Here is a 72,089-nt window from a genome sequence, read left to right as displayed (position 1 = left end):
AATACAGTGTTTCCCAGCCCCCATTCTGTTTTCCTTGTGGGGGATTGAAATGCAAGTGTGGCAACCCAAGAGGGGGGTGAATTGGTCAATTAAAAAGTCTTGGCTTAAATAGGTGGATTATTAAAATCAACCAATTAAGCACTAATTAATATAACCCTTGTTCAAATAGCAAGATAATAGAGTTAGGGTTTAGATATTACTTTGTATGTGTATTTACTAACCCTTGTTCAATTTAGCATAAGTACAAATAAAGGTTAGAGATTACCAATCACCTCACGTGAAAGAGACAGAGAGAGAGGGAAGAAGTCACATCACAAGGAACACACGATTTTTATAGTGGTTCGGTCTATCACAAGACCTACTCCACTCTTCCAAGTTTTCCTCCTTGGATGCTCCACTAAGGTTGAGATTCTTCGATGGCGAATCTCCAAGCAGTACAAACCCAACTTCTCCTCCAACTCCAAAGGGAACAAACCCTTTCTACACAAAGCCTTGGCGAGGGGTCACACCCTCTTACAATGTCTTCACCTTTCTTAACGGGCCGAAGAGTAGACCCTCTAATACAATGGATTCACTTTTGTTACCGGGCCGGATCGGAGACCCTCTATAAAGAACAAAATAAAAAGAAAAACTCCCAATGCCTCTTGATAGGCAGATTACAACTTTGACAACTCATAATCACTCCAAAGAAAGATACAAATGTAAAGCCTATGGAGTACCTCTTGATAAAATGTGGAAATACAAGCTCAAAGAGGTTTTGCTTTTGATTTGAAAGTTTAAGCTCAAAAAGATGGGATTTGATCTTTCAAAAATGTTGAAAAGCTTCTTTAGATGGTCTTGGATAGTGTATATATAGCCCACAAAGAAATATGACCATTTTTTTGGATAAAACTGTAAAAAACTGGGTTGAAAAAGTCAACCTGCGAAAGGCCCAACGGCTAGTTTTTCAGGCCGTGGCGGTCGACTGAGGCACGGCGGTCGCCCACCCTTATCGGGCTCTCTTTAAGAAATTCAAATTTCTTTTTCAGAGATAGGAAGAGCTTCACAATCTCTAACCATGGAGAGTCGAATCCGAGCTTTGACCTCTGGCCAATCCTTTGTCGCATTCTCTATCGCTGAAGAGCAGATAAGGTGGAGCTTCCGTAGAGATTTTTAGAGACAGGAAGAGCTTTGCGATCTTTGACCGTGGAGGGTTGCATCTGAGCTTCGATCTCCGGTGACTCCTCTGTCGCTGAAGAATAGACAGGGTGGAGCTTCCGTGGATATTTTTCCAGAGATAGGAAGACCTTCGCAATCTCTTACTGTGGACGGTCGAATCTGAGCTTCAACCTCTGGAGAATCCTCTGTCGCTGAAGAGAAGACAAGGTGGAGCTTCCATGGAGATTTTTCCGAAGATAGGAAGAGCTTCTCGATCTCTGACTGTGGAGGGTCGGATCTAAGCTTCGACCACTAGCGAATCCTCTGTCGCTGAAAAGCAAACAGGGTAGAGCTTCCGTGCATATTTTTCCGAAGATATATTTGAGGCACAGTTAGAAGGTGGTGAAAATTTTCATTTATAGGAGCAATTTTATAACATAGGGCATCTACTTCTGCATTCAAATAAAAAGAGACAAACACAAGTAATCGAAACTGAACGGACTAAACTTGAAGGTCGCTCACTGATAGTATTTTCTCATATTGTCCATGTTCCATGTGCGAGGTATCAGAGTTCCTTCAATGTCTTTCAGTTGGTATGCACCTGGTCAAAGAACTCTAACAACTCTATAGGGCCCTTCCCATCTGCGAACTAGTTTCCCGGTCTTCCGGTGGTTGAGACATCGGATCGTCGGAGGAACTTGTCCCTGGGCTCCAATGACCTTTCTTTTACCTTGGAGTTGTAATATCGAGCGACTCTTTGCAAATAGGCGGTAGTGCAAACTCGATCCTTCTCTCTTTTTTCATCTATCAGCTGAAGGTTGTTTCTCAAAAGATTGGAATTCTGCTTCTCATTGTAATTCTCCACTCTAAAGTATGGGACCTCATTCTCTACCGGGATTACGCCCTTCACGTCGAAGGGCATGCTAAACGGCGACTCCCCCGTAGCAGTTCGGGTGTAGTACGGTAGGCCCAGAATACGTTTGCTAATTTGTCTGCCGAAGATTTCCTAGCATTTTTAAGGCTCTTCTTGAGGCTTTCTAGGAGGGTACTTTTTGTTACCTCGGTCTGCCCATTTGTATGGGGGTGTCCAACTAAATTAAAATGTTGTTGAATGCTGAGCTTCTCGCAAAAGCTTCGGAACTAGGAGCTGGCGAACTGTGTGCCGTTTTCAGTTACCAAGACCTTTGGTATCCCGAACCTGGACACGGCATCATGGTAAAAGAACTTCTTTGTTGCCTTGGAGTCTTTTTCCATGGCCTTAGCCTCCACCACTTGGTGAAGTAATCTATCGCCACATACAGCATGGTACACTTCCCACTGGATGGAGAGGAAGGACAGAGGAGATCCATCCCTATAAGCCCAAGGGTTCCCATGGGTTCAAACATTCACCTTTTCCTTCTTGTTTTGATGCTAGCAAACTCAAATTGATTAGCATTTGTGGACTAATATGTTGCTTTGAGATGTTGTGCTCTATACAGGATTTTGATATGTCATAATCGCCACTACACAACTCATCACAACACATGGCTTGTGAATCTCCACACATAATGATCAAGAGCTTGCACTCACAGTGAAGACATTGCCATTTGGGGGATGTTTAAAGTCAAGAAGCTCGAGATGAAGATCCCACAAGTTCCTAGCAATTATCAAGAAGGAGCTTGGAGTTGAACATACCATGGTGACACCTCATGTACCTCACAACATGCATTGAAGATTGGAGAAACTCACAAGAGCCGAATCAAGTGCAAGATGTTCACTCTCAAGTCAAGGAAGTCCAAGGAAGTGCAAAGGAGCTGATACAATCCAAAAAGACTCAACGGTATCATTTTTAGGGTGTATTTAGAGTCCTCATGATACTTTGGTTTTCAAATGGTTTTCATACGTCAGTTTTTATATCTTTGAAAACCATACACACACCCAAAAATGTGTTTGAAGACCTAGGACTAAAGCCCAAAGACCATGGCATAAATCCCTGACTTTTTAAAGTTAAAATGGATTTTCAAATAGGGTCGGTTGACAGGGGGTGTCCCGGGCGACCTCGGCAAGGTAGCTGGAAATACAGCACTTGCAGGATTTTAGCGGGCCGGTCGACCGGGGGAAGCCGGACGACCGCGGAGGTGTCCCTGGAAAGCCAAGAACAATCCATCATGGTTTGGGAGGGTGACCGAGATGGTCTGGTCGACCGCGGATAGTGTTTCGAACAGAAAATTCTCCATGGAAGCTCCACCCTATCTGCTCTTCAGTGACAGAGGATTTGCCAGAGGTCGAAGCCCAGATCCGACACTCCATGGTCAGAGATCGCGAAGCTCTTCCTATCTCCAAGAAAATCTACACGGAATGTCTACCCTGTCTGCTCTTCAATGATAGAGGATTCTCCAAAGGTCTATGCTCGAATTTGACCCTCCACGGTCAGAGATCACGAAGCTCTAATTATCTTCCCAAAATCTCCATGGAAGCTCCATCCTGTCTGCTATTCAGCAACAGAGAATGCGACAGAGGATTCGCTAGAGTCAAAGCTCGGATCCGACCCTCCATGGTCAGAGATTGCGAAGCTCTTCCTATCTCTGAAAAATCTCCACGGAAGCTCCACCCTATCTGCTGTTCAGCGACAGAGGATTCGCTAGTGGTCGAAGCTTGGATCCGGACCTCCACGGTGAGAGATCGCGATGCTCTTCCTATCTCTCGTAAAATCTCCATGGAAGCTCCAACCTGTGTGCTCTTCAGCGATAGAGGATTCATGAAAGAATGAAACTTGGATCCAACCCCCCAAGGTGCAATATCGAGTATCTCTTCCTACCTTCACAAAAGTTCCACCCTCTAGCTTTTGACTGGCTTCAAAGTTTGGTTCTAACCTCTGGATGCCAGAGGTTCTGGAGTCCGTTGTAACTCACGAATCCATAGATAGTCGAGCTAGGATAGAACAGTCGCAAGCACAGAAAATCTCAGAAAAAGATTTTGTTAAAATCGAAAATTTCAACTGAGTTCTCCGAAAGTTTGTTATTAAAGAGAATATGCTATGATAGGAGAGAGAGAGAGAGAGAGAGAGAGAGAGAGAGAGAGAGAGAGAGAGAGAGAGACCACTTCATTAAAGAACAAAAACCTTACAAAGATGGGCTCAAAGGCCAGTTACATCACAAACATACAAAATACAAGTCTCCAAAACCAAATGCAAAGCCAAGAAGGATAAATAAAAGAAGATCCTCGGAGGACATTGAAACACTTGAGCACTCGAGCAAAGGAGCTGGTACAGAAGTTCATCCCTGAGGTAATTGGAAAGGAGAGTGAGAAGATGGGGGAAGTAATGGTTAACCAGGGAGGGAAGCCCCTACGGATCAACTTGTGCATCCTGGAGTCCATCCTTCTCTCCCTCCTCCACCTGCTCTTCCCCGTCAGAAGGAGGCTTCGGCTTCTTCCCAGGGAACTTCGGGTAGATGTTCACAACCTTCTGCCGGCAGGGCGTAAAGTCCTGAATGTCCATGTGTAGACTTTGCTAAGCGACGATGATCTGGAAATCCTCTAATTCCTTATATTTCTCGACCTTTTGGGGTTCCGACCTTCTCGCTCTCCTCCCGGACCACAGCCAACTCCTCCTAAGCTTTCTCCCAACCCCTCTTGGGTGCCTCAACTTTGGCCGCCAGGACTTCAATCCAATATTTGTCGGACTTCGCCCTTCTCTCCAAGGCTTGGTTCTTCTTCTCCAGCCCGACCATGAAGGTCGGTTCTCCGCGCAGAGATCAAGCATGCAGGAGGACATTTTGGTCCCATTGTCAACGGCCTGTAGAAAAAAAAAAGCAAAGTTGGAAAACACGAATACGGGCGATACGATAAATGAACAAGTGAATTGACCCTCACCTATCTATCCAGATGATGAAATACCTTAGAAAGATGGTCGGGGGAAAGGCTACGAATCTTTGCCTCTTCCTTCGAAGGCATCCCCATGAAGGCCATCTCCGTGGCCACCTCAGGTTGTGAAGCCTCGAGTCCTCAACCCCGACCTTCCATTCGGGCTGGAAAATAGAGCCCTGCATCCGATTCAGCTCCCTCTCCATTTTCTCTCCAACATAAAACAGGCAGGTCTTCCCGCATCAGTCAACCTTCGGAGACGAGCCCCTCGTCAGATCACCTACTTCTTTTGCAAGGGCGAGGATTCCTCTCTCCACCTTCACTTTCTTGCCAGGGACCTTCTTTGCAACCGACTTCGGGTGAGCCTCGTCCTTGGCTATGGGACCAAAGAAGAAACACCAGACTTCTTGGAATCCATATCTACACAGAAAAAAGAAAAGGCTCAAGCCAAAGAATAATGACAATGTCGGAACAAAAGTAGGAAGATCGGCTGGGGGATATTACCACTTTCATTGTCTCCAACTTCCATCTCTTCAACATCTATAAGTTTGTCCTCAGCACCGAGCTTCGTCATACTCAGATCATACTCAACCAACTTCCTCTCAAACTTAAACAATGTGCAATCTACGTGGGGCTTCGATGTAACCTTACTAAAAAGCACCGCCTCCTCGCCCATCAAGTGAAATTTCTTCACCACAACTTCCTCCTATTGGCTTTTGCCACTTCGTCGGAAACTACAAAGTCACCCCTTCAGGAGTCTTCACGAAGAGAAACCCATTCTTCCATCACTTTATGGAGGAAGGAATTCTACTCTCCACTTTGACCCCCTGATGGAGAGTTAGGTATAACCACCCCTCCTGCTCATGAGGATGGGTTATCCCAAAACATTCCCGAAGAACACCCAGAGCTGCCCAAGTCCCGAGTGTCGAGACCTTCACCATGAACCCAAGTATGCACCTCCAACCATTGGGAAACAATTGGGTTGGTGCTACCTTTGGGGCCGGATTTTTCCCGCACGCGCCGGGGCGGCGGGGGATTACCACATCGGGTTCTCTGGGAGTGTTTGTTGAAGTGCGTTTCTTGTGAACTCGGGAACGTGATCCGGACTTCACAAAAAAGAGAAACTCAGAGTCGCCACCTAGGTTAGGGCCTAGGACCTCTGTCTGTTCTTCCGATGAAAAGGGGATAAGTACCCGAGTTTCATTGGAGGAACAGTAACCAAAGGGGTTCTTTTGCTATGGTCCTAGAACCTTTAATTTTGCTATATTTATTAAGGCATCGTCCTTACAGATATCTGGGTAAGGGTTATGGTTACTATCGGTGAAGGTGTTAGGCACCCCTCTTGCCCGGGTGAATCCGGTCTCTTGACTTGATTTTGCATTTTTGAAGAATTTAATCAGGATAACTTATCATTTTGTCCTTTATTTGGAATACGCTTAATTCCAAAATGTATATAAAATGAATTTACAAAAGAAAGAAAATAAGCGGTAGTTATCTTGATTGAGAACGTATGCTGTTATATGAGTCCCGAAAGATCTCCACAATCAGGTTAACTAAATCAAACAGAAAAGACAGTATATAAGGGAAAAGAAACTTTGGGTTTATGATTCCCTCCGTTTGTCCAACACTGTGGAACGCCAGGGCTCTCGTCTCTTAATAGGACCAGAGATAGAGTGGTGGGATAAGGAGAGGGAACATAGCCCTATTTATAGAGAGGAGAGGGGTTGACGTTACAGGATTTAGGTCAAAAGGAGCCATAAACCCCGTAACTATCATGCACCTTATTTTGTAATATAAATGCAGAAAGCCGAGAAATAAATGTAAATTTACCGGAAGAGCGAGACAGCTTGTCGAGAAATTGGCGGTGTAATAGCGCTGATTAGACGAGAGGACTATGGGTTTGCAGAGATTTCGGCAGAACAATGGCGCTTCTTGGACAAGGAGCTTCGGGTTTGCCGAGATTTCAGCAGAACAATGGCATTTTAGGTAATAGGGCCTCGCGTTCTCCAAAATTTAGCAGCGCAATGACGCTATTTTGACGAAGGGGCTGCGGGTTTGCCGAGATTTTGGCAGAACAACGACCCTATTTAGATAATAGGGCCTCGCGTTCTCCAAAAGTCAGTAGCACAACCGTGCTATTTGGACAAAGGGGTTTCTGGTTTGCCGAGGTTTCAGTAGAACAATGGCGCTATTATGGAAAAATAGCTCGTAGTTCTGCGAAATTCGACAGAATAACAACGCTATTTGAAGGATGTCGCTCAGAGTCTTCGAAAATTTGGCAAAATGCCGACGCCCAGTGTGAGCTACCTAAGAATTTCTCGACTTTCTCTCTTCTAAAAAAAAAACCTAGGGTTTTCTGAAATTCAGAAGAGTTTTTGAACTGAAAAACCAGAGGGGGAATAACCGAAGTTTTAAACACTAAACTAGAGAATAGTTAAAACTAAAAATCTGATTTTTAATACTTAAAATCTGATATTTACTCTTACCCCCTATTTATAGGGGTTCGGGCCACAAATTCGCAAAGTGCCAAATTATCGCACTCTGCGAAATTGGAAGAAATCCATTTTCACAGAGTGCGAAAATGGACTTGACACTGACATGTCACTGTCAGGTCGGCAACATTTCTATAATTGTGATTTTTCATCTTTTTTGGCTTCGAAAAACATGATTTTTCATCTCTTTTGACTGGTTTGATTTTTAATACTTAAAATCTGATATTTACTCTTACCCCCTATTTATAGAGGTTCGGGCCACAAATTCGCAAAGTGCCAAATTGTCGCACTCTGTGAAATTGGAAGAAATCCATTTTCACAGAGTACGAAAATGGACTTGACACTGACATGTCACTGTCAGGTTGGCAACATTTCTATAATTGTGATTCTTCATCTTTTTTGGCTTCGAAAAACGTGATTTTTCATCTCTTTTGACTGGTTTTTACGGAGTTTCGGCGGACCGTAACTCCTCTGTTTGGACTCCGAATCGTACGCGGTCAGATCCGTTGGATTCTTCGTTCCAAGGAGAATCCAATGAACCTAATATCGGTGGTTTTCGGAACACAAAGTGCTTTTGAATAAAAATGAATATTTTTTACTCAAAGCTAACTTCTCGGTTGAAAGGCCATGTGAAAGCGGGCTTTTTGGTCGTGCCGTGAAAGCGGGCTTTTTGGTCGTGCCGTGAAAGGCGGGATACCGTGTAAAGACAGGCTTTTGTTTCACCTCTTGGGTAAAATTCATTTTTGAAAAAATATCCTAGTTTCATAACCTAGAGAGAGATTGAGAGAAAGACTACAGGGGCTATGGGACTCGTCACTCGCGACAACCTATCATTAGTTCCTCCTTGACAAAATTGGGTGTCTACAGATGCCCCTCTTCGGTAGAGGGTGCAAGGCACCTGAATGTGAATGTAAGGAGACCACAAAATTTTGTCACTGGGGACTAATGATAGGCGTACAAGATTCATATGGGTCCTTAGGTGTAAAGCCTTCACCGAGGAATCTTGTTGTCAGGTCCTTGAGTGGAAACCTCTCGTTGACGGTTTTTGGGTTTTAAAAATACGACTGTTAGAATGAGTCTTGGGTGAACATCGTTTCCAACAGCTGCGAGGGTCATCAGAAGTCAAGTTTGGAGCCTGACTTGGGGAGGGACCTCGAGGGATGTCGTTCTGACATCCAGTGCTGACACTGATAAAGGAGACGCCGAAGTGGCATCTGGCAGTTGGTACGATGGATCGTACGCAAGGTTTAATTTGAGTAGAGCAGATGCATGACTATCATTTGCTCTTTCAGACACCCAATTTTGTGAAGGTAGTACTAATGATAGGTGTCACGAGGAAGAACCTTATGACAAGTCCCGGAGCACAAGTTTGGTTTATCTCAATCTCTCTCTTTAGGGTGTTTTTTCCTGAAGAAAATGATTTCCGCAAGCCTTTTTAAACCATCGGAAAGCCTGTTTTTACATAGCACATCCCTTCTCGGCAAGCCGAAACCCTGTTTTACACAACATCCACCTTTCACGGCATAAACCGGTAAGCCCGTTTGCATATGGAATTTTAATCGATAAGTTAACTTTGAGTCAAAAATTTTTATTTTCACCCAAAAGACACTTCATTTCCCGAAAACAAGCAATATTAGATTCATTGGAAACTCCTCGGAATGAGGAATCTAATGGGCCTGACCGCGTGCGAATCGGAATTCAAATGGAAAAGATATGGACATTCAAAGATGAAAAACATAAGGGACGAAAGACCGGGAATGATGTCATCCAGATGACATCATCTGGATGACATCACCAATTTTGCTCGGGGCAAAATTGGACTCCCATTTCCGCCCCCATCGAAATTCAGCAGAAATGACCAGGCATACCCCCCTCCGAAACTATAAATAGAGGATGGCGGTAAGGCTTTGAAAGAGAGTTTTTTTGTTGATCTTTTCTCTTTCTCTCTCCCCTTTTGTGGTTAGTTCACCCCTCTTTTCTTATATACACCGAACCGCTGCAGAAAATTCTGAAAAAAAACCCTAGTTTACTTTATTTCTAGAAGAGAGAAAGTAGAGAAAGTCCAGGTAGCTCACACCAGGCGTCTGCATTCTGCCGAAATTCTGAAGGTTCGGAGCGATATCCTTCAAATAGCGCCGTTGTGTAGACACCCCATTTTTACCGAACCCTTATGCACTTGGCTTGATTCAATTTTCCTTTAAACAATGAAGTTAGAGTCCCAAGTTGTTTCTTAGGGTTGTTTAAGATCCCAAGTAGATCCCCATAAAATTTGTTAAAATTCGTCGAGGTTTGCCTAATATGACGAGTGTAGTTTGTAGCATAGTGTTGTATAGTGTAGCAGAAGGGGAGGGATTTATCCAGTTTGTGGGTGGTCTAGTTAGAGTAGTTTGTAGTTTTAAAGCAGCAGGGGGTTGTCTTTGGCAAACTGAAGGGGCCTAAAATTTTCTTTTAAATTTTCATTAAAAACTTTCTTGTGGACCACCTCTTATTAAATAAACCAAGTTGAAATACACCAATAGGGGTTGTACCAAGCAACTAAAGGGGGGTAAAGTTTAACTCAATTGCCATAAATAAAGAAAAGCTCGTTTCATTTTGTAAGCCTAAGGGTTCTCATGGGTTTAATCATTTACCTTACCTTCTTATTTTGATGCTAGCAAACTAAATTGATTAGCATTTATGGACTGATGTGTTGCTTTGAGGTGTTGTGTTATATACAGGATTTGCTTGTCATAATCGCCATTACACAACTCTTCTCACCACATGACTTGTGGATCAAGAAGCAAAGGAACAAAGAGCTTGCACCTACATTGGAGACATCAACATTTGGAGATGTTCTATTGAAGAAGCTCAACATGAAGAACCCACAAGTTCCTAGCAAGTGTCAAGACGGAGCTTGGAGTTGAACATGCCATTGATGACACCTCATGCACCTTGCAATATGCATTGAAGATTGGAGGAGAAGTCACAAGAGCCAAATCTGTTGGACAAGTTCACTCACAAGCCAAAGACGTCCAAGAAAGTGTAAAGGAGCTGATACATTCCAAGAAGACTCAAGGTTCTTATTTTTAGAATGTATTTGGAGTCCTCTTGATTTTATGTTTAAATGCACTTGCAAAAGGTTTTCAAACGGTTTTTATACTTAACATTTTACATCTTTGAAAACCATTAACACACCCCAAAATGTGTTTGAAAACCTAGGACTTTAGCCCAAAAACCATGGCCCAAAAGCCCCCGAACTTTAAAGTTAAAAATAAAATTTTACACAGGGCCGGTCGACCGCGGGATGGAACCTGGAATTCCAGGGCATCTCGAAAATTATCGGGGCGGTCGACCGGGTCAAGCCGGGCGGCTACGGATATGTGTCTGTTTCAAACAGAACAATCCATCATGGGTTTAGGCGGGCAACCGCCGTGGGTCGGTCGACCGCTGATAGGTTTTTCATCTGAAAATTTGAGCGAACAGGTTGACCTCGCCGAACGACCGCCATGGGGCAGGTCGACCGCGACGTTAAGAAATTTGAAAATATAAAAGGGCGCCCGATAGGGGCTGACGACCGCGATGGCTCGGTCGACCGCCGCAGTCGAGCAAACTAGCCATTGGGGAGTTTTCTACTTGACTTTTTCAAGCCAGTTACACTTGCATAACTACAGCTAAACAGGTCATAGCAGATATGATGAACAGTAAAGCAGTAAAGAGCTACAGCTACGCATGTGAATAACAATAAAGAAAACAATAAAGGGCTATAACTAAACATGAGCATAAGTAATATGAAAAGCTGTAAAGAACTGTAAGAGCTACAGCTAAACAAGGTGAAGCTACAGCTGAATAGGTGAAGTAGAAACTATAACTAAAACGTGTGAATAACAAGTCACAAACAATCCAATCAAAGAAAGAAAGCACACTAACACGATTCTATGTAAGAAACAATGCTAAATAATAGACTCAAATCCCAAAATGCCAACAGAAAACCCTAAAACTCTAAGTGTTTTCGTCTGAATCTTGGATGGCCTTAAATCCATCCAAGCCGCCTACGTATCCTCGCCTCTACAGGAATCAAGGCGACGTAGTTCTTAGGCACTTATTCTAAACTATGATGCCTAACACATCTAGGACTGCTATCCTAAACTCGACTAGTTGTTAAAGCTTCTTGAGCGATTCTTTAAGTTCAAGTGAATTGTAACTTTTAGGACTCCCTATATGCCCTAACTAAATGCAAGTTTTTTAGTCCTAAACTAATGCAAATAGTTCCTACATCCTATGTGTAACTAGGCTGTGTGTCCTAAGGAAAATAATGGGCTATCTAACGCACCCTATTCTAGTCATCAGTCGGCGATGTGGATCGCCAACTGACCGGATAGAGGTGAGGATAGACTCCTAGCTAGGACAAACTCCTAACTCTAACACAAACACAAAACATCCAAAACACTCAACACATCTAGGACAAAATCCTAACTCTAGAGGAAGATTTTTTTGAAAACAAGTTTATTGAAAAGTTTTAAAGCTTTTTGTGTTTCTAAAAGTTTTACATGGTTTATTTTTAATGGTTTGACTGGACTTGAGATAAAGATCCCAAGTTGCCTACGTACCTAGTGGAAGAGGATCAAGCCAACGTAGTTCGGAAACCAAATTTCCTAAATTACTCTAAAAATTTTAACATTTCAGATATTTTTGATTTTCTGGTTTCAAATGTTTTTGAATTTTGAATATTTTCAAATGTTTTTGAGTTTTAAATTTCTAATATTTTTTGGATTTTTGAAAAAAAAAATTACAACCAAACACTCGGGCCAAACCCTAAGGCTAAAAGGGGAAACCCCTAGACAAGTAAACTCACTAAAGTGAAATGATCTCAAAATAAATAAACCAGTGTCCCAAGGTAAAATAAAAAAGGTAACATCCCCAAGCAGGTAAAGGTCTAATAAGACTAAGCTAGTCTCTAACAAAGAGGAGTGGCAACAACAGTAAAGGATAAACTCATAACTGACAACACTAAGGAGGCACCAATAAGACCAAACATGTCTAACAGCTCTATAAAAGAGGGTGTAAATAAGTCAAAGAATGACTAACAACTTTATGAGGGGTACAAATAAGTCAAAACAAGTCTCCTGAATGAAAACTAAATAAACAAGAGTACTAATGAGACTAGGCAAGTCTCCTAGACATAGAGGTGAGCTCCAAGTATCCCTATCATTACCCTTGCAATGATAAATAGGTAAGGACAACGAACATACCAAGTTGGTCTTCAACTAGTAGGGGAGTGTTCTATAAATGAGGGTAGATGACTCTCTAATGAGACCAAAGTGATATCCTAAAGGGGAAAACTCTTCTAAATGAGACAACACTTGTCTCCTAATGGGGGCTCTAGATGACTCTTTCATTGCTCTTGCAATAAAAAGAAAAGCATAATATCTATGGTATATGTCTAAAAGACTAAAGAAGAAAGAATGGGAGGACTACTACTAGGACCAGGCAAGTCCCCTAAAGATGGGCTCGGGATGACTCCTTCATTGCCCTTGTGATGAATAAGGGAACCTATGGTTCAAAGGTATCGAAAAGACTAAACACTCTCTAACTAAGAAGAGGAAAGAAGAGGGAAGAGGGCACTACCATATCCAGGTAAGTCCCTCAAAAGGATGGGCTTGGGCTAACGCCTTCATCGCCCTTGCAATGAATTAGGAGAAAAAAATAACATAACCAAGGAGACTTAGCTAGTCCCGAGAGTAAATAAGGAAAATAAACTCCTAGATGATTACATCAATAAAGCAAAAGCTTAAGAATTTATCTATCTTTTACTTTAAACTTCACAGGTAAATAGATCAAATAAATATTTATACTAATTTTTAGACAAAGCTATTAGGGCATAGGAAGACATATATATAATTTCTAACCAATTAAATTCAATGAACACACTTACATCCTATCTATATATAAACAGGAATTAAAATAAATTCATACAACAGGTCACACTCTACTATTGAAAATAAAAGAAATAATCAACAATGTATAAAATATGACCATTTTTGCATATAAAAATGACTCTTCTCTATAAATAAAAAATAAAAGCTTGAGTGACTCATTTTCCTAAAATAAAAGGAGAATAAAGCCATATCAAGGTTGATTAAACATCTTAAAATAGAGCATTTGGTTCAACATAGGGATAAATCAAATCAGCATTTATTCGCTCGTTTCAAATAAATTGTTTCAACCCATTTCATATTCCCATAGCGATCAAAACACATACTCTCTAAACAGTTTATCACATACAATTCTAAAGCATTTCATTTATGGTCAGTAGACTAAGTACAATTAGCATGAATTATTGAAATTCGTAAGCACTTCATTACTATGTATGAAATATCCAATGTCTTCATTGTAAACCATCCCAACATTTTATCCTAAACAAATATCATAAATATACAACAAAATGATGCCTGTAAACCGAGCATTACCATCGCAATTTCAACATAAAAGCATTTGTTAACAATAATTTCAGCGTTCATAATAGAGTGTATATTCAGCTGAGATTAAGTTATCCTCAAAACTATAGTTTTTTTTAATAAAGTGAAAAGAGAATCTTCTCCATATAACACACCACAGATAATGTGCCTTACAAACCAGTTTGGTATATAAATTTCATGTTTCAATACTACATAAGGAATTGAAAATTTATACCATGATGAGAACAGGTTCTCTACTATTTTATGTCCTGACAACCATCATCCAAAAATTATAAAAGGTAACACTATTCCCAAACAAAAAAAGCCAAATTGGAAATCATAGAGTAACAACACAATATTAGTTCAAAAAACACAATTGACATAAGTCAAACGTCATTCTCAAATCAAAAAAATTTAACCTTAACCAGTTTTTCAGCTATGCATCAAATATTTTTTCAGCTAGGCTCCTCAACCTGACATTTCAATATCACACAAAGAACCTTTAAGATGATTTATACACATAAAAGAAATGGGATCAACACATTTACATCAATGACATTCGGTTATATTATCTGCCTCTCTGGACTCATGCACCCTTTTTTTTTGGACACTTTGGGTTGGGTAAAGACTTCTTAAACCGGTTGAAGAGAGAAGACAACAGTCATAAGAAGAGAAACATTATTAAAATAGAAGAGTACATACATCATTCCCTTAAACCTGAGAGGTATATGGAGTTCATTAGACAAATCAGTGTGCGTATTATGAGAAACTGACATGCAGATCTAATAAAAGAATCCAAGATATGAAAACTGCATAGCACTTGAAGAAAAATCTGGACAAATAGAACAGGAAATAAAACCAATAGACTATGAAGAATCAAAGCAACTCCTACATGGTGTGTGGAAATATCCTAGATTAGGATGTCTGCAAGAAGAACTGAAATATTTAGGCATTAGGACCTGCCTATGATGTCTCTTTTCAGTTTTTCATAAACCAGTAGCCTATACAGTTTATTCTTCTTTAAATAGCACTGAAATCCAAAGTGACTCTATGTAAACTATAATTGAAAAGGAAAATGTCTCTCTCTATCATCTTCTTTTACATTCATAATATAAAGTAATTCTAAGTGAAAGCATTTTAACATCTAAGTAACTATTGTCCCTATTCCTAGAAGAGTAAACAAATTTCTTTAAATGACTACAAGACTTTGAAATCACTAAGCATTTTGATAATGGTAATAGGGCTTGTGAATATTGGTAACTTTGAATTGGTAGTAGAAATCACTAAACATAAAAACCCCAAAGTTTTCAACTGAAATGATTTAATATGCCCCTAATGAAAATTACTGACGGTTTTGAATGAAGATAGCTCGATGAACTGAAAACTTACTTGACATTGCCATAGAAATAATATGCGAGCTAACACAACGTAAACTTTCTAGATGAGCGGACTCAAGGTTTTCCATGAAAACATTTGATGAAATAAATGTAGAACGAGACCTATCCTTTTGCAAAATGAATTAAAAAAGTTAGGAACTACAAACATTAAATTTTAAACCTAACCATTTAAAAAAAGAAAAAAACAATGAACTAATGACCATTAGAGTTATAAAAAATTGTTTCTATTTTACAGATTTTCAAAACTGAGCAAGTCTATAACTATTTGAAAATTGAAGGAATAGAAGAACATTCGTTCAGAGAATAAATTTTATACAAAGGATCAAAATGGGAAAGAAATAAAAGTATACGCCCTTTCCCTATTTAAACATAGGCATGTTGCATCCAGTCAAAATAAAAAGATAAAAAAATTTGTAGAGTTTTTAGTAGCACCAAAAGCATGAGAAATAGTCTTCAACACAAGCACTAGTATTGTTATTACAGTAGCACAAAATTGGGCATTTACATTATGAACCTCACACTTTCCTCCATATGTCAGATAGAAATACATTATTCAAATACATAAACTCTTTTTTTTTTAAATGTCAACTGAAATCAAAGCCAAGACACTTTACTCAAGTATGACTTAACACCCTTAAAATATTCACACATCATCTAGACTAACTGTCCTCTAAGCACACACAAAAATATACCAAGCTGAACATACGTATCAACAAACATCAAAGCCTCTAATTAATACTACCATTTCAAGGACACTAACAAGTAAAAATCATCACATTAAAAAAAAAGTCAACAACCTCCAGAACATCAATTTCACATTCTTATGCAATCATCGAATAAAGATGAACACAAAATAATCTATAAACATTGTCATAAATTCCAAACAGAATCACAATAGCATGCTGTTAAACAATCATTAGTGAAAGATTATCGCAAAATGTGAGAAACTAATAAGATTAAATAATATTTCAAAAAGAGGAAAAACAATTACCTCTTCTTTCACTTCTTTCTACCTAGGTATGAGAAGGAATGTTCAAATCTTTTCCTCTTTACCTTTATCCTCAGCTCTGCAATTCTCTTTTGAAAATCTCTAATTCTTCCTTGGATCCGAATCCTAGCGATCGTTCAACCGAGCTAGAATATTAATCTTCCTTTATACAGATTTAAGACATTTAGACTTCCTTCCTCGATTTTCAGAAAAGCACAAATCAAATTCCACCCAAAATATTCGGATCTAAACAAGTTCAAGCAATTGATGGCAACTTTTAAGGATTTGAAGCTTGGATCCGCAGTTTAAAAACTTGAACGAGTGAAAGGAATACACTAATCTATGGTTTAAAGGCGGATCTAGGGTTACAAACACTAACAATAAGAAAATTAGGGTTTAAAGCTTGGAAAACAAAGAAGAAGATCAAACAATACAGTGAACTAAGAAATGAAACTAAATGAATCGGCCGGAATCTTGATCGGAGATCAGCCGGAGAAGACAAGGATCATGCTAGGGTATTGAATGACAGATGATATTGTTTCCAACTCTTTTTAGGAATGGATGTTAGATGTGATGTGTGGAGATAGGTAGTAGGATTACCTGGTATTGAATTGACTCTAGTTTTCTTCGCCTCTTTGAGAGACGGCGGATTCTAGTGTTCTTTTCAATATCAGATGGTTTTGATATCAATTCTCTTTAGGATATGGATGTTTTATTTTTCTTTTGCCCATCCCCAGGTCATGCAAGTCTCCTTGGAAAAGGAGCTTTAGGCACATACTCTTTTTCAGGTGGAGAAACTGTCTGCTCTATACTTACCTGTTCGGGCTCTTCTTCTGAACCAATGGAGGATGACTCTTTACTTACCTTAATTGGAGATTCTTGAGCATCTTTAGAAGGTTCGGATCTGCCCTCCTCCCTTTGATATTCTCTGCCACTCCTTAAAGCAAATACAGTGTTACAGTGATCGGAGGGCTCCTGCTGCGGCAAGTTTGGTTGCATGGCATTCAACTGATTTACCTGTGGTTGTTGATTCCCATTTATGGCCACATTCCTTGGATTAGGAACTGGTTGACTTGGCATCTTCCCCTTTTCCCTTTCATGCAAGGCCATGGCAAGTTGGGAGATTTGTTTCTCCATATTGTGTTGGCTTGTCATGAAAGTGCTAGTGAGAAGTTCTATGCTCTTTTCTAAGGAAGTTATGCGTGCCGACTCCCCTTGTTTTGGAAAACCCGGTGGTTGCTGATTTGAAACATTATTTAAAATTGGGTTTTGAAAAGGTGGAGGTGTGGTTAGGGGTGGTCGAACATTCATAGAAGGGAAGGTGGGCCTAGGTTGGCCAAATTGGCCTTGACCTTGGAAATTTGATGGCCCTCCTTGATAATTCCCTTGATTCCAAGAAAAGTTGGGATGATTCCTCCATCCCGGATTATATGTGCTACTATATGGATTATTTAAAAACAAGGCACTTGCATTTTCATTAGAATTACCAAATTTAGCAAGAGTTGGGCACTCTTCCATGACATGGTCCGTGGCTTGACACCAATTGCACATAGGAACACTATGTGCAATTTGATGGACCTGTGAAGGTCCCTTAACCACTATGGCTTCTAGCCTTTTGATAAGAATATCTAGGTGAGCCTCTTTAGCTACAGTACCCTCAATGAAACCCTTACCAATGGCTCTTTCACTCTCTTGAGTTGATTCCCACTCACGAGTCTTTTCAGCTAATTCAATTAAAAAGTTCCAAGCATTATTTTCATCCGTATATGATGTAAATCCTGTTGGGCACATAGATTCTAACAACTGCTTGGTTTGATAGTCAATACCCTCATAAATAATTTGGCATAAATGCCAAGTGTCAAGTCCGTGGTGAGGGCACTCTTGGAGAAGATCCTTAAACCTCTCCATGAACTTGGAAAAAGACTCATGGGGTTTTTGCCTAAACTGAAGAATGTCATTCCTTAGTTTATTCGTTTTATGCATAGGAAAGAACTTTTTAAGAAAGGCAACAGTGAATTCTTCCCAAGTAGTGATAGAATTGGTGGGAAGACCATAGAGCCATTTCTTAGCCCCATCCTTGAGTGAAAAAGTGATAAATCTAAGCTTTACCGCATCATCTGAGAGTTGCTGCATTTTAATGAGGACACACACTTCCTCAAACTCCCTAAGAAATAGATAGGCATCCTCAGAAGGTAGCCCATGAAAATGAGGTAACATGGTGATGAATTGGGATTTGAGTTCAAAATTATTTCCCTGCACAGCAGGCAGACGTATGCATGAAGGTTGCGCGGTTCGGGCCGGATAGAAGCGATCGCGCAAACTCTTGGGTGTCTCTTGTTCTTCCGCCATGACTACTTGATTTGGATTTGGTGCGATGTCTTCCGCCGTCTCTAACCGGTTTGATCTTTCTAGTCGATTGGCCGAGTTCCGCACCCAACCTTCACTCATAAACACAAGAAAACCAAGTAAGAGAGATGGATAGGCAAGAAACCAAAAATATAACTAAACTAAAAATAACTACTAATCTAACACTTCGAATAATTAAGATTCTAATGCAACTCTCTTCCCCGGCAGCGGCGCCAAAAACTTGATTGAGAAATTAAATAACCGCAAGTGCACGGATCGTGTAAATACGGGTCGAACTCAAGGAAGAGAAATCTAGTTGTCAATCCTATTCTTTTACCGATTAGAATACTAACTATGATATAATGTTGCCTGGAATGGACTCAGGATTTCCGTGGACTTAGACCTCGGAGCCAACACTATATATAAGCTTATATTCTATTCAATCTAAGAATCAAATTCAACTATGATCTTGATTTGGAAATCTTAATTTAGGCAAAGTGTACCAAAATTCTAATGATCTTGATTAACTACTTATCTAATCTAATTAGAAAACTAAAATTCTAAAGGCCTAAGTTAATTGAAAAATTGCAAAAGTAATTTAGAATAGTGTAAAAACCTTAATTCAATATAAAAGATTACTTAGGGTTAGAATCCACCATGGGTTCGGATTAAATTGATTAATTAAAACAACTCTTGAATTGGGTTGAAAATTCGATTAACTAGTCAATAAGGAATAAGATCAAAGGGATGTCATTCCTTATAAGTAATTAATCAAATCCACTTTCCAATTTACATTGATTATATAGAACTTTATATTTGTTAATCAACAATCATTCATACGAAAGGGGAAAGCCAATGGCATGAATGATTGGGATTTTCCAAACACAAAATCCTACACAATTTTTCAATTGAGTAGATTGATTTAATTGTAATTATTTCTCCTTCCCCATAGTTTCAACTAAACCCTAAGTAAATAGGATTTAGTTACTCATGAAGAAGGGAAGAAAAACAAAAATAAACGAGATAGATGGGAGAAGAATTGCCATATAGAACTTGAAAGAAAATTAAACAAAAACTAATTACTTCTTCACTAACTTGAATTGAAACAAAATTACATGAAATTGAACTTAAAATAAATAACAAAAATTAAATAGAACTTAGTCTTTTTCTCCTCCAACTTTGGTTGCATCTTCCTCCTTCAAGCTTTAATGTCACCTTGAGTTTTAATGGTGGATGATGATGCCTTGGATTGAGAGTTGAAAAGAAAAAGAAAAAGAAAGAACAAGAAAACCTAAGGGAGAGAGCTTGAGAGTAGTGGAGAGAAAAAGAGAAAATAGAGTAAGAGATTAAAGAGAGGGTAGAGAGTAGTGGAGAGAAAAAAAAGAGAGAATAGAGTGAGGAAAGCATGGGAGAGCAAGAGAACTTTTTTAACAAGAGGGCATAGGGAGAATATGTAAGAGAGAAGGGTGATAGAGAGGATAGTTCTTTTTTATTCTTTACACCAATATATGGAGGGAATCTCTTTCTATTTACAAGCCCCAAGGAAGTTCACAAAAATAACTTGGCATCTTTGAAATTTTAGCAACTTCCACCTTGTGTGTATAATTTCAGCAACTTTGTACCTTGTCTTGGTAATTTGGGCCATTTTTGTTGACTTTTTCCTCTTCTCTTACGTAGAAATGCGTGGGAATTTAGCAACTTTCTCTCATTCTTCATGGTGGGCCCAACCTATATTAAATGTGCAAACAAGTAAAACAAGTTAGTAAGTGGGTCCCATTTGCATTATATAACATATAAGACAAGCTATTTTTGAATCCAAAACCGTGGAATGCTATTTTTAATCTTCAAGTGGGTCCCACAAATGCATGTATAGCAATTAGGAAGTTGCTATTTCTTTCAAAAGGAAACGTGGGTTGTAGAGAGTTTTGCATGTATTTGGTAATTTCCAAACTGTAAATGGGTCCCACTATTGTTGTAACACAATATGGCAATTGCCAAAGTTGAGGGCTGCTTGTTGATGATATCCACACTCCTTGTTTATTTTATACTCGCACCCCATTCTAATATTAAAAGTTTCTGCCTTGGAGCACGCTGGATTTGCAAACATCGTTAGAATAACGTGGGGCCCACCATGAATATAAGGAAACTGATATTTACGCCCCCTTTGCATGTGCTTTCGAAAATCCCATCTCAATAGAACTGTACGTGCATGCATGTACTCATATAAGAATCCAATGGAAAATTTAGTTGCCCTTTCCATCTACTGCCACAAAGAACCTTCTTTAAATATAATATGTGAGTTGAGAAAGTAGGCCCCAATACATATACGGATATTTCTTCAAATTCGAACCATCTCTTTCTTAGTGCAATTCCTATTTAAGATATTTGGTTATTCTCTAAATGGCAAAACTGCCCCTCCATCATATATATGTCCAAAAATCCCATAAGCAACTTCCATATGATGATGTGACCGTCCATTTATTTAAAACCCCCTTCCATGCAGAGAGGTTATGCCCCTTAATCGTTTCTACAAGGCAATCTGAACTGTTCACTGGATGGTCCATAAATAGATCCCTTGGATTATTTCCTTTAGATGATCCAAACCGCTCATTATGTTGGGCTACAAGATAAATTAATGACGCACCTCACCCATTGTCGTATGATGATCTAAACCGTACAAATGATGGGCGATAATATAGAGTGGTTGCACCCCTAATTCATCTTCGTAGAACGATCCACACCGCCCATTTAAAAGTACCCAAATTGGTTTTCATAGGACAATCCAACCGTCCAATTTGTTGGCTGCAAGGTAAATATGATTGTGCCCTTTTGAATAATTCCAAAGAACAATCTAGACCATCCAAATATTAGTGATAAAAACTACTTTTAGGGGCCACTTGTTCGCTAATCCAAACCATCTAGACTATGAGCTTTGACGGACTTTTCCCAAACCATTTCTATTGGATGATCTAAACTATTCATTTAATGGGCCGTGATGGTAATCAAGTGCACCCTCTAAATCATTTCCATAGCTGATCCGAGCCATCCAATTTAATGGTCCACCATGTAACTTGATTGCTTCCCTTAAATAACTCCAATAAGGTAATCTGAACCGTTAAATTCAACCCAGTTAGAGCATCTTGAACTCGGCCACCAAAGTATCTTGAAATTTTAGATTTTCTTGAAAATTGATTGTTTTCCTTAGGAATTTCATCTCCTTAGCTCTATTTTCCGTGAAAATCCATAAATAACCCTGCAACACCAGAAACACACAAAATACATTAGTAGCACCGCTTTAATTATCAAATATGCATGCTTTTTACACCTACAATTCACACATAAATGTGCTCATCACGATCCATTGGGAATATTGGATTCCTTGAGTTGATTGAAATCAAACGAGTAAAAATCCAATAGTTGGATCAAAGGTTATGGTGAAAACAAGAAAAAATCGAAAAAGAAACAAAACTAAGTTTTTTGGATTCGGTCGACCGAGGGGACCTTCGACTGACCTAAGATGGATTCGGTCGACCGAAGCCCAGGCTCTAGGTTTTTTTAATATTTTGTCTGAAAAGGACTGCACTCTCATAACCTCCTTTTCTTTTCATGGACCCCTTTTCGAACGTCTTGTTGAAGATTTATGTAGATCTTTCTTTTCTTCACACTCCATTCCTTGAAGGATTGAATACACCCCAACTATAATTTTGCTTCTCTCTTTCGTTCCTTATTTCCGCTCTTTCTAAATAGGCAGTAGCAAAAACTAACCCACATGGCTCTTTTTTATGGTTTGGATCAGTGTGTGATTTGTTTTGCCACTAAATGTAGGGGTGTTGCAAGTTGGGAAAGAAAAGGAACTGGATGTTCAGTAAGAGTGATGGATTGTTGCATGCATCATTTCTCTCTCTATCTCTCTTTGGAATGTATGCTCTAGTTCGGCAAAGCTATTGCATCCTTGATCGGTTATTTTCTAGTTGGAAAATCGCATGAGCAGAGGCCACTTCTGCTAGGATGTTAATCATACGTTTTTATCAGCCAAGTAGTGTTGACGGGCATTCTAGCCAATGCCAGCCGGAATCCTTTCTTGGCGAAGTCACCGTCATTGCCGTATTGATATTTTTTTGCCATTAGCAGCTCGTCGGAAAGCCAAAGCCGATCGGTGCAAACTTGCCGCTGCAATCGGCTGTAGCTGAACATGAACATGGGCTGTTTTTTTAGTTGCCAGAAGAGAGAGGGCACTTTTGGGGAGAGAATGTGAACCATTTGTTTTTGCCGACAATATTGGTTATAATTTTTTTTATCGCGGAAAAACATACTTAATTTTTTTTTGAAAAATAATAAATATTAATGAAGAATTTTTTCCATCGCTAAAAATTAAATGACTTTTTTTTAATTTTTTTTAAATTTTATAAGAGCAGGTTGGTTGAAGTGGACGCTTGCCTAAGGAGTTCTGTGTGACCGTAAAATCCCTACCAAGTTGAAGGGAAAGTTTTATAAGATAGCTGTGAGGCCAGCCATGCTGTACGGCTCAGAATGTTGGGCCACCAAAAAGCAGCATGTGCATAAGATGAGTGTAACGGAGATGCGAATGCTTAGATGGATGTGAAGCCACACAAGGTTAGATAGAATTAAAAATGAAGACATTCGTAAAAAGGTGGGGGTGGCTCCAATCGAGGAGAAGATGAGAGAGCACCGCTTAAGATGGTTTGGACATATCCAACGTAGGCCTTTGGATGCTCAGGTGAGAAGAGGTGACTCGTGCCAAATTGAGGGAGTAAAAAGAGGTAGGGGTAGACCGAAAATAACATGGGTAGAAAGAGTGAGGAAAGACTTGATAGCTAGGAACTTAACAGAGAACATAACCTTGGATAGGATAGAATGGAAGAAAATGATCCAGGTAAAAGAACCCAACTAGAACCAGGATTAGAGCCAGGTAGATCCCTTTTACCTTCTTCATGAATTTTTTTTTTCTAAAGGATTCATTTAGCTGACAGCAACTAGCTTGGGACAAAGGCTTTGTTGAGTTGAGTTGAGTTATTAAAAAATACTTATTAGTGACTTTTTTTTTCCATTTCCATTTCCTTGAATTTCCATTGCAATTTATGGGACAGATTTTGTGCGCCACCAAAAAAGGGGTTTTCTTGTACTAAGAGTATTTGTGCTAGTGTGACCTATTAGAATAATTGTGATTTTATACTTAATATCTCTATTAGTGTAAAGATAATCTATGATAACCCAAATCAAGTATGTTATCACAGTACTCATTTGTTCTCTTCACAGTGAACTTTGCTTTAGACATGTTTCGTAGGTCACTCTGTATTCAGTTTGGGACAAAACATACAATACATACTGTCATTCAGAGGAGATAATTAAACACGTACAAAATATTAGTACGCCTATTACATAATATATATCCAACAATTTAGACAACATAGTAAACACAAAGTACTATTAACGCTCGAGGAATGATAGATGCAAGGGGCCTCTTTATGCAAGGGCTAGAGAGGAGCCCTAGACTACATCCACGTCATTAAGAGCAACCGAATTCAGTTTCTCAACCGAATTTAAAAATGATGTGGATCTATTCAAGGGCCCTTCTCCAGCCCTTGCATAAAGAAGGCCCTTGCATCTATCATTCCTCTTAACGCTATTACATGTTACATACAACAGTAATAAGATAATCAATATTGCTTTATTCAAGTACATCTAAACCATAAAAATAAGTAAACCGCATCTATTCTTAAAGGGCAATCGGATCAACAAACAACAAGGTGATACGCTCTTTGGTCTTGCCGTTTGAGAAGGTGTATCCATCTTCATCTTTGTATAGTACTTCCATAACACGTGCGAGATTGACGATTCGCATAAGAAGAGTAAGGGAGACAGGGCGGTCGAGGCATGCTTTATTTATGTCTTTCCATGCAAACACTATCAATTCTCGAAGCTTAGCGCACGCCTCCTGCTCTGAGATGCCATGCTCCTTGACATAACATTGGATTGATGATGCAACATGCCCTCGTTCTTGTTCAAACTTCAAATGTCAATAATACATAAAAATAATGTTAAAATCAATCAAAAAGTAATTGCATATTTTATCATCCTATCTCATGTATCTTCATTAGTTGATGCTTGTATTATGATTTTTCCTTCTTTTTTTTGGGTAAAAAGGCTGTCTTTAAATGATAACCTAATGGCTGGACATAAAACACCTTCTGACTAAGACAACAAACTAAGTTTTTTTATTAGTTGGATTAGTTTTTTAACTTTAGTAGGTTTAACAATCTCTTAAGAAATGAGTGGTAGTTAGTTGGTTAAGTAAGTTATTTTATTGAGAAAGTTGTTAGTTATTAAAATCGTCATGATACATGACATGAATATGAAAGTCATTTTAAGGCTTTATCATATCATTACGTCCACTTAGCATCCTACCTTATTTTCTCAATATTATTATTTTTCATCTCTATGTTTTCACGTAAATCAGCATCCAACCTTGTTTCCCACGATGTCATCTTGCAGTCGGTTAACTAGTGATGCATCCATAACAACCTTAGGTCTTTTGCTTGCCCAATCAAATGCCTCCTTTGTTTCAATTTCACCCATCCCGACAAAAGTAAGGATAGTAAGCATTGGGTAACCACAACTGATCAATGAGATGCTTAAATGCTCATTGAATAGAGGTACATATCCCCTGTTAAACCATTCAGCTTCAGTAAAGTATGCTCTTGTTAAACCTCTAATCTGCGATAATAACAAGCCATTCAACCATAATATTAGAAAATAGCAATTATCATTGAAATGGAAAGACATGGTTATCTTCCTGTAACAAATCTAGGATGCTGATATTGACACTTCCATGTTTTAATAATTGCATAAGGGTAATGATAAATCCACACACCATGTAGGATAATTCACTCCCCTGTAACGAGAATTGATGTTAAAAACGATGAAGTCTGCCACGTACCCTCCTTTAGAGGGGTGCGAACTATCTTATAGGGGGTGTGAATGTATCATCACCCTTGCATAAAAATCAGGTTGTCTTTTCTTTTTTAATTGCTTTTGAGAAATTTTGAGAAACATTTAAATAATAAAAGACAAGATGAGTTTGTGCAATTATCAAAACAAGGTATTGCCAATATCAGTAGCCCAATTCATATGTTCATAATATGTGTCAAATTTTATGTATACTCAGATGTCATACTCCTTCTATTAAGTATGGTACACGATAGGACTTTCCTTCAGCTGCAAGTTCCTCTTCTATTTCCTTGACATTATCCAAGAGAGCAAGATAACACACTTTCATATATTTTGGAAGCTGATCTATGGACTCAATAGCCCACCTGAAATTAATTAACCATTCACATTATCAGTACTTGACTAGTTAATGATTCTCACATTAAACTAAGAAGTTATTTTGTTACAAGATATGGTGTCAGAATGTGAAGGGTCGTTGATTAAAGCATCAATTTCGTGAGTTAAAAATAAGATTACCTCTAGATATGGTGAGTGATATTTTTCCATCACCATTCTAGCACAGTATCAGCAGTATAATACCTTTGGTAATATTCTGCTCCTCTAAAGAAGAGAGAGAGAGAGAGAGAGAGAGAGAGAGAGAGAGAGCATCGGGGGGTTATAGGATCCTATTATTATATGAGATGAGAATTCAAAGGATGACTAAGGGCATGATTGGAACCCACAAAAATACATTTCATGGAATATTTTTTTGTGAGGAGGTTGTGAGTGAGGAGAGCATGATTTGGTAATGAAAAAAAATATTATTTAAAACAGGAAACTTTTTTCCCTATCTTTTCATGCATCATCGCACCCTTTCATCATTCACCACCTTATCAAGTCTCTCTCTCACTGTCCTCTTTACTGTTCTTTTACGTTGGGTAAAGAAATATTCCATGAATTTTATTTTCATGGTTTCCAAAGATACCCCAATTTTAAGTGTGGTGGCAACATTTAGCGTTGTATTGTAATTTGGGATGAGTGTCTCAAATAAGTTAGGATGTAGCCTCAGTTCTTTCTTTGATGTGTCATTCATCATAGTAGTCCTTTGACATATTAACTAAAGGGATATGATATCAACACAACCATGTTTTGATATACGAGCTCACCAATCTTGTCTTCTAATATTTAAAGAGCTGTCAAAAGGTTTTCCCAAAAAACTAAAAACAAAAATACAAAAAGTTGGTGTGCTGATATCATTTCCCTAACTAAAATGATATAATATAGTAGTTTCTAATCAAAGCAATATAAATAAAAGATAAATGTAAATCGAGTACCTATCGAGTGCATCTGTGAATAGTTTTAGTTCCTCAAATTTACCATACACATCATAAATGTCATCAATCACTGATATTATGGATAATATTTTGGCAGTCATTATTCTAGCTCGAGAGTATTGTGGTTCAAAATACACTCCATTCGCCCAAAAAAAGTATAATTCCACGATTCGGTCCCTTGCAAAAGGCATGTTTCCTGTAAGATCCATCTCTTTCCACCACCTGTAAGAGATATCAATATATATAGTCCATTATAATCGTAGGGAATCAAATGTGGCATGTTTGATTTCATGTAATACAAAGAAAACCCTATAGTTTTGAAATTATATGATGAGTGGATAATATGATTATGATGAAAGAGACCGAAATCAAGAGCGCTACTCGCCTTGATGGTTTCTCTATAGCTCGATAGTGGAAATATTATCAGTTAAAATAAATTACCTCGTAAGATCCTTTAACTCCATTTGGTGCAACGATTGTAAGAGATTGAAATCTAACTTTGCAAGCTCTAGAAGCACATCATTTTGTTTATTCTCTGGTTGGTATATTGAGATGTAATGCCTATGCTCCAGCCTTGGTAAACTCTTCCATAAGGGCATCTCTAAGGCATGCTCTATCTGTGTTGCAAGTTTAGAATCGAGATGGCTTATATCAGATTTAAGGTGTTTCCGTGTAAATGTAATGGCCTCATCTAATACATCCTCTCCTTGTGTACTGAGATATGCCGCTTCATACAAGCTTAATAGGCCCCTCTTATCACTAATTATGGTTGAGTTGAAGTTTCCCTGCTCATCTTTGCACTTTTTAAATACATCTGTTTCAAAATCCAGCAATGTCATGTTATAAAGAATGTGAATGACAAAAGTAGTGAAAGTACCACAAGTTGTGGCAATGAAAAAGAGAAACAAAAAAAGGATTTACCAGAAGAAACATTAAACCCATGCTGTCTTAGTAGTCGAAATCGGAGAGCAACAACATATAGATCATCGTCAGCAACATATGTATGGGATTCGTATAGTTGATGTAGTGCCTCGTTAATCTCCATTTCAAAATGATATGCCACTCCAAGACGTTGAAGCACATCGATCAAATCTATTTCTTGTTGTGACCCCTTGGCACTGCTTAGCATTCTCTTCACTTCTTCCTTCAACTCTTCAATCCGCTTAGTCCATCCATCTAATTTCTGCATGGTACCATTCAGAAACAAATGTACATTAGCTACTATTACAACGAAACGCTGTAATTCAAAATAAATAAATGCTATAATTCAAAATAAATGAGCTCTCTCTCTCTCTCTCTCTCTCTCTCTCTCCTGTAGTTCTCTATTGAATACATAAATCCACAATTTTGTTTTCTTCTAAATTTTATAGAATCGTCCTTTTTCTCCGTTTTTAATCCTAACTACATAAATAGATATAATAGAAGACAAAAGAGATCATATCAATGTTTAAAAACCCAGATGCGGGTCAAAATGCAGCCAAGAAAAGTCCTTGTCGACTCCGCACAGACGTGGCCAAAAACGCAGTTGACGAGGTCATATCTCAAGAGAGTGAAAGGAGTTTTTATTAACTCTATAGGGCAAAATACGAAACGTGGCCAAGGGAAAAGGAGTTGACTCGGGGGAGTCCTCGATGACACGGGGGAGTTTTACATGCTTCAGATGACCTAAAAATAAACCGTTGAAGAGAGCATCTCCTAATATCATGAGTGAGATCCCACATCGGAAATGGAGGAAAAGTTGTTGGGTTATATATGTGGATCTCCCCTCTCCCAGTGTAGACGCGTTTTCAACATCTCCAAGGGGCGGGCCCCGCGGAGTGGTTCGGGCACTGTTAGTAATGCTAGAAAACAAAATCGGGAGGATGGAAGACCCAGAACCGGACAATATTTACACAGTCAGGCTAGGGCATGACATAATGGTATCAGATCAGGACCTCCAATCCAATACGGTGTGCCAGCAAGGACGTTGGGCTTCAATGGGGTGGATTGTGAGATCCCACATCGGAAATTGAGGAAAAGTTGTTCGGCTGTATATGTGGATCTCTCCTGTAGACGCATTTTCAGCATCTCCAAGGGGTGGGCGCCCCGCAGAATGGGTCGGTCACGGTTAGTACTGCTGGAAAACAAAACCGGGGAGGGTGGAAGACCTAGAACCTGACAATATTTACACAGTTGGGCTGGGGCTTGACATCATGTGTTGAATCAAAAGAGCATGAGATACACATGAACCATCGTAATTAAAGGTGATAATTGAATTTCTATCTACCATTTGATCATGCGTGTAGGTGAGGAAGTGATCACCCCAAACGCTTGGGTGATACACTTCTGATGTAGGATTGAGTTGTGGCTTCTCATCTTCCTGTGGATTGAAGTAAGAACCAAAATAAGTGGTTGCAGTTACGAGATCCATAGGAATGGAAAGGGTGGGAAAGGAACACAAGGGTGGTATTGTATTTTGTGGTGGAGGAGTCACATGAATCGTTATTTATAGGCATCAAAAGGAGGCCTGCTATATTTAAACATAAAAATGGTAGAGAAATAAGATAATGACATCGAATATACACATGAAGTAACAATCGTTATTTATAGGCATCAAAAGGAGGCCTGCTATATTTAAACATAAAAATGGTAGATAAATAAGATAATGACATTGAATATACACATGAACTAACAAATAAGAGAAGAAAGTGAGAGGGTGAGAAAGAGTAACGTGACCAGCAAATAAATGTTTTCTACTTGTTTTAGTGCCTTAGATTTTTATTTTTTTTAAAGTATTCCACCCACATTTTCCCCATACAACCGAATAAGTACAAATCAAATATAAATGTTGAAAAACGTGTTTGCTGTCCACATTATACATAGGCGGTAGGAGAAAAAATGTGGATCATATGAGTATCTAACCCTCTAGGTCAAAGACGTGTGCTTACATATGTATTAATGCTGATAAATTAACAACCCCCCTCTTACTCTCTCCAAATTGAACACTTGGCGGGGCCAACAATTGATTTGTTTAAATCTTTGGGCAAGGTAGGCCCTTTGATGGACTGTGTACCACCCACACCATGGGATGATCCAAACCGTCCATTTGATGGGCTGCAATGTAAATAGGTTGTGCCCCAAAAAAATCATTTCCATAGCATGATACAAGCCCTCGATCTATAGAGAAACTGCATAATATGGAAACCACTATAGATCAGAGAATTGTGATCATCCTATGGAAATGATTTTTGGAGCATAACCAATTTACATTGTGGCCCATCAAATGGACGTTTTGGATCATCCTATGGTGTGGGACGTAAAGCCCATTTTGAAAACACATGACTATATGGGCTAACACAATATAAAAACTCGATTGTCACAACCATAGTTAGCAAAATGACGTTTTAAACTGCATTTTTTCATAAAAACATGTTTTAATGGTTTACCATTTCTTACTCTGTTTAAAACTTTTACTGTCCGACTTTTTACGAAACACCACAAACACGTTGAAAATGTATGTTGTTGTGTTTCCATTTTGTTTACCACTTTTTTTTTTTTTTTGAACCAATACTACATTAAAATCAAACCTTCACCATCCTTTTTTTTGGCCGAATCGTCTTTTTGCTAATTACTCTCTCTCTCTCTCTCTCTCTCTGAACATGAAACCTTAGTGGGGCCCAACAATGAATGGTTTAGATCATATCTTTGAAGAAGTTTGATGCCATAAACATGTATTTCTACTAAAAAAAACCACTTGGGCTTACTTTGTTCGAAGATCCAAACCATTCATTTGTTCCGACCCAATGTCAATAATGTCAATAGGCCATATCCCAAAAAAATCTCCCTAGGATGATCCTAAAACTTCAATCCAAGGAGATACATACATACTTATGGTGTCGTTGTATTAGATTGGAGGGCTATGATCATCGAGATGAGTTTTGGGGCACATGCTACTTACATTGAAGCACAACAAATGAATGGTTCGGAACTTCGAACAAAGTTGCTCAATGAATTTTCTAAAAAAATAGCGAGGTGGGCCCACTGTCTACTGCGTCTGTTTGTAGGTGAGCATATATTTCAAAAAATACAATGAAGCCTACCTTGTTCGAAGATCAAAAACATTGTTGTTGTGCCTTAATGTTTCTAGAATGTACCTCAAAAATCAGCTCGATCATGATCCTAACCCTTTTAATATTTACATAAACAACACCATATAGAAAAATCTATACATCGAAGAGCTTGGATCAACCAAAGGAGATGATTTTCATGGTACGGTGCATTTAATTTGGGGCCTACCAACTAAATGGTTTAGATCTTTGTACAAGGTGGAGCCCACTTTATTTAAAAAAAATAAAATAATTCTGTGCACCTCCGTATATACCCCATACAATGCATACTTATTAGAAAATTCATTAATACCCTTGTTCCAATATCCAAACTCTACATTTGATGGGGCCCAACGTAAATAGGACTTTCCCTGAAGGGATAATTACATTTACACCCCCTCAACTATGGCCAAATTCCACTTCTGACCCCGTGGTATCGACTTCACCAAAGACACCCCCTCATCTTTCAATAATGCTTGTTACATGACGGGGTGGACGGGAACGAAGAAATTGCCAGGGGGTGTTTTTGATGAATTTTGAACTGTAGAGTGTAAAGTCAGGGGTCTACTTAAAAATGTTAGAAAGTTGATCGAGGGGTGTCTTTGGTACCTTCGATACCACGGGGTTAGAAGTGGACTTTGGCCATAGTTGAGGGGGTGTATCTGTACTTTTCCCTTCCCTGAAAATCATTTCCATATGATGATTCTAACTCAAAGTTATGTAGAGGCTGATCGAAGGGTTTTGCTCATCCTATGGAGTTGATTTTATGGGCAAGGCCTATTGGGGCCCAACAAATGAACGGTTTCAATCTTTGAATAAGCTGGCCCCACTCGAATGTAAGGATTGTGTCTGTGTGGCCTAATGGACCACATTAATCGATAATCTACTGCTAGCATTAGGCTACATTAATAAATTAGGAGAGATCAACAAAGCATTTGGAATGATCCAGTACTCCTTAGGTAGTTTTCAGCTTTCTACAACCTGATTGCATACATTTTTCTATCATCACTAGCGGTTATAGGGTGTGGAATATCCCAGCTCCTCCTAGTGTTTGTACTTTTTCTTGGTCGGCAGCTCCAGATGAAATCCTCACAATGGACCCCCCTCCACGATAGAAATATGTGGAACATTAATGACTACCCATTATGTGCGGTGGCAGCTGAATCAATTGACCACATTCATAGAGTTGCATACTTGTTAGATATGGTATTTATTTTGTTTTTTCTTTAGAATTTTCTTAAGAGAAGAGTACGGAATGCCGGCACATGTTTCGAGGAATTACGGATCTCAGGTACCTTTTAAAACAAGAATGAAACACGGGCAATTCTTCAAAATCAGGTGGTAAAAAGTCCTGATACCTTCTGACATTGACAGAGTCCTCCTTTTTCATTACTCCCTATTAAATTGGCACACTTCACGAGGCTTCTATTGGTTCGTTTGACTGTGTATTTGAACTGACAGAACCTTGGGTTCGTTATTATCTTGGCCGTCGGAAATAACTAGAGACGGATGGATGCTTGACACGTGTTGGAAAACTTTTCGGAACGCTGACAACCCAAAGTTAATCATTATCTTTGCTCACTTCTCTTTTGGCATTGAACGGTAACGTTATTGAATACGTCTCTTTCGGCTTAGAATTTTTTCACTTCTCTTTTGGTCCTCACTCTTTTGCCTTATAACGGTAATGTTATTGAATATGTCTCTTTTGGCTGAGAATGCCACCGGATTACGCCGGCGTACCCATTTACGCTGGCATACCCCTGAATTCCGCCAGCGTAAACCCTGTTTCCGCTTACACCCTATTTCCGCTGGCATACCTCTTAATATTCCGGCGGCGTACTCTAGAATCGGCGGCGTACTCGATATGTTTGAAACACACATTTGAACCCAGAAAATCCGGCAGCGTACTTGAAATTCCGGCGGCGTACTCTAGAATCCGGCGGCGTTCTCAGCCAAAAGAGACGTGAGAAATAATAAAGTATTCCATAACGTCGCCGTTTTAAGCCAAAAGAGACGTTTTCAATAACATTACTGTTATAAGCCAAAAGAGAAGTGAGAACCAAAAGAGAACTGAAAAGATTCTAAGCCAAAAGAAACGTATTCAATAACGTTATCATTCTAAGCCAAAAGAGAAGTTAGAAAAGATAATGATTGACTTTGGGTTGTCAACGTTCCAAAAAGTTTTCCATCAAGTGTCAAGCAAATCCATCTGTCTCTAGTTACTTCCGACGGCCAAGATAGAAACGAACCCAAGGTTCTGTCGGTTCAAATATGCATTCAAACGAACCAAAAGAAGCCTCGTGAAGCGCGCCAATGTAATAGGCAGTAATGAAAAAGGACTATGTTGATGTCACAAGGGTATCAGGGTCTTTTTACCACCCGATTTTGAAGAATCACCCGTCTTTGATTCTTGTTTTAAAAGGTACCCGAAATCCGTAATTTCTCGAAACTTGTGCCCACATTCCGTACTTTTTCTGAAATTTCAGCAGGGGTTCGGTGTATATAAGAAAAGCTGGGTGAAATAACCACAAAATGGGAGAGAGAGAAAGAGAGAAAAGATCAACCAAAAAACTCTCTTTCAAAGCCTTACGCCCCTCCTCTATTTATAGTTTTGGCGGGGGGGGGGGGGGGGGTATGCCTGGTCATACCCCAGCAGAGTCGCCAGTTTGTGGGAGCCAATTTTTTCCCTCGCGCGCAGGACGGTGGGGGATCACCACATCGGGTTCTCAAGGGAGTGTTTATTTGATCTGCGTTACTTGCGGACTCAGGACCGACATTCTAACTTCGCAAGAATTTGAAACTCAGAGCCGCCATGTAGGTCAGGGCCTAGGACCCGTGCCTATTCTTCCAATGAAATGAGTAATGAAACTCGAATTTCGTTGGAAGAACAGTAACCAACGGGGTTCCTTTACTCTGGGCCTAGAACCTTATCTTTTGCTCTGTTTGTTTAAGGCATGGTCCTTACAGATGTCTGGATAATGGTTATGGTTACAATCGGTGAAGGTGTTAAGCACCCCTCTTGCCCGGACAAATCCGGTCTCTTAACTTAGATTGGCATTTTTCGAAGAATTTAAACCAGGATAACTTATCTTTTTATCCTTTATTTACGTTATGCTTAATTCCAGAGTGTAAATAAAGATGACTTTACAAAAAGACCAAAAATAAGCGGTAGTTATCCTGATCAATGTCGTAATTTGTATACGGATCTCGGAAGATCTCGCAACTACTCACAATCAGGTTAACTTAAAACAAACGGAAAAGATAGTACTTTATTTCTAAAAGTGCAAAAGTAGAGAAACTGTAGGTAGCTCACACCGAGCGTCGGTATTATGCCGAAATTCTGAAGGTTCGGAGCGTCATCGTTCAAATAGCGCCATTGTTTTGTCAAATTTCGCAGAACCACTAGCTATTTTTCAATAATAGCGCAGTTATTCTGTCGAAATCTCGACAAACTCGAAGCCCCTTCGCCAACACAGCGCCGTTGCGCTTCCGAATTTCGGATAACCGAAGGCCCTATTATCTAAATAGCGCCATTGTTCGGCAAACCTGAAGTGTCTTCGTCAACACAAAGCCGTTACGCCGCCAAAATCTCCGCAATCTTGGAATCCTCTCTTTTCAGAATAGTGCAGCTACTGTACCTATTTCTCTTTATCTTTCTGTAAATTTACATTTGTTTACCAAGCTTTATGTAATTTCCTTTACAAAGTAAGGGACAAGGTGGTGACATCATAAGATCTCCGCCTCACGTTGCCCCCAGAACTTATGATATAAATCCTTCTACCTTTCTTTTACTTTCTACAATTTTCGTTACAAAGTAAGGTACGAGGTGGTGACATCATAAGATCTCCGGCTCACGTTGCCCCCAAAACTTATGATATAAATCCTTCTAACTTTCTTTTACTTTCTGTATTTCTTTACAATGTAAGGTACGAGGTGGTGACATCATAAGATCTTCGTCTCACGTTGCCCCCAGAACTTATGAAATAAATCCCTCTACCTTTCGTTTACTTTCTGCAATTTACTTTACAAAGTAAGGTACGAGGTGGTGACATCATAAGATCTCCGGCTCACGTTGCCCACAGAACTTATGATATAAATCCCTCTACCTTTCATTCTGCACTGTTTTTTTCTGTTTGTTTTAAATTAACCTGATCGTGAGTAGTTGCGAGATCTTCCGAGATCCATATACAACTTACGACATCGATCAGGATAACTACCGCTTATTTTCGGTCTTTTTGTAAATTCATCTTTATTTACATCTTGGAATTGAGCATAACCTAAATAAAGGATAAAAAAATAAGTTATCCTGGTTTAAATTCTTCGAAAAATGCCAATCTAAGGTAAGAGACCGGATTCGTTCGGGCAAGAGGGGTGCCTAACACCTTCCCCGATTGAAACCATAATTCTTACCCGGATATCTGTAAGGACCATGCCTTAAACAAACAGAGCAAAATATAAGGTTCTAGGCCCAGAGCAAAAGAACCCCTTTGGTTATTGTTCTTCCAATGAAATTCGAGTTCCATTACTCATTTCCTTAGAAGAACAGGCACGGCTCCTAGGCCCTGACCTTGGTGGCAATTCTGAGTTTCTCATTCTTACGAAGTTAGAATTTCGGTCCCGAGTCCGCAAGTAACGCAGATCAAATGAACACTCCCTTGAGAACCCAATGTGGTGATCCCCTGTCATCCTGCGCGCGAGGGAAAAAATCGGCTACCACAAACTGGCGACTCTGCTGGGGTTCTCTTGATTTCCTTTCAGCAGACTCGTTATGAAAATAAAAAAAGTTATAGCTATTAATTGACTTAACTTGGCATTTTTGAAAATTTCAAACAAATAACTAGGCTTTTTCTCCTTTATTAGGGTTATCCTTAACCCGATGTAGCCTTTAGGGGTATCCGCAAGTTACGAACACTTCACAAGTTGCAAAAGCTCCTAAACGTGCGAAATAAAAGAAGTGTTAGATTTACTTTCCAGTACCATACGTTTGTTCTTCAGGGATTGCAAGAGCCAATGCTTAAAATTGCCGCCAATTGCGCGAAAATGCCCCGGGAGGGACCTAGGCTTACCTATTTATGTTATGCAGATACGCACACACCATATTTTGCATACCTATTACCCTCGGGAGTGACTAGCACTTGGAACAGATTCGGTAACTTCTGAGATTTCATCACCCGATTGCCACTTGTCTCGCCTCCATTTAAGGGTGTCAATTTTGGCTCGGGCTCGGAAGCTCGCTCGAGCTCGGCTCGAAAAAAGCTCGTCTCGAATCCTTAACGAGCCGAGCCCGAGTTAGGCTAGGCTCGGCTCGGCTCGGCTCGTTAAGGCTCGTAAAGAATTTAATATATTTAAATATATATATTATATATTAATATATACATTAAAAGGGTTGTCCATGGAGTGAAAGGGGGGGGGGCAAAATATGTCACTTCATTTTTGGAACCCCATTTGTTACTAGGACCACCCCCCATAGTGTAAAAAAAGTAGTCAAATTACACTAATAGGGCTGTCCAGGGAAGATGAGGGGTGTGAACATAATATAACCCGAGCTCGGTAAGGCTCGCGAGCCTGACCGAGCCAAGCCCGAGCCAAGCCGAGCCTGGCCAAGCTCGGCTCGGCTCGGCTCGTTTACACCCCTACCTCCATTTGATGTGAAAGCACCACCTCTTTGCGCGTCGCCCTTGTGGTGTCGTTAAAATGATGATGTATTAAACTTCCTATCGCGTTGGGGCACACCTGGCAAGGGTTGTTTAATCACTTCAGCAAAAGGAACCTTGAAGCCTTCATCACACTGCATAAGCCTAGCATATGCACATAGATGTTACCATGCCCGCATAGGGCATGCTGAGCTTAGAGTTAGGCAAAGCCTACCAGTTAATATTGAGAGACGTGAACGTCTTCCAAAATAGGTATACACTAAACCTTTGGCCCACCTCGGGCATGTTGAACGAGTCTAGAAAGGTGTCCCGAGTTGTCATTTCTTGCTAGGGATGTCATTACCCTAGCCCGATGCGTGAACGGTCGCAGCTTATTTTATCCAAAACTAGAGGTTATTGTCTAACCTTTAGCTTTGTCCAGAGTATTGTTTGTAAACCCATATCATCACATTCCTTGGATAAGCAACCATTGTACCCTGGAAGTATGTTCGTCCTGCAGATAACACGCTTAACCAAAAGGCCCTCATTCTAGTCTCATCTTTCAAAGGTTATTGTAATCCCTTAATCATCTTCTTATCCAGACCATCTTGGTCTCAGCCACGTCAGGCTCTATTGCTTTTCGCGCCTCGATCCATCATAACTTTCGTTATAGTTAAGATGGTGAAGCTCTACTCGAATAAAGTCTATCTGTCCTTAGACTTGTCTCGACCACCCAGATCAAAATCCTTTTTGAAGTTGTCTTCTCACATAGAGATAGACCTTCGCTGGCCTCTATTATGGTCAGAAGAGCGGGGGAACTCTGCCCAAATAAACATGTCTTCTTGTACGAATATAATCTTGTCATGACCATTGTTATGGTCACAGTACCCGAGCTTTGCACAATCCAAGTCAGTCTTTCCAAAAGGTTAGACTCGTCCTGACCTCTGTTATGGTCAAAGAGCGGCGGAGCTCTAGCCAAATAAACATGTCTTCTTGTACGATGATGATCTTGTCATGGCCATTGTTATGGCCACAGTACCTGAGCTCTACTCAAATCCCAGTCAGTCTTTCTCAACGGTTAGACTCATCTCGGCCACCTATTATGGTCAAGACAGCGGCAGAACTCTGCCCAAATTGTCTCTCTCTCTTCCCCTCATGAGAAGATAGACCCCTTTTCTGACCAGTGTCTTATTCATAACTCGGAAATTACACCCAGATCATATTGTCTTCACTTTTGAAGACAATCCTATCCCGAACATCTTGCATGGTCAAAGCTCAGAGCTCCGTTCGAATGAATATATCCTCTCACGGGAGGATATACCCGCCTCAACCTTTGTCATAACCAAAGTATCGAACCTCTATCCGATCATCATCTCAAACAAAGGTTAGATCGTCTCCTAAACCCTCACTCAATCTGTTCAGGAGTGTTTTCCCAGTCAGCCATCGTAGGGGCAGACCTTGTCCTCAGCTCCTCGCATGTCCAGGTTCTGTCAAAATTTGAAAAAAATTTGTAAAAATTACAAAAAAAAACTTGTTTGAACTCGTAACTGTTTGTATGGTTCTTCCTCCTTGCTTGAAAAAGCTCTGAAACTAGTATATGAATATTTCCATCTGCAGGTGGAAAGTTATTACACTTGAAACCATTGCATCCAAGAAGTCAAAAGCCTGGGCCCGTACCCAAGCTCTTTTAGAAAGAACCTTGGATCTACCTATTCCTTCAATTCCTACTCCTTCGGTAGAAATTTCGGAACCTTCCAGTCTACCAACTCCTCTTGCCATCATTGCAGAACCTATGGACTACTCTCAAGTTATAAAAGAGCTGCAACAGGCAGTAGCTGAACTCACTTGGAGTTTCCGTCAACTCTCGGAAGAGAACGCCGCGTTGAGATCACCTCCTCAGGTTACTTTGGCACCTACTGTACCTCAACAACCTATTCCTTCTGTTCAGGAAACCATACTAGTCCAGCCCACTAACTAGTCTATAGCTCAGCCTCCGGATCCATTTCTAGAAGAGCAATATACCGATGAGAATCATCCCCTTGCGTAGATAGTTAAACAATGGGAAGATAAGTTCACCAAAGTTAACCAGGACCTCAAGGTCATTAAGGTTCACGGGTCATCAAGACTCACCATGCGGGAGGTATCTCTGTTCCCCGATGTACAACTTCCCACCAGCTTCAAGTGGACAGATATAAACAAGTACGATGGAACCGGCTGTCCCTGAATGCATCTCGCAGCGTTTGAAGGCATGCTCCGATCACATAAACTGTCTCCAGAACAGTTAGCATTGGTCTTCCAGATGTTTCTGGAAGGCGTGGCGCAGAAATGGCTTTTCAATTTGCCTGAGTTACTAATTATGGGTTGGGACCGCATAATGAATGAATTTATCAAGCAATTTTCTCATGACGACGGAACAAAAAACTCTTGCCAGGATCTCCAGTCCACTAGGCAAGATCTTATGGAGTCTTTCTCAAACTTCATAAAACGTTAGCTTCAGAAGACAACTCAAATGCTCAAACGACCATCTGAGGAAGAGCAGATCGAGATGATGCAACAGAACCTAACCTTTTCCTTCCAGCGCCCTATGGCCTCCCAGAGTTTCTCAAGTATAAAACATCTCATTAACACGGGCAATAAGATAGAAGATTCCATGGCAAGGGGGTGGATACCAAGGTCAGTACCATAGTTAAAGCATGCATACTCTAAGAATCCTGAATCAGGGACAGAAGTAAACAACACGTCAGCCAAAGTAGGAAATCTGGAGGAAAAACCATCGCCGCGGCCCCACAAGGAATTATTCACATTACCATCTGACTCGGTCACGGTTATGAGGTTTCTGATCAAGAATAACAAGCTCACTGCTTGTACGCCTCGTCCTCCTCTAAATCCACTACCGATAAACTACAGTGAGTGGGAATTCTGTGAATATCATCAAGAGAAGGGCCACTCAACTGAAAAGTGTGTCTCCTTAAAGTACGCCATCGAGAAGCTCATCGACATGGGCAACTTCATCATCCCATCAGGGGTGGATATTACCTTCTGAAGGTCATGGATGCAAGCGGGAGTGCATGAGCATTTGCATTTTTCCCTAGAAAGAATGATTGCTAATGCTGGCAATGCAGAACTCTCCAACTGAAAGCATACTTTTGTCCCACTCCTTAGTATAGTTATCCCTTCAGATACAGACTTCTCCTCCTCTGAGTCAGACTCATTTTCCGATTCCGACTTATCTTTTGAAGTAAGTGAGCCTGAAATGGGCGAGCCAGTCAGTTCTTCCTCTGATGTATCTTACAAATCAATGAAAGAACTTTCTCAATACTCACCTTTGTCTCTCAATTCTTCTGAAATAAATGCTTTAAAATATAATGAACAACCCTCCTCGGACGTGGATGCAGACGAAACTCCCCTCGAGATTAACGAATTAATTGAACGAGAGGAGGAGCGTTGAGCAAGAACCTTTAGAAGATGAGATTGAAATTACTAAACATCAGCAGTGAATCCCTGCTTTAGGAGATAAAGATTGGAAAAACCTTATCCCCTGAAGAGCATGCAGAATTAACCAAATTGTTAAAAATATTCAAAGAGATCTTCGTCTGGTCTTACAAAGATATACTAGGATTAATTGAGGAGATTGTTGAGCACCATATCCCTCTCTACCCATAATTCAGGCCGAAGAATAAGTAACTTAGAAAAATGAGACCAGAATGGCTTCTCCAAATAAAAAATGAAGTAATCAATCAGTTGAAAGCAGTCTTTCTAAAGGTTGAAAGGTATCCTGAATGGTTACCAAACATCGTTCCAGAACCGAAGAAAGATGGAAAGGTTCGATGTTATGGTCAGACTTCTTAACCAAAATCAAGATAAAATTTTCGAACCTACCAACCTCGATCAAACATCGAAGGCCTTCATGTGCCAATCAGAGCCCAAAATGACTCACCTACAAAATCAACCACTTTGAAGATGCCTTCAAGCCTTGAACTACGAGGACCTGATCCCAATCCTTCTTTGGGGTACGTAGGCAGCCTGAGAAAACTCAGGTTTGGTCGCCCTTTGGCGAAGCCAACTGTTAGAAATATTAAATAACCGCAAGTGCACGGATCGTGTAAATACGGGTCAAACTCAGGGAAGAGAAATCTAGTTTAATCATATTCTTGTACCGATTAGAATACTAGCTATGATATAATGTTGCCTGGAATGGACTCAGAATTTCCGTGGATTTGACCTCGGAGCCAACACTATATATAAGCATATATTCTAATCAATCTAAGAATCAAATTTAACTAAGATCTTTTTGATTTAAAATCCTAATTTAGGCAAAGTGTACCAAGGTTCTAATGATCTCTTTTAACTACTTATCTAATTTAATTAGAAAACCAAAATTCTAAGGGCTTAAGTAAATTAAAAAATTGCAAAAGTAATTTGGAATATTGTAAAAACCTTAATTCAATATAAAAGAGTACTTAGGGTTAGAATCCAACATGGGCTTGGATTATATTAATTAATTAAAATAATTTTTGTGTATTGAATTGTATATTTGATAATTAGTCTATGGGAAATAAGATCAATGGATGTCATTGCCCATGAGTAATTTATCAAAGACACACTCCAATTTTAAAGGCTATATAAATATTTATAATGTTCATAACAATCACTCATACGAAAGGGGAAAGCCAATGTCATGAATAATTGGTATGCAACAATTATAAACCATTAATTCCATACCATTAAATTTAATGAAAAACCTTTCTCCCTCCCCATGGTTTCATCTAAACCCTAAGTATATAGGATTTAGTTACTCATGAAGAAAGTCAAAGAAACAAAAATAAAAAGTAGAAAGAAGAGAATTGCCATTAAGAACTTGAGAAGGAAAAAGAAAACAAATAGAACTCTTCTTTAATTGAAATTGAAAGCAAAAATACATCAAATTGTAATTTAAAATAAAGAGCAAAATAAGAAAAACTTATTCTTTTTCTCCTTCAATGGTTGAATCATGGTCCTCCTTCAAGCCTTCATCGGATTCCTCTCGTTGATACGAGTCCAACGGATCCGACCACGCGCGAATCAGAGCTAAAACGAAGAAGTTAAGGTCGTTGAAGTTTTTAAAAAAAATTAAAAAAACTGCTGAAGACGCGACGAGATGAGACGAGACTAAAAATTCAAGAAGATGAGAGAGAGTTCAAGAGAGATTGATATATAGATTTTGGGTGAGAAGAGTTGCTAAATTAAGTGATTGAAAAAGATGTAAAGTGGAGATTAAAAAGCTAATCTTAGGAAACAAATGAAAGGACAAGATTAAAGCTTGAATGGGCTTTCTATATTTCTTCTAAAAAAACACATAGGTTGCTTTCCTTCTTTTTTTCTTTCCAAAGGTTTGTCTAAAACCTTCTAATTATTTTTTCAAGCAACTTTATAAATGATAGAAAAATAATGGAAAGTTTCCAAGTTGAGGAATATGTGCATGAAAGGACCAAATTGTCCCTATCTTTCGAATGAATTGCAATAATGCCATATACTTTCGCAAATGGCAAATCTACCATTCCTTTGTAATGCACATAAACAACTAATAATTCCCTTCTCCTCTCTTGATCATTTCAATCTCAACCATTGGAATTAAGATCCTTTCTCTTCTCTTGTTTTTCATCATCCATCCTTGAAATTTCATCTTTCAAAGCAAAATAAGAGGGTGTGGCATTATCAATTTGATCCTACTAAAGCATCATGCCAATTCGGCCAACTAAGACATCTTGGGACTTTAGATTCTCATGGCAATTGGTCATTTCTTCACTATTTTCATATGTTAAGCTCAACTTCCTTCATAATTCCAATAAAAATCCTGAAACAACAAAAACAACAAAAATACCTTAGTAGCACCGCTTAAAATATAAAATATGCATGCATCCTACCACTACCATTCACAAATAAATGTGTTCATCAAATTCCCCCATACTTGAGCTTTGCTTGTCCTCAAGCAAACAAGAAAAAATAACAAAATCAAAACAATAAAAATAAAATCCTAACTCATTTTCGTTGGAATCACGATTGCACTTAGCACGTGCAACAAGCCTTTAAACCCTTAGGTTATCCTAGTGGACGAGTTTTGTCTCGTGAGTGTTTGCAGTGAATATACACACAAAATTCTAAAAACAAACTTTTCTTTACAAATCTCACTATAGAATAAAGCCAAAAATTTCAAATCCTTTTTCTTTGATAAATTACTCAAAATAGAAGAACAAGAATACCCCCATACTTGAACCTTGCATCCTATCCTAAGTTGAAAAAATTAGAAAAATATTTTAAGTAAGGAATCCTCTTTTGAATTTGTCCTACTCTTCTCCCTTAAATTTGTTTCTAGTGTAATCGTACCATAAAAGAAATTCGATTCTGAAACTTCGTAGAAAATTTGAAAATTTATATGATCCACCACACTTTCCACCATACTTTCTAAGAATACAACTCATTTTTTTGTAATCCTCTAGTGCTTTTGGCATGAATGACATGCAGGGCATGCACCAGACACCCAGGCTACTAAGCAGTGTCCAACTAATCTTTGATTTGCATATGTCATAGACATTGATGCATATGAGTTCAAGCTTTACCTTTGATTATGTGCAAAGCTTTAATTTATTAAGCTTTCTAATTGACCCATGTATGGAGTTTTCAATCAGTTGCTCTCAAGCCAGTTGGCTTTAAGGAACTAGGCATAAAAACCCTTCAGACTTAATAGCTCAAGTAAAAAAGGCTACAAATCAAAACTATAATCAAGAAGCAAACTGTCTAAAAATTATTCTTTCTTTCTTTTGTTTCAACCTTTCTTTCCTTTTTATCCATACCATATAAAAAGCAAGTTTCTATTTCTATTTCTTATTCAAATTCTTTTAAAAGAAAGATTCCAAAAGAAAATAAAACTAAGAAAGGAAAGTATTCTTTCAAATTTTTCAAATTCCAAAATTAAAATATCCACTAACTTTCTTTCTTAAAATAGGAAAACAACTTTCTTTTCAAGAATACCAATTCTTTCTAATTTGAAAAATTACCAAAAACAAAACGACAAGAAAATTTCTAACTTTAACTTATAGAAAAGATTGGAAAATGAAAGTTTCTAAAAGCTACCCCCCATACTTGAATTATGCATTGTCCTCAATGCATGCAAAAATAGAAACAAAAATATGAGGACTAAAAATAGAAAGGAGGGTACGTACCGTATCTGTTTAGGCATGACTCGAATAGGAAAGTTCATGGAGATCCATGACCTCTTCCATATCCGGCTTTGACAACTCAATAAATGGCTTTAATCTTTGACCATTAACTTTAAAAATCTCACCATTGCTTGGATTTAGAACCTCGACCGCACCATGGGAGAAAACTTTGTTAACCACATATGGTCCATCCCAACGGGATCTTAACTTACCTGGAAAGATATGCAATCGTGAATTGTAAAGAAGCACTTTTTCGCCCTCTTGAAACAATTTTCTCAAAATATGTTTGTTATGAAAAGCTTTTGTCTTCTCTTTATAGATCTTTGCATTCTCGTACGCGTCATTGCACAACTCCTCCAATTCATAAAGTTGTAATCGCCTTTGAATACCTGCAGAAGACAAATCAAAGTTTAGTTTCTTAATAGCCCAAAAAGCTTTATGTTCCAATTCAACCGGGAGGTGACAAGCTTTTCCATACATAAGGCGGTAAGGAGACTGACCAAGATCAGTCTTGAATGCCATCTTATGAGCCCACAAGGCATCCACTAATCTAATGGACCAATCCTTGCGGTTTGGATTCACTGTCTTCTCCAAAATTTGCTTAATTTGCCTATTTGAAACCTTCACTTGGCCACTCGTTTGAGGATGATAAGGGGTGGCCAACTTATGAGTAATACCATATTTCTTCATAAGAGCTTCAAACAGTCTATTACAAAAGTGCTTACCCCTATCACTAATGATGGCACGAAGTGTACCGAAGCGCGAAAAATGTTTTCTTGAAGAAACTTGACCACCACCTTGCGGTCATTGGATTTGCAAGCAATGGCTTCAATCCATTTTGACACGTAATCTACACCTAACAAAATATACAAGTTTTCAAAAGAGTTGGGAAACAGACCCATAAAATTAATACCCCACACATCGAAGATTTCTACCACTAAGATCGGGTTGAGGGGCATCATATTTCGCTTTGTAACTTTTTCTAACGATTAACAAGATCTACATGCCTTACAAAAATCAAAAGCATCCCTAAAAATACTTGGCCAATATAAACCACATTGTAAAACTTTGTGCGCGGTTTTCTTTGCACTAAAGTGGCCACCACAGGCTTGATCATGGCAAAAAGATAGAATCGATTGATCGGGATCCGAACAAGTTTTGAACAAATAGGGGTCATCCCAAAAGAAATACTTTACTTATGAGTGAAACCGGTATTTGTCTTGGTTGGACCAATGATCCGGTGCAGCACCTGTAACCAAGTAATTCACAATATCCGCATACCATGGCTCACTAAAACTAACAAACAATTACTCATCAGGGAAGTTTTCATTAATTGGACCTTCGTCATTCTTTGCATTAGGAAGTCTAGACAAGTGATCGGCAACCAATTTTTTCGTACCCTTTTTATCTCTAATCTCCAAATCAAACTCTTGAAGAAGTAAAACCCACCTAATGTGGCGAGCTTTAGCATCCTTCTTTCCAACAAGATACTTGATTGCCGAATGGTCGGTATAAATTATCACATGCGATCCAATCAAGTAGGACTGAAACTTCTCTAATGCAAACACAACCGCTAAGAACTCTTTTTCCGTAGTGGTGTAATTGAGTTGTGCATCATTGAGAGTCCTACTTGCATAATAGATTACATGCGGTAATTTATTGAATCTTTGACCTAACACGGCTCCTATGGTAAAATCGGAAGCATCACACATAATTTCAAACTGTTCAGTCCAATTGGGTGCTTGAATGATGGGAGCCATAGTTAACTCCCTTTTTAAACACTCAAAAGAATCGAAGCATTTTTGAAAAACTCAATTTTTTGATCTTTTGCTAACAAGTTGGTTAGAGGCCTAGCATTTTTAGAAAATCTTTTATAAAACGCCGGTAAAAGCCCGCATGGCCCAAAAATGATCGAATATCCTTCACACTTTTGGGCGGTGGAAGATGGACAATGAGATCTACCTTGGCTTTATCAACCTTAATTCCCTCTTTAGAAATCACATGTCCTAGAACGATGCCTTCTTTTACCATAAAATGACACTTTTCCCAATTGAGGACAAGGTTCTTTTCTCTACTCCTTTCTAAGACCAATTTTAAGTGATGTAAACATTTGGCATAGGTGGAGCCATGAATAGAAAAATCATCCATAAAAACCTCTAAGAAGGTCTCCACCATGTCAGAAAAGATACTCATCATGCATCTTTGGAAAGTTGCCGGTGCATTGCATAACCCAAAAGGCATGCCTCTATAAGCAAACGTTCCAAAGGGGCATGTGAATGTCGTTTTCTCTTGATCTTTAGGAGCTATGGGAATTTGGTTGTAACCGGAATATCCATCAAGAAAGCAATAATACTCATGACCCGCTAACCTTTCTAACATTTGATCAATAAAAGGCAAAGGAAAGTGATCCTTCCAAGTAGCGGCATTAAGCTTTCGGTAGTCAATACAAACCCGCCACCCCGTTTGAATGCGAGTTGGAATAAGCTCATTTGTGGCGGATTGTATAACCGTGACTCCCGACTTCTTAGGCATTACTTGGACGGGACTCACCCATTGGCTATCCGAAATGGGATAAATGATCCCATTATCTAACCATTTTAAAATCTCTTTTTAGATGGCTTCCTTCATCACAGGATTAGCCCTTCTTTGATGTTCCCTTGAAGGTATGGCACCCTCAACGAGATGGATGTGATGTTGCACAATCGAAGGGCTAATTCCTTTGATGTCGGCCATGTCCAACCTATGGCTTCCTTGTTATCTTTTAGAAATTTAATGAGTTCCTCCTCTTGAGGGGAGGTTAGGTCCGCAGCAATTATTACAGGCAAAGTACAATTATCACCCAAAAATGCATAACGTAAATGAGAAGGCAAGGGCTTCAATTCCAATTGTGGCGCTTCTTCGATTGATGTCTTTAGGAGAGATGTTACGAGTGGTCCAACGGCTCCACATTTTGAATGGCAAAAGCTTTAGAAAAGAAGTCATCTCCTCCATCATCTCCTAGTGCATCCAAGCATTCTTGGAATCCTGCATCAAAATCAATTTCAAAGTTAGAAACAATATCATCAGGAAAGGAATGTAACATATTGATTTTTTCATGAAAATTTGGTTGCTTACCCAATCTAAAGACATTAAAATCAACCAATGTGTTTCCAAAAGACAATTTCATTAATCTATTTCTACAATTAATTAGAGCATTGCTAGTGGCAAGGAACGGCCTACCAATGATGATAGGAATTTGATCATTGATATTAGCAACAGACTCGGTATCTAACACAACAAAATCTACGGGAAACAAAAAATCACCTACTTTAACTAACACATCCTCAACCATCCCTTTGGGTGTTTTAATTGATCTATCCGCCAATTGAAGAGTGATGGTGGTTGGTTTGAGGTCTCCTAATCCTAGTTGCTTAAATACAGAAAAAGGCAAGAGATTTACACTTGCACCCAAATCCAAAAGAGCATGTTCAATATTTGTGTTACCAATAGTGCAAGAAATAGTAGGACATCCTGGATCCTTATACTTAGCCACCATTTGTTGAGACAAGATGGAACTTATATTTGCGGCCAAGAAAGCTTTCTTGGGCACATTAGTTGTGCGCTTTTGTGTGCACAAATCTTTCAACACTTTGGCATAAGTAGGAACCTGAGAAATCGCATCTAATAAAAGAATGTTAATTTGCACTTGTTTAAACACATTTAAAATTTTATCCATGGCATCCACCTTCTTATTATTAGCAAGTCTCCTTGGAAAATGAGCTGTAAGCACATACTCATTTTCAGATGGAGAAACAGCCTACTCTTCACTTACCTGTTTGGGTTCCGCAATCGATCCTGCTGGAGGGGAGTCTTTTCTTACCTCTTTGGATGTATCTTGTATATCTATAGAAGGTTCAGATCTGACCTCCTCCTTGTGGTAATCTCTATCACTCCTTAAAGCATATACGGCATTACATTCGTTGGAGGGCTCTTGCAGCGGCAAAATTGGTTGAATGGCATTCAACTGATTTGGCGGTACCTGTTGATTAACATTCATATTCACGTTCCTTGGATTAGGAACGGGTTGACTTGGCTTCTTCCCCTTTTCCCTCTCATGCAACGCCATGGCAAGTTGGGAGATTTGCTTCTCCATGTTGTGTTGGCTTGTCATGAAAGTGCTAGTGAGAAGTTCTATGCTTTTTTCTAAGGAAGCTATGCGTGCCGACTCTCCTTGTTTTTGAAAACCCGGCAGTTGCTGATTTGAAACATTATTAATCATGGGGTTTTGAAAAGTAGGAGGGGAAGGGGATGGCCGAACAAAAGTGGGAGGGAAGGTGGACCTAGGTAGGCCGAATTAGCCTTGGCCTTGGAAATTAGATGGTCCACCTTGACTCCATGAAAAGTTGGGATGATTTCTCCATCCCGGATTATAAGTGCTAGAATAAGGATTATTAGAATACAAAGCACTTACATTCTCATTAGAATTACCAAATTTAGCAAGAGTTGGGCACTCTTCCATGACATGGTCCGTGGCTTGACACCAACTACACATAGGAACACTATGTGCAATTTGATTGACTTGTGAAGATCCTTTAACAACTATTGCTTCTAGCCTTTTGATTAAGCTATCAAGGTGGGCCTCTTTTGCCACGGTACCTTCTATTAGAAATCCCTTACTTGAAGTGGCTCTCTCATTGTCTTGAGTGGATTCCCACTCTCTTGTTTTTTCTGCCAAATCAAGTAAGAAGTTCCATGCCGCGGCCTCATCCGTGAAAGATGTAAAACCGTTAGGACACATGGACTCAAGAAGTTGCTTTGTTTGGTAATCTATGCCCTCATAAACAATTGGGCATAAGTGCCACAAATCAATTCCATGGTGAGGACACTCTTGGAGTAGGTCTTTGAACCTCTCCATAAACTTAGAAAATGACTCTAATGGCTTTTGTTTGAATTGTAAAATATCGTTCCTAAGCTTATTAGTTTTATGTAATGGAAAAAACTATTTTAGGAAAGCGACGGCGAACTCCTCCCAAGTGGTGATGGAGTTCGTTGGTAAGCCATAGAGCCACTTTTTGGCTCCATCCTTGAGTGAAAACGTAATAAACCGCAACTTTACCGCATCATCGGTAAGTTGTTGCAACTTAATCAAAGCACATACATCTTCAAACTCACCCAAAAATAAATAAGCATCCTCCGAAGGGAGGCCATGAAAATGAGGAAGCAAAGAGATAAATTGCGATTTTAGCTCAAAATTATTGCCCTGCGCAATCGGCAATCTAATGCAAGAAGGTTGCGCGGTTCGGGCCGGATAGAAGCGATCCCGCAAACTCTTGGGCGGCTCTTGTTCTTCCACCATGACTACTTGATTTGAATTTGGTGCGATGTCTTCCGCCGTCTCTAACCGGTTTGCTCTTTCTAGTCGATTGGCCGGGTTCCGCACCCAACCTACGGTCATAAACACAAGAAAACCAAGTACGAGTGATAGATAGGCAAGAAACCAAAAATATAACTAAACTAAAAATAACTACTAATCTAACACTTCGAATAATTAAGATTCTAATGCAACTCTCTTCCCCGGCAACGGTGCAAAAACTTGTTAGAGATATTAAAGAACCGCAAGTGCACGGATCGTGTAAATATGGGTCGAACTCAGGGAAGAGAAATCTAGTTGTCAATCCTATTCTTGTACCGATTAGAATACTAGCTATGATATAATGTTGGCTGGAATGGACTCAGGATTTCCATGGACTTGACCTTGGAGACAACACTATATATAACCGTATATTCTAATCAATCTAAGAATCAAATTTAACTAAGATCTTTTTTATTTAAAATCCTAATTTAGGCAAAGTGTACCAAGGTTCTAATAATCTCTTTTAACTACTTATCTAATTTAATTAGAAAACCAAAATTCTAAGGGCTTAAGTAAATTGAAAAATTGCAAAAGTAATTTGGAATATTGTAAAAACCTTAATTCAAAATAAAAGAGTACTTAGGGTTAGAATCCACCATGGGCTTGGATTAGATTAATTAATTAAAATAATTTTTGTGTATTGAATTGTATATTTCATAATTAGTCTATGAGAAATAAGATCAATGGATGTCATTGCCCATGAGTAATTTATCAAAGACACACTCCAATTTTAAAGGCTATATAAATATTTATAATGTTCATAACAATCACTCATACGAAAGGGGAAAGCCAATGGCATAAATAATTGGTATGCAACAATTATAAACCATTAATTCCATACCATTAAATTTAATGAAAAACCTTTCTCCTTCCCCATGGTTTCATCTAAACCCTAAGTATATAGGATTTAGTTACTCATGAAGAAAGTCAAAGAAACAAAAATAAAAAGTAGAAAGAAGAGAATTGCCATTAAGAACTTGAGAAGGAAAAAGAAAACAAATAGAACTCTTCTTTAATTGAAATTGAAAGTAAAAATACATCAAATTGTAATTTAAAATAGAGAGCAAAATAAGAAAAACTTATTCTTTTTCTCCTTCAATGGTTGAATCATTGTCCTCCTTCAAGCCTTTATCGGATTCCTCTCGTCGATACGAGTCCAACGGATCCGAACAGGCGCGAATCGGAACTAAAACGAAGAAGTTATGGTCCGTTGAAGTTTTAAAAAAAAATTAAAAAAACTGCTGAAGACGCGATGAGACGAGACGAGACTAAAAATTCAAGAAGATGGGAGAGAGTTCAAGAGAGATTGATATATAGATTTTGGGTGAGAAGGGTTGCTAAATTAAGTGATTGAAAAAGATGTAAGGTGGAGTAAAAAGCTAATCTTAGGAAACAAATGAAAGGACAAGATTAAGGCGTAAATGAGCTTTCTATATCTCTTCTAAAAAAACACATAGGTTGCTTTCCTATTTTTTTTTCTTTCCAAAGGTTTGTCTAAACCTTCTAATTATTTTGTCAAGCAACTTTATAAATGGTAGAAAAATAATGGAAAGTTTCTAAGTTGAGGAATATGTGCATGAAAGGACAAAATTGTCCCTATCTTTCGAATGAATTGCAACAATGCCATATACTTTCGCAAATGGCAAATCTATCCCTCCTTTGTAATGCACATAAACAACTAATAATTCCCTTCTCCTCTCTCGATCATTTCAATCTCAACCATTGGAATTAAAATCCTTTCTCTTCTCTTGTTTTTCATCATCCATCCTTGAAATTTCATCTTTCAAAGCAAAATAAGGGGGTGTGGCATTATCAATTTGATCCTACTAAAGCATCATGCCAATTCGGCCAACTAAGACATCTTGGAACTTTGGATTCTCATGGCAATTGGTCATTTCTTCACTATTTTCATATGTTAAGCTCAATTTCCTTCATAATTTCAATAAAAATCCTGAAACAACAAAAACAACAAAAATACCTTAGTAGCACCGCTTAAAACATAAAATATGCATGCATCCTACCACTACCATTCACAAATAAATGTGTTCATCACCAACAGAATCCTTTGTGTTATCCCATTCGACCCTTTCCCCCACAAAAAAGCCTCAATAACGTGGACCTGATCCCAACCTTCTTTGGGGTACGTAGGTAGCCTAGTCAATTCAGGTTCGGTCACGTTCTGCAAAGCAACCCCAAGTCTTCAAGACTTCACAAGCAAGTCTTCCCAATATTGAGAACAAGAACATCTGAAGACCCGCTTAGTCAAAAACCTTAAAAGGCGGCTTAGGCAAAATTTAGGGTCATTGTGCCCGTGAAAATGAAAAACCTCAAAGATTCGTTTCTACAAAAAATCAGGACAAAATGGTCCACCAAGTTCAAAAGGCAACTTGGTTGTTGACAAAGCATCTCTTCAAAAAATACAGGGCGAAGAACAAATACAGGGGGCAGGGAACATTGCACATGAACAAATACATCTAAACTCATCTTCTAAGGTTCGACCTACCTAAAATAAATTGAAAGCTTTTGTTTTAGTAGGAGTCGAGTCTTCTACCTTTCTTCTAAACTCTCCTAGAGAAAGTCAGAGAAAAGATTAGCCTTTCACCAGCAAAGCCATTAACCAGCAAAGGTAATCATACATTGAAGGAAAGACACATCGAATCTCTCCTCGATTAGAAGAAATCAGGATGCAGCTCAGTACCTCGCGTATAAAAGAAGAATGTTTTGAAAGATGTAACCTGAGGATCAGGAGCGCTCAGAAAGAACCCTCTTGTTGTTGCAATGAAATTGCCCTCTTATTTCTTACCTTGTATCAACTTTCTCTTGTCTATGGGAATATATACACTAGGAGCATTTTGTATTATTAACCATGGAAGTATGACTAATAATACAAAATGTATGATCAAATTGTTAAGGAAACCACACTAGGGGCATTTTGCATTGTTAGCTGTCACTAACAATGCAAAATGCTCAAATAAAGTTGTCAAAAGAATTAAACTAGGGGCATTTTGTATAAATACTCACCTAGGATGGCGACCATTTACATAAAATGCACTTTATTTCAAAACAAACAACAACACGAACAAATGCAAATGAAAGGCGATCAATCCCCGGAGGAATCTATTAACTCGTCACACCAAGATCCTTATCAGATTCAATCCAGTCAGTTTAGATTGGCCCTGGCACATTCGTTCGCCAGGCCAATCCCCTATAGACGTAGGCTCACTCGCTCGCCTGTTCGATTTGATTGGCTCTAGACACACTCGCATGCCTAGCCAATCCCTGATCGACATAGGCTTACTCGCTCGCCTGTTCGATTCCATTGGCTCTAGGTACACTCCCACGCCAAGTCAATCCCTGATCGACCCAAGCTCACTCGCTCGCTTGGTCGACTCCATTGGCCCTCGCTCACTTGCTCGCCAGGCCAATCCCCCACCGACATAGGCTCACTCGCTCGCATGTTCGATTCCATTGGCTCTAGGGACACTCGCTTGCCAAGCCAAATCCCTGATCGACCCAGGCTCACTCGCTCGCCTGGTCGACTCCAATCGCCCTGGCTCATTCGCTCGCCAGGCATATCCGCTATCGACTTAGGCTCACTCCCTCACCTATTTGATTCCATTGGCTCTAGGCACACTCACACGCCAAGCCAATCCCTGAGCGACCCAGGCTCACTTGCTCGCCTGGTCACCTCCATTGGCCCTCGTTCACTCGCTCGCCAGGCCAATCTCCGACCGACATAGGCTCACTTGCTCGCCTATTCGATTCTGTTGGCTCTAGGCACACTCGCACGCCAAGCCAATCCCCGATCGATCCAGGCTCACTCGTTCACCTGGTTGACTCCATTGACCCTAGCTCATTCGCTCACCAGGCCAATCTCCTATTGACATAGGCTCACTCGCTTGTCTAGTCAAATTCCATTGGCTCTAAGCACACTCGCATCCAAGCCAATCACTGATTGACATAGGCTCACGTGCTTGCCTGGTCGATTCCATTTGCCCTGTCTCACCCGCTTACCAGGCCAATCCCTGATAGACCCAGTCTCACTCACTCGCCTAGTCGAATCCATTGGCCCTGACACACTCACACGCCAAGCCAATCCCTGATTGACCCAAGCTCACTCGCTTGCCTCGTCGATTCCATTTGCCCTTACTCATTCACTTGCCAGGCCAATCCTTCATCAACATAGGCTTACTCGCTCACCTAGTCAATTCCATTGGCCCTGACTCACTCGCTCACCAGCGAAGTCCCGATATTTTAGTTCATTCACAACCAAGTCAATGTTCAGGCGTAACATGAGTAAATCTGTTTGTATGCGGTACTGCATCCAATCAAGTCATTTACCCAAAACAAAGAGCAAGTGACAAACATACATCTGCTCTATTCATGTCAAGTCTTGTGTACGATTTGTCGTACCCGATGCCATTTTGGCATCTCATTTACCAGTGACAGCACTGGATGTCAAAACGACATCCCTCGAGGTCCCTCCCAAAGTCAGGCCCCAAACCTGACTTCCGATGACCCTCCTAGCTGTTAGTAGCGACATCCACCCAAGACTCGTTCTAACGGTCGTTGATGAGCACATTTATATGTGAATTGTAGGTAGGAAAAACATGCATATTTTATATTTAGGGCGGTACTACTAAGGTATTTTGTCTGTTTTTTGGTATTTCAGGGTTATTCTTGAATTTTCATGAAAAAATGAGCGAAGAATATTGAAGATTAAAGAATTTTCCATCATTTGGAGGGATAAGATCATCTTATGCCCCACCAATTGGTTGGTTCGGATAAGCATTGGGAAATAAATTGTGGAGTGCAACCAATTTGTATTTTGACCCATCGATTAGATGGTTAAGATCAGCCCACAAAAATGATTCAAGAGGTGCAACATTGGTAAAGTTGAAATTCACACATCAGCCCATTAATTCAACGGTTCGGATCATCTCATTGTAATGGTTTAGTGGTGCAATTAATTTACATGATGGAGTGTCAAATGGATGGCTTGGATCAATCCGTGGAACTGATATGAAGGGAGGTGAATATAATTGTTCGTGTTTATTGCATGGAGGGGTAGATTAGCCATTTGCAAATAATTGTGGCATTGTTGCAATTCATTCAAAAGGTGGGGACAACTTGGTTGTTCACAAAATGAGCAAGAGAAAAAATAGTGAGAACTTTCCAACATTTTAGCTCTCTCCCTTGGACGTTTTTTTTATTATTACACGAAATTGGAAAGTGGGCCCATCTCTATTTCGTCCATCCCCATTTCGTCTCTCCCTCTCTCTCTCTCTTCCCACTTCCTATTTCGTCTCCTCATTCCCCACCAAAATAGCAATTCTCCCAATGACCGTATCTCTTTCTCATCCCTTTATGTTTTCGTCTCCCATAAACCAACAATTTAGCAATTTCCTTTTTACCTCACATTTCCTAATTCGTCTCTCTTTCCTATTTCGGTGGAAATTTCCCTTCATCACATGCACATATCCCTTAACTTGGAAACTTTTCATTATTTTCTTTCTAACATTTAGAAAGTTGCTTGCAAATATAATTGAAGGTTTTGTACAAGAGACAACTTTGGAAAGAGAAAAAATAGGGAAGTAACCCATATTTTCTTTTGGAATACACTCTCAATTTTTAGAAAGTAGCCTTGTGCGAAATATTAGACGTTTTTTTAGAAGAGATATAGAAATCTTATTCAAGCCTTTATCTTGTCATTTCATTTGTTTCCTAAGATTAGCTTTTAATCTCATCCCTACATCTTTTTCCATCTATTAATTTGGCTACCTTTCTCACCCAAATCCTATATAACTCTTTCTCTCCTAATTTTCGTCCAACTTTTTCTTCCATCTTTAATTTACGTTTTTTTTATTCTCTCTCCCCTCCTAAAATTTTCGTTCCCTCTTTGTATCTCGCCAATATTTTGTCCAATTATTTCTCCCTTCTAGTTTTGTCCAACACTTTATTCTCCCTCCCAATTTTTCGTCCAATATTTTCTCTTGTTTTTCTCACTTGCTTTTTCATCTCATCAAACCCGCTCTCATCTTCCATCAAGAGGCTTGATCCAACCGTTCAAGATTCAATCCAAGGCGACATCAAGATTTGAAGCCGAACAAGGATTCAGCTATTGAAAGGAGGAGAAAAAGAATAAGTTTTTCTTATTTTGCTCTTTATTTTCAATTCCAACTTAATGTAGTCTTGTTATAATTCCAATTAAAGAAGAGTTATTTTTATTTCTTTTTCCTTTTCAAGTTTTTAGAAGACATTATTTTTCTTTATTTTCTTTGTTGTTTTCCCTTTCTCCATGAATAGCTAAACCCCATCTACTTAGGGTTTAGATGAAGCCATGGGGAAGTAGAAAGATCAATAATTAAATTCAATGGTATGAAATAACATCATATAGAGGGTTTTATAATATTGGATTCCCAATTATTCATGCCATTGGATTTTATCCTTTCGTATGCGTAATTGTTGATGAAATATTATAAAAACTTATATAATCTTTATTATTGGATAGTGTGTTTGATAAATTACTCATGGGCAATGACATCCATCGATCTTATTTCCCATTGACCAAATTTATTAGATATACAGTTCAATATAAAAATTGATTTAATTAATTATCCAATCTAAACCCATGATGGATTCTTACCCTAAGTAATCTTTTAATCGAATTAAGATTTCAAATCAATTTCCAATTACTTTTGCAATTAATTTCCAATTCACTTTAGAGTAGTTTATTTTTAATCGAATTTTCTAATTAATTTAGGCATTTAGAATTTGGTTTTCTAATCAGATTAGATAGGTAATTAATAAAAATCATTCGAATATTGGTTCACTTTGCCTAAATATAAGAATTAAATTCATAACCTCTCTTCCTTGAGTTTGACCCGTATCTACACGCGATCCGTGCACTTACGGTTATTTATTATATCACAATCAGTCATATTTTCAAAACCCCAAAAACTGTTGGCGAGAGGTTTTCACTTGATGACCTGATAGTAAGATTCCTCGGTGAGGGCTGCACGCCTTAGGATCCAATGTGAATCTTGCAAACCTATCATTAGTCTCCAGTCACAAAATTTTGTTGTCTCCTTACTTTGGCATTCAGGTGCCTTGCACCCTCTACCAAAGAGGGGCATCTGTAGACACGCAATTTTGTCAAGGCAGTACTAATGATAGGTGTCGCGAGGAAGAACCTTATGACGAGTCCCAGAGCACCAGTTTTATTTCTCTCTATCTCTCTTTAAAATGTTTTTCAGAAGAATATGATTTTCGAAAGGTGTTTTAAACCACCGGAAAGCCTGTTTTTACACAGCACCTGCCTTTTTGGCAACCTGAAAGATTGTTTTACACTGCACCTGCTTTTTACGGCATAAACTGGTAAGCCCGTTTGCATACATAATTTTAATCGGTAAGTTAACTTTGAGTCGAAAACTTTTGTTTTCACACAAAGGACACTTTGTTTTCCGAAAGCAAGCAATATTAGATTCATTGGAAACTCCTCGAAACGAGGAATCCAACTGACCTAACCGCGTGTGAATCCAAACAGAAAAGATATGGACATTCAAAGATGAAAAACATAAGAGACGAATGATCAGGAATGATGTATTCTACATGACATCATCTGGATGACATTACAAATTTCGTTTGGGATGAAATTGGACTCCCAATTTCGCCCCCATCGAAATTGGGGGGAAATGACCAGGCATACACCCCCCCCCCGAAACTATAAATAGAGGAGGGGGTAAGGCTTTGAAAGAGAGTTTTTTTGTTGATCTTTTCTTTCTTTCTCTCTCCCCTTTTGTGGTTATTTCACACCCTCTTCTCATATACACCGAACCCCTACAAAAATTCCAGAAAAAAAAACCATAGTTTACTTTATTTCTAGAAGAGAGAAAGTAGAGAAACTCTAGGTAACTCACACCGAGCGTCGGCATTCTGCCGAAATTCTGAAGGTTCGGAGGACATCCTTCAAATAGCACCATTGTTCTGTTGAATTTTGCAGAACCACGAGTAATTTTTCAATAATAGCACAGTTGTTCTGCCGAAATCTCGGCAAACCCGAAGCCCCTTCGCCAACACAGGGCCATTGCACTGCTGAATTTTGGAGAACCCAAGGCCCTATTATCTAAATAGTACCGTTGTTCTACCAAAATCTCGGGAAACCCGAAGTCTCTTTGTCAAAACAGCACCGTTACGCCGCCAACATCTCCGCAATCTCGGAATCCTCTCTTTTCAGAAAAGTGCAGCTAGTCTACCTATTTCTCTTTAGGTTTCGGTAAATTTACATTTGTTTACCAAGCTTTATGTAATTTCCTTTACAAAGCAAGGTACGAGGTGGTGACATCATAAGATCTCCGCCTCACGTTGCCCCCAAAACTTATGATATAAATCCCTATACCTTTCTTTTACTTTCTGCAATTTTCTTTACAAAGTAAGGTACGAGGTGGTGACATCATAAAATCTTCGGCTCACGTTGCCCCCAGAACTTATGATATAAGTCCCTCTACCTTTCTTTTACTTTCTGCAATTTACTTTACAAAGTAAGGTACGAGGTGGTGACATCGTAAGTTCTCCGGCTCACGTTGCCCTCAGAACTTAGGATATAAATCCCTCTACCTTTCTTTCTCCACTGTCTTTTTCCGTTTGATTTAATTTAACCTGATCGTGAGTAGTTGCGAGATCTTCCGAGATCCGTATACTACTTACGACATCGATCAGGATAAATACCGCTTATTTTTTATCTTTTCGTAAATTCATCTTTATTTACATCTTGGAATTAAGCATAACCTAAATAAAGGATAAAAAGATAAGTTATCCTGGTTTAAATTCTTCAAAAAATGCCAATCTAAGTGAAGAGATTGGATTCGTCCGGGCAAGAGGGGTGCCTAACACCTTCCCCGATTGTAACCATAATCCTTACCCAAATATTCTCCTATTGTAACCATAACCCTTACCCAGATATCTGTAAGGATCATGCTTTAAACAAACAGCGCAAAATATAAGGTTCTAGGCCCAGAGCAAAAGAGCCCCTTTGGTTACTGTTCTTCCAACGAAATTCGAGTTTCATTACTCATTTCCTTGGAAGAACAGGCACGGGTCCTAGACCCTGACCTAGGTAGCGACTCTTAGTTTCTCATTCTTGCAAAGTTAGGATTTCGGTCCCGAGTCCGCAAGTAACGCAGATCAAATAAACACTCCCTTGAGAACCCGATGTGGTGATCCTCTGTCGTCCTACACGCGAGGGAAAAAACAAGCTCCCACACGCACACACCAAGCCAATCCGTGCAGTGCTGTGTCGTTAACAGCAAGCTTTAAGTCATCAGTTTTATTGTTTACCATTCTAATTGTTCCACATAACGGCGTGTGAATAAAATGTATTTTAATTTGTCACTCTTAATCTCATGTTTCCCGTGGCAAGTGTGTAAGTAAAGGGTGATTTGATTTACCTCCATTAATATTGAGTTTTCCACCGTAAATAGTCTATGATTTTCATTTTGATTTTTAACAGGTTTCAATGCGATTTTAACATCTGCGTGATTGCAACTTTACCTTGATTAATTGTGTCCACTCTTTAAGGTGTCTGTGAAACTTCTTTAAATAGACGGTGCAGAAACAGAAAGGGTATTTAAAATGGATATCGGTTTTCCTCATTTGTTCTTCTGTTCTTCCTGAGATTTCTGATCAAGGCTGCGTAAGTCGTGTTCACAAGCTATCCCGGTAGCGTGAGTGTACACCCCCTTGAGCGAAGTCATTGTATCCTGGAGTGGTACCAAAGAGATGAGATTCATCTTCACATTTTGGACATGTCAAACATCATTCGACATGCTCACCATCCCAATGGTAATCCCAGTTTTTTCTATTTCTAAACAAAAAGAATTACAAAATATGTTATTCCCAATCAAGATGATGCCATAATTAATTGTCTTTTAAGTGGCAAATTGATCCCTATTAGGATAGCACAAACAAAAATAAAGAACTCGCACATTCTAAGAGCAATAATCAGTTGTAACCTAGCCGTGGTTACAGAAAGGATTACTTCAACATTGTCAAGATTATTCTATGTTATAATTGATGTATAAGTATGTTTATAGTCTTTATCTTTGTGTTTACAATTGCTCTTTTTTTTCTTCAACTATAGCTATAGACTGAGAAAAGTTCTTTCATCTGTAGAATAGCAATTGTTGCCTGAGATATAATTGATCTGTGAGTTATTAGTCATGTAGAGGCCTTCAAGATGCATCTATAGCCTTTTTGAATACTCTTAGTTTTTTATGTTATTATATAACACATCACCTGTAGAAAACTGCACTCACAGCTCTTAAATCTTTATCTTCTTCCTCATCCTTTAACATGTCAATAGGCTTCTTCAACTTTCCTTACCGTTTAGTAAGGCTGCACATGGTTCGGTCCGGTTCGGTTTACGGTGATTTCTTGAACAGAACCGATCCCATTAGTTTGGAAAAAATCCATACTATAACCGAACCGATGGGGGGTATAACTGAACCAAACCAAACCAATTTTGATCGGTTTGGTTTGGTTTGGTTCACAGTTTATCCGTTTTTCGCTTCAAAATTAACGGATCACATTGCAGACTAGTAGTCCTACTAGTACAGCATTAAGAGAGTTGGAAAGAGGTCCATAAAACTAAGTAGCATGATACACTTACAAATAAGAGGCTTTTGACACCCCCTGAATGAAACCCTAATAAACCAAAACCTAGTGAGATAATGGAAGAACCCTAACCAAAACCGAATGAAACCATAAAACCATAATTGAAATAGAAAACCTAACCAAAATGAAGAGAAATAGCCTGAAAAAAATAATCAAAATGAAGAGAAATGTGTTTATTTCATTGTTTGAGTGTTTGATGAGGATTAATAAAGTAAAATGAGTGTCCAATCTTATTCTTCTTCTTCTTCTTCTTGTTCGGCAATAACTTGTAGAGGGTTTTTTGGGAGGGAAAAAAAACTCAGCGAGAAGAATAGTCAAAGTTCGAGGAGTGAAAAAAACTCTGGGAGAAGTAGAGAACAAGAAGAGAAGTCGGCTAGGGTTTTTTTGCTCAAAAGCCAAAAAGTAACCCATATTGGCATATTCCCGTAAATCTAAAGGGAAGTGATATATTATCCGCCCCTTTTCTTTACTTGGGACACCCAAAATAAGTATAGATGGCAATATGGCATGTCGATTTACATCGCTTTATAAACTATATCCCAAATGGCAAAAATGCCATCGGTTCAGTTCGGTTTTTTGAATTAAAAATAAAAAACCGTAAACTGAACCGATCCCGTCGGTTTAGTAAAATTCATAATCGCAACCGAACCAATGGCTAGAAAAACCAAACCGATAGGTCCGGTTTGGTTCGGTTTATCGGTTTAGCCGGTTATTTGTGCAACCCTATCATCTAGTGTCTTTTGTAAACCCTACTAGATCAACAAATCTTAAAACTAATTGTTCTAGATGTCAAAATTCTACAAACCTCGAACTAGAAACTTTCAAGGCCATCTCAAAACCTAGTCAAAGATCTAATACCAGTATGCAAAAACTATCGATTTAGTATTGTAAGCCCAATGGTTCCCACCTTGGCATTCCCATCTTATTTTGATGATTCCAATACACAAGTGATTTAAGATCACTAATGTGTTTGAATGTTTAAGTTGTAGATCATATTGGTGTTAAGACAAGATTGCTTGGATTGAGGCCAAGAAGCTCTCATTAAACTACATTCGGAAGGCCAAAGACATCGAAGATCCAAGACAAATGAAGACTTGAAGAATCAATTGAACATCAAAGTCTTTCTTAGAATGTATATGATCCAATCCTAGGATAGATTTTCAAAGGCATAAATTAAGTAATAACACACACACCCTAAATGTCAATGTGATTGTCCTTGTGATGTTCCAACACTTTGGAACCCTCATGTCCAATCTCAACTTGGTGTAAAGTTGGAAGCCCAAAAACAAGAAGTGAAAATTTGCTCAACATAGGCTTCTCGGAGCTCCGAGCTCGGAACGCCGAGAAATCCTCGGAGCTCCGAGATTTGGTCCAGTAGAAAATTTCACAATTTCTTTTTGTATTCCCGGCACTCCGAGATTTTTTCTCGGAACTCCGAGAAAATCTCTCAGAACTCCGAGAACACTATAACGGGAAGAATTATATCGGTTGGTGTTTTTGCCAGAATTACCACTATGCCACCAAACGGTCATATTTGGGTTTTTCTATATATATGGGTATTCCCACCTTCCCAATGATCAATCCTAACACTCTAAAACTCTACTTGAATATCCCAAGAGTGAATCAAAGCTTGTTTATGCCTCTCATCCTCTAAGATTAGGATTTGGATCATTAGGCTAAATTTATACATCTTCTACAATTTGTAAACCCTTGTGAGGGATTATTTTTTGTTCTTTCTTTCTTATCAAGAACTTGTATTGGGCGAGTGTTCGGAGAAGCAGAGCCCACTCTCCGTGGTGAAGATTGCCACCAAGGTTAAAGGCGATCGGGATTGTAATCGGCATTGATCTTCGCCGAAGTTAAGAAGATCACATAGTGAAGCCATCAACGGGTTTTGTTGGTGGAGTGGAGTAGGCCTCGCGTTTTGAGGACCGAACCACTTTAAATCTCGGGTGCACTCTCTCTTAAACTCTTGCTCTTTATTTACATTGCACCTTTAGATTTAACTTGTGTGCTTGAATTTCATTGTTGATCTCTTAATCTTCTAAATTAGGTTTGAGTTTTCAAAAGGTTAAAACTTGCTAGCAACCTAATAATTTTCACTCCTCATAGTTGCCGTACTCGGGACCACCCTTGGAATTTCACTTGGTATTAGAGCCTTGGCTCTTAAAGGATTTTCTTGTCTTAAAATCTTTGGTAAATTTTTCTTTAAAAAATTTCAAACAAGGGACAGATCATAAAATCTTTGGCAACTTTCTATTTGTGAAATGACAAATATAAATGGAACCGGACTTCCGGAAGGCCATTCCACAACTAGACCTCCTTTCTTTAATGGGTCCAACTATGGACATTGGAAGACAAGGATGCGCATCTATCTTCTTTCGATAGATGTGGAACTTTGGCATATTGTTGAAAATAGATACATTTTGCCTTCCAAGCCATTTGAAGAATGGAATGTTAAAGATAAAAGGCATGCAAATTTAAATTACAAAGCTATAAACTCTTTGTTTTGCGCCTTATCAACGGAGGAGTTTAATAGAGTAGCTCTTTTTTATTCCGCCAAGCTTATTTGGGATACACTTGCCGTTACCCATGAGGGAACATCACAAGTCAAAGATTCCAAAATAAACTTGTTAAAGAGCAAATATGAAATGTTTAGAATGGATCAAAACGAAAGTATTTCCGATATGTATACCCGATTTTCTAAAATTTCTAATGAATTAGAAAATCTTGGTAAATCTTATCCTACTGATGAGCTTGTGAGTAAGTTGCTTAGGTCTCTTCCTCCTTATTGGGACCCAAAAGTCACAGCCATCCAAGAATCAAAGAATCTCAAGATGCTAACCATGGAAGAGCTTGTAGGATCTCTTATCACTCATGAGATGCTCCTCACTAGCCGACAAGAGGAGAAGAAGCCAAAAGAGAAAGAAAAAGAGAGTAGATCCTTAGCACTCAAGGTGAAAGCGGACTCATCATCCTGAAGCGAGGCGGATAGTGATGAAGAAAAAGCTTTAAGGAAATTTAAAAGCTTATGGAGAAAGAAGCATAAAAAGGATAAAAAGAAGAAAGTGAAGTTGAGGGAGCTTTAAGATGCTACAATTGCAAGAAGATTGGACACAAAAGACCGTATTGTCCACTTCTCAAGTCATCTTCCTCAAAGTACAAGGGAAAGAAGGATTGGAAGAAGAACAAGGCTCTTGTAGCCGGTTGGGATGCTACAAGCACGTCGTGTAAAAGTTCACGCGAAGGGGAAGATAATAAAGATGATCTTTGCCTCATGGCTTTCTCCCATGAAGTTGAGGTTAATTCTAACCCCTCTTATAATTCATCAAGTAGTGATAGTGAAAAAATATCTTATGATGAATTATGCTCAACCTTGCATTCTCAAATTTTAAAAAATAAAGTTCTTAAAAAATTTATTTCTAAATTGGAAAATGAACTTAATATTTTGAAAAATGAGTCATTTTCTTCCATATCTCAAGCTAAAGTAAAAATTGAAAATTTTAAACTTGAGATTGAAACCCTTAAGGGTTGTTTGGATGAGAAAACTTGCCAATTAGTACAATTTCAAAATGTGACAAGCTCTTACAAATCTTATGAAGATGAATTTAATGATTCTTTAAATCAAATAACACATCTTCATAATGAAAATGAAAGGTTAAGATTATGTCTCCATTGATTCTTAAATGGTGACAAAATCATTGACATAATCTTGAAGAAGACTAGTCATAGACCTAATCATGTAATCTATGATAGGACTAGTCTATCTAACCCTCATGTTAGATGCCATTATTGTGGAATTAATGGTCATTACCAATTCCAATGTGCATCTAAGATTAGGGATTGTGGTGGAACCAAGAAATCTTGGGTTCCCAAAGCCCCCATATGATTCTCTTCATATGTTCTTAGATTAGGGGCTTTTTGCTTAAAATTGAATATCTTTTTATAGTTATTTAAATATCCCCTCTTGTATTGAATTTGTTTTTTCAAAAGTGGGAGTTTTATGATTGTCTTTTTCCTTGAAAAAGGGGGAGCTTGAAAATTAAAAATATTATCCCTTTGTTTTTCTTTTACCCCATCTATTTGATAGATGCCAAAGGGCTAGAGAAATCTAGAGAAACCTAGTGTAAGGAAATTAATGTGTGCTTTTATTGAAAATCTCTTGTGCTTGTCATCATAAAAAAAGGGGGAGATTGTAAGCCCAATGGTTCCCACCTTGGCATTCCCATCTTATTTTGATGATTCCAATACGCAAGTGATCTAAGATCACTAATGTGTTTGAGTGTCTAAGTTGTAGATCATATTGGTGTTAAGACAAGATTGCTTGGATTGAGGCCAAAAAGCTCTCATTAAACTACATTCGGAAGGCCAAAGACATCGAAGATCCAAGACAAATGAAGACTTGAAGAATCAATTGAAGATCGAAGTCTTTCTTAGAATGTATATGATCCAATCCTAAGATAGATTTTCAAAGGCATAAATTAAGTAATAACACACACACCCTAAATGTCAATGTGATTGTCCTTATGGTGTTCCAACACTTTGGAACCCTCATGTACAATCCCAACTTGGTGTAAAGTTGGAAGCCCAAAAACAAGAAGTGAAAATTTGCTCAACATAGGCTTCTCGGAACTCCGAGAGAATTCTCAGAGCTCCGAGCTCGGAACTCCGAGAGAATTCTCGGAGCTCCGAGCTCGGAACTCCGAGAAATCCTCGGAGCTCTGAGATTTGGTCCAGTAGAAAATTTCACAATTTCTATTTGTATTCCCGGAACTCCGAGATTTTTTCTCGGAACTCCGAGAACACTATAACGGGAAGAATTATATCCGTTGGTGTTTTTGCCAGAATTACCACTATGCCACCAAACGGTCATATTTGGGTTTTTCTATATATATGGGTATTCCCACCTTCCCAATGATCAATCCTAACACTCTAAAACTCTACTTGAATATCCCAAGAGTGAATCAAAGCTTGTTTATGCCTCTCATCCTCTAAGATTAGGATTTGGATCATTAGGCTAAATTTGTACATCTTCTATAATTTGTAAACCCTTGTGAGGGATTGTTTTTTGTTCTTTCTTTCTTATCAAGAACTTGTATTGGGCGAGTGTTCGGAGAAGCAGAGCCCACTCTCCGTGGTGAAGATTGCCACCAAGGTTAAAGGCGATCGGGATTGTAATCGGCATTGATCTTTACCGAAGTTAAGAAGATCACATAGTGAAGCCATCAACGGGTTTTGTTGGTGGAGTGGAGTAGGCCTCCCGTTTTGAGGACCAAACCACTTTAAATCTCGGGTGTACTCTCTCTTAAACTCTTGCTCTTTATTTGCATTGCACCTTTAGATTTAACTTGTGTGCTTGAATTTCATTGTTGATCTCTTAATCTTCTAAATTAGGTTTGAGTTTTCAAAAGGTTTAAACTTGCTAGCAACCTAATAATTTTCACTCCTCATAGTTGCCGTACTCGGGACCACCCTTGGAATTTCAAGTATTCATTGGAGGGGCAAGAAAATAGAGACATTAGAGAAAATACAAAATAAAGAATAAAAGACATTTACGTACTTCTGCTCCTTCGGTGACTACATCTATGTGCAACGATATATCATCAAGAGTTTTCATTGCACGTGAAGAAGATCAAGAGCTTTCATTATGAGCGAAGATGATCAATAGCGTCACTATATATGAAAATGACAACGAATAAAGTATATGAAATGTCTATGACATACTTTCTATAGAATCATAACCCTCAAACTCGTATAACAATTTTACCAAATAAGGAAATTAGACCTTTTCATGACCAAAATATCCTGATACTGTGCCTTTCCCACGTTCCAATCTAATTCAAGACTTGATCACTAAACACTATGCTACTGGGTAAGGTAATTATGAAGCATTGATAATCCTTTCTGTCATCCCTACCAGAGTCTTTATGTGGATTTCTACAAATATGTTTCATGCAGTATTGAGACCTGACGGGAAAATCCGATCCGATTGAGCACAAATAAAATGGATTAGTAGAAACACACAACCACAAGATGCACACTAACAGATTACATGGTTTTCTCAAGATGCCTACATCCATGTGCAAGAACACAAACTTCACTATGAGAAAGAAAAATACAAGGATTACAACATGATTAAACTGAAACCGCAACCGAAAGCCCTTCCTTCTCAACCATGACTATACACAAGAAGAAAAAACTAAGAAGAAAACCCTCTTTTCTCTTTTCCTTCTCTCTTTCTCCTTGTCTTGCTCCTCTCACCGCCACAGAAGCCCTATGTCACTCCCCCCTACTTATTCTCCTCTCTTTTGCCGCCACACCTCCTTCATAGGGGTAAACAAAAGAATTTTTATCGACTAGGTATTAAATATAACTAAAAGAACCTCTATTTCCTAGTTTGGCTTGCTACTAAATTTCCAATACTAGAATACTAGGAAACAAGTCAACCTTTCCAATAATCTCCACCTTGATCTCTTTCCCAGCCACTTAAAGATTTTCCATCAATGTCAGCACCAGTACGACATTGCTACAAACCACCATTGGTCATTCGAGCTACAAGCTACACATCATCGAGTCATCATTGTTTTGCCTCACTTGATTAACATGGACAATACATATGTGTAACTGCCAACCACCTGACTCACTCTATCAACCCTATAGAGGATCTCAATCTGGCCTCCCCATCGCAAGAACTGTCACCTTGTCACCATCGCTTACAACTTAAAAATATGTCTTTGCACCAACTACGAAAGAGACCATATGCGTTCCCAAACCAATCAATTTCTATCTAACCACTGTGATCTTAGGAACATACACACTATCTCCAATCAGACGATACAATCTGCTAGACTTCACTCCTTTCATAGAACCACCTGTGATTTTCATGACTCCACCTGTTGATGAATGTTTGTAGCTCGTGGTGTCCAACCAATCAAGAGACAATATATTTTTCTTTATCTTTGGGAGATATGTTATATCGCCCAAAGTACGAACCACTCCATCGAATATCTTGTTCTTCACCATGCCAATTCTCTTGAGGCCACAAGTGGACCCATCACCCAACAACACTATACCATCCCTTATCACATGCAACATATTAAAATAAACTCTCCTAGATCATATATGAATAGTGCACCTAGAATCTAGAATACAATCATCATGAGAACAAGTGTGATTACCTGTGTAGATGGTGAAAACATCTACAACTATTTTGCTGGCTCATTCATTACTACCACCCTAATTGTAGCACCGTCTTCTGACTTGTAGCTCGTTCCGGACAATCCACTTAATGCGGTCATATTCTTTGCAAGGATTTGCATGCCCTTTTCGCCGACCATGAATCTTGACCTGCCTTTTCTTGATCCCCTATTAGACGGCCTTCTCCTATTTGATTTCTACATATTTTTTCACATCTTTCTAGATAAGAGTGACGGTATGGCGTCTTCTAACTTCAATGTGTCCTTACCATACAATAGATTCATCACTAGGTTGTCATATGAATCCAGAAGCTTGGTAAGAAGCATAAAGACATAGTCTTCTTCCTTCAAATTTTATTCCACCATGTTAAGTTGATTCACAAGCCCATTAAACATACTTATATGTTCTAGAAGATTCTTGCATTCTTGCATCTTCAACCCGTACAACTGCTGCTTTAGATACGATCAGTTCGCCAAGGTTTTTGACACGTAAAGCTTCTACAACTTCTCCCATAACTTAGACGTTGATTCTTTTTCCATAGCGTTAAACATAACATTACCTAATAGATACAGTCGAATCATGCTTACTCCCTTCGACTCAATGTTCTCACTCAGCATATGTCATCTTCTCCGACTTTTAATCATTTCCCTTCAATTTCCTAGCAGATCATGTTGAACAAGGATGTCTTTAACCCTCATCCGTCATTCCCTTTCGGATCCAATCATGCACAAAAAAAATAGAATAGTAGAAATAAACAAGCAGTAAGATGCACACCGAAGATGCGTACATCTACGAGCAAGAACAGGTTTTTACTCTGAGAAAGAAAAATAAAGAATTAAAACATAATTAACTCAAAACCCAAAAACAACAACCCTTTCTATTTCTTCTCAACCAAGACAGTACACAAGAGTAATGCGAATGAAAATACTAAAAAGAAAACTCACATTCATCTTTTCTCTTCTCTCTTTCTCTTTCTCTTTCTCTTGTTTCCCTCACCGCCACACCAAGAGAGAAGCCCTCACTTCTTTTTTTCCACTTTGTAGCCTCCTCTCTTTTGCCGCCATAGCTCTCTCGTAAGAAAACAAAAGAGTTTTCATCAATTAAGGCTTTAGAATCTAGTTATATTACGGCAATGAATGCTAAACTCAGGGGCGCTCTTGCCTAAATAAGATGAACGGGTACCCCCATTGGTTGAAAGTCACCAAATTGCTTTCATGTCTTTGACTTCTACATCTTTTGGTGATATTATAAATGCACTTCGGTGACTTTCAACCAATGGGGGCTCCCTTTGATCTTATTTATGCAAGGGCACACTTGAGTTTAGCATTCCTCTATTAGGAAACAACGTAACTTTCCCATAACTTGGCAAGGAATTCTTAATTTCTTTCACCTGTGATCCCCTGCCCCCGCCAAAAAAAAATCATTTGAAACCAACCACCTCTCATGACTTTTGCTGGATTGAACAGCCACACATGCCCATTTTTTAGAAGATCCTGTCTTATTCATTTAGGCTATTCGCTCCTGCAAAAGTGAGTCGCAAAATGGCTTTCCGGGCAATTGCCCAGGCGACGTGGCTAATCTCTCCTGCAAAAGTCGTTCTTTTACATCTGAGGCAGCACCCAATTATACGGTGCAACAAAAACTATAACCGGAAATGCTTTCTTCTATCCCTTGTTCATATTGACACTCTTTTCTTACTTTATACGTTTTAATTAACTATTAAAGGTTGTTAAAATACCTAAACACAATTGAAAACTAATTAAAAAGTGTTTAAGAAGGTGATGAGTGCCACTATCAAAAAAATGAAATGAAGAATCATTTCCCCATTAAAAATCACTTTTTAGTGGGAGATTCTTGCATTGCAATCCACGTTGAAATAATTTTTATAACATAATATTTTAATTATTTTAAATTTAAAAGGAATACTATTTGCCATAATTTTCATTGCTATACCCACCAAAAATTGAAAATCCAAAGATAAATTGTCATTTTATTTAAAAAACAAGGACTCGGAAGACAAAATCCCGAAATTAAAGGCGAATCGAAAATGGTAGAAGACATTCAATGCCCCAACATAACGATGGATCAAACAAGTAAAATATATGTAGGGCCTACATGTTTGGGTAGGGCCCAAAAGAATTTTCAAATAACTTGCCGACATGCAGTGTAGCCAAAAAAAGGGAAGTATATATTGGCTCCTCCTTTTACATGGGGCAGTGAACTCTATTATATTTATGAGTATAACTACTCTTTTACACTAAAGGGGGCTGTCCCAAGTTTAAAAGGGGGTGGTATCATTTTCCAAAAAAAATGTAGGACCCACATGTTTGGGTGATCTAAACCATCATTTATTGGGCCCATTGTAGATAGCCCGTATACATTTTCTGGAAGGAAAATGATATATATTCGCCCCTTTTTCTTCCCCGGAGTAATCATAAATACACTAGAGGGGGCTGTCCTAGGGAAGAAAAAGGGGGCAAATATGTCACTTCCCTTTCTGTAATTACTCTTTTAGAAATGAGCTTCAATATTCTGTATAATTACCCAAAGGGTAATGATACCTACAGTCCATTGTTTTAATAATTGCACTGCCCTACAGACCACTATATGTATTTATGACTACTCTTTTACACTAGAGGGGTTTGTACCAAGTAAAAAAAGGGCGAATATCATTTCTATTTCCCTTTACAGAATGGAAAGGTGAGACCTTTACCTTTCTTCAGGCATGTTTGGATCGCAGGAGTTTTCTGAAAATGTTTGGAAAAGAAAAACATTTCCCAAATTTCCTAATTTTCCATTGTTAAATTAGAGACAAAATATGTAATCCAAACCACCGCCGTTCAAGTTTTATTTAGAGCGACTTTCAATATATAATGATATCCCTCTAAATAAGCCATAACCATAACATTTTTGGTTAAATAGTTAAAATAAAGGAAAATTATCAAAAAAAATCAAAGTTTTAGTTTTATTGTGAATCAAGGGTAGACATTTCAAATTCATAAAGTAGGGGTTGTCAGGTACAAAAATTTTGGTTTTGGGACAACTATACCCCCTTGTTGTTCCCACCCTTTTTAGAGGCTCTAATCCCTATGTTTCTCACCTACCCATATTACCTATTTCTTTCCTTCTTCCCTAAGCCTTCCACAAGCCTTCTAACGTGAAACTCCATTGGCAACATTTCCAAGTTCCATTGCCATTGTAGTTTTGAAAAAAAACTCTATTGCCAACGTTTCCAAGCTCCATTGCCATTGTAGTGTTGAAAAAAAACTCAATTTGCTACGTGATAAAGCTCCATTGCCATTGTAGTTTTGAAAAAAAAAATCTATTGCCAACATGATAAAGCTCAATTTCTACTACTGTTTTTGTTGGATTTCTGACATTTGTTTCGGACTTCCGACTCGGAAGTCTGAACCAACCTTCGGATTTTTGAGGGAAACCAGTAGATTTGCCATTTCTACTGGCTTCCATTAGGAAGTCTGAGCATTGGTTCGGACATCCAACTTGGAGTTTAAGGCAGCGTTCCCTAGTGGTTCCGGGGTATAAAATGTGGTTCCCTAGTAGTTCCGGGGTAGAAAATGTGGTTCCCTAGTGGTTACGGGGTATAAAATATAGTTCTCTAGTGGTTCCAGGGTAGAAAATGTGGTTCTATAGTGGTGTGGTTCCCTATTGGTTCTGTGGTATAAGATGTGTTTCCCTAGTGATTCTGAGGTATAAAATGTGGTTCCCTAGTGGTTCTGGGGTATAAAATGTGGTTCTCTAGTGGTTCCAGGGTAGAAAATGTGGTTCCTAGTGGTTCCCTGGTATCAGATGTGGTTCCCTAGTGGTTCTGGGGTATAAAATGTGGTTCCCTAGTGGTTCTGAGGTATAAAATGTGGTTCCCTAGTGGTTCCGGGGTAGAAAATGTGGTGCCCTAGTAGTTCCGAGGTATAAAATGTGGTTCCCTAGTGGTTCCGTGGTATAAGATGTGGTTCCCTAGTGGTTCCGGGGTATAAAATGTGGTTCCCTAGTGGTTCCGGAGTAGATAATGTAGTTCCGGGGTAGATAATGTGGTTCCCTAGTGGTTCCGGGGTAGAAAATGTGGTTCCCTAGTGGTTCCGGAGTAGATAATGTGGTTCTGGGGTAGATAATGTGGTTCCCTAGTGGTTCCGGGGTAGAAAATGTGGTTCCCTAGTGGTTCTGTTGTATAAGATGTGGCTCCCTAGTGGTTCCGTGGTATAAGATGTGGTTCCCTAGTGGTTTCGGGGTATAAAATGTGGTTCCCTAGTTCCGGGGTATTAAATGTGGTTCCCTAATGGATCTGAGGTATAAAATGTGGTTCCGAGGTATAAAATGTGGTTCCCTAGTGGTTTCGAGGTATAAAATATGGTTCCCTAGTGGTTCCAGGGTATAAAATGTGGTTCTGTGAGATAAGATGTGGTTCCGTGGTATAAAATGTGGTTCCGTGGTATAAAATGTGGTTCCCTAGTAGTTCCGAGGTATAAAATGTGGTTCCCTAGTGGTTCCAGCGTATAAGATGTGATCTTTTGGAACAAACTTAGATGAACCACTTGTTTGATGAAGGGTCTAGGATAATCTAATCAAACTTATGGATCCCATATTTCTTAGGTGGGACACAGGTGGGGCCCAGTGAACATAAACTATTTATTTGTTTGGGCCCTGGTGTAAATAGATAGGACTTGCTTCCAAATTGGTCTCCATAGGATGATCTGAACCATTAGGATTATAGAGGGTTATGAATGCATCTCATAAAAAGAGCCTTAACAAATCAGAGGTTTATGATAATCCTGTAGAGAAGATTTTATGGCACTACATGAAAGGGCCCAGCAAGTAAATGGTTTAGGTCACTGAAATAAGCAGGCCCCACTTTATTTTTTTCCCTCAGATCCTCCACCGTCTGTCTAACTATAATATGGGATTTGGTAGGGACTTTCACATGAAGGCATTCGTGGGTGGAGTTGCATGAGAGAGCAGTCAGTATGGCAATTGAGCTTTTTCA

At 38.9% G+C, this 72,089-nt stretch overlaps 1 protein-coding gene and 1 non-coding gene across 2 annotated transcripts; one reads left to right on the top strand and one right to left on the bottom strand.

Annotated features, from left to right (window-relative positions):
- Positions 1-24,307: 24,307 nt before the first annotated feature.
- LOC143856801 (beta-cubebene synthase-like) lies at positions 24,308-29,383 on the bottom strand. The gene is made up of 7 exons (XM_077367088.1): positions 29,186-29,383; positions 27,841-28,102; positions 27,361-27,733; positions 26,920-27,141; positions 25,833-25,971; positions 25,124-25,372; positions 24,308-24,665 (listed from the first exon to the last, which is right to left on the bottom strand). Exons 1-7 carry the CDS (start codon positions 29,327-29,329, stop codon positions 24,375-24,377), a joined length of 1,680 nt encoding a protein of 559 aa, XP_077223203.1. The 5' UTR covers positions 29,330-29,383; the 3' UTR covers positions 24,308-24,374.
- A 19,297-nt stretch (positions 29,384-48,680) lies between these two features.
- Positions 48,681-48,787, top strand: LOC143856860 (small nucleolar RNA R71). Its single transcript, XR_013238402.1, has one exon. It is a non-coding gene; the product is annotated as a small nucleolar RNA R71 (small nucleolar RNA).
- The last annotated feature ends 23,302 nt before the right edge of the window (positions 48,788-72,089 follow it).

The sequence above is a fragment of the Tasmannia lanceolata genome, unplaced genomic scaffold, assembly GCF_043159265.1.
Source record: "Tasmannia lanceolata isolate RefF3 unplaced genomic scaffold, GAP_Taslan_0.1 ptg000023l, whole genome shotgun sequence".
In the NCBI taxonomy this organism is placed as follows: domain Eukaryota; kingdom Viridiplantae; phylum Streptophyta; class Magnoliopsida; order Canellales; family Winteraceae; genus Tasmannia; species Tasmannia lanceolata.
Note: the sequence above shows the minus strand (reverse complement) of the source record. Positions and strands in the feature narration are given on the sequence as shown.

Coding starts and splice junctions, on each gene's coding strand:
- LOC143856801 (XM_077367088.1), bottom strand. CDS start 29,329: ATGGATCTCGTAACTGCAACCACTTATTTTGGTTCTTACTTCAATCCA. Junction 28,103..29,185: donor CCTACACGCATGATCAAATG/GTAGATAGAAAT, acceptor GGTACCATGCAG/AAATTAGATGGATGGACTAA. Junction 27,142..27,360: donor GAGTTAAAGGATCTTACGAG/GTAATTTATTTT, acceptor TATCTCTTACAG/GTGGTGGAAAGAGATGGATC.